General features: G+C 41.8%; 1 protein-coding gene and 1 non-coding gene across 2 annotated transcripts; one reads left to right on the top strand and one right to left on the bottom strand.

The window, feature by feature from the left end:
* Positions 1-608: 608 nt before the first annotated feature.
* LOC130854956 (uncharacterized) lies at positions 609-41041 on the top strand. The gene is made up of 9 exons (XM_057737789.1): positions 609-638; positions 3834-4062; positions 5859-6011; positions 11367-11515; positions 13836-13976; positions 14380-14525; positions 23350-23442; positions 34720-34855; positions 41029-41041. The coding sequence occupies exons 2-9, from the start codon at positions 3883-3885 to the stop codon at positions 41039-41041; spliced, it is 1011 nt and encodes a 336-aa protein (XP_057593772.1). The 5' UTR covers positions 609-638; positions 3834-3882.
* On the bottom strand, positions 38872-38978 carry LOC130856178 (U6 spliceosomal RNA). Its single transcript, XR_009054475.1, has one exon. It is a non-coding gene; the product is annotated as a U6 spliceosomal RNA (small nuclear RNA).
* Positions 41042-52290: the final 11249 nt, after the last annotated feature.

The raw sequence follows: 52290 nt of genomic DNA on the forward strand, positions 1-52290 counted from the left end.
CCTTCATATTCTAGGGAAACTCGCAGGATCCCCTGAACTGCCTCCTTTATCCTGGCGCCCCCTTTCCCCTGGGATTGGGGAGAAAAAAAAGCTGCAAAAGGAAACCTCTCTAGTGGGCAGGAGAGTCCCCTCACACTGGTTTCTGCTTATTGCTGTGGGCTGTAACCACCACTCATAATTCGGTTTCTTTCAAAAACCATGTTAGGGGCTCTGGTGCGGTCCACAGCTAACATCGCGCGGGCGGGTAACAGGCGGCGGCATCTATCCTTTGGAGAGCTCTGCTCCTCGCCCCTAATGCCCCACTGATGACAAAGGACACGGGTCCCCAGCTTCTGTCGCCTCCTAGACCTCGTCCCTCGCAGCGCCATTGGCTGCGAAGACCTTGACCCGCAGAGAAGGCACCTGGAGTTCTCCAGGTCCGGGGCTGAGCCCGGACGAACCCTGGAACTATATTTCCTGCTTCCACGCCCTCCTCCTCCAGCCTCCGACTCTTCTCTCCCTCCAGCTCCGGCCCCTCGCGGGTCACTGACCCCCTCCAGTCTCCGCCCCTCGCTGCGACCGCCCCTGGCTGCCGTCTCCATGGCGCACACCCGACGCCGGAAGCCACCCGGAGAGGGACGCAGGGACCGTGCACCCGAGTGAGTGCCGGGCGCAGGCCAGTAGCGGGGAGCGTGCGGGAAGAGGGAGGCGGTTGCTCTGGCACTCCGAACCGTGAGGCCCTTGGTTGGATGCTCCAGACCGGCTGGGACCTGGGCTCCGTGGAGGTTGTGCTTGCGCCTCCCCCGCGCCAACGACGCCGGCCCTCCCCACCAGGACATCCCCAGGGATTTCCAGCCTCGGTGGGTAGCGAGGATTCTTTCCAGAATCTGTTGAAATTGTTGCGTGCATCAGGGGTCTTGAAGAAGGCAGCGGCTGCTTGCCCGCCCTCTCCTTGTCGCTTGGGAACCAGCAGATGTTGGAGCTGGGCGGGCAGGGGATCAGAGCGCGGCTCTTCTCACCCTCCTCCTTGGGACAAAGGGCTGGGCCCTCGGCCCGTACTCTTACCCCGTCAGCCTCCATCCCCACCGTCGCACTTCCAGGAGAGTCACAGCTAGACAAGATGAGAAAACCTAGCATAGAGTGGGGTATCTACTCCTTAGGCCCCCAATAAATATTCATTAACTTATCAGCCAATCAGTGGTGGCCTTTAGCACCTAGGTAGTTGCTCACCTGGGCCACACATTTACACATTTACGGAAATGACAGAAAGAAACTCATGATAAAATATTATGTGAAAAGCTCAAGATGTAAGAGGGTTTTAATAGAATGTATGTGTGTATACTTTGTGCGTCTGTAAATACCCAGAAAAGGCTGATGAGAAATACTTGATATTGTGAACAGTAATATCTTATAGTACTTGTCTTAGTCGGCTTGGGTTGCCATAATAAAACACCAAAGGCAACAGAAATCTGTTTTTCACAGTTCTGGAGGCTGGGATATCCAAGATCAAGACACCAGTAAGGTGGGTTTCATTTTGAAGCCTTTTCTCTTGGTTTGTAGGTGATGGCAAATTCGACAGCTTAGGGGTGGGGGGGTTGGGGGTAAGGTCTCTGGTGTCTCTTCTTATAAGGGCACTAATCCTATCATTAGGACCCTACCCTCATGACTTCCTGTCACCCTAATTACCTCCCAAAGGCCCCATACCATCACACTGGAGATGAGGGCTTCAACATATGAATTTGGGGGGGGGGGGGCACAAATATTCAATCCAAAACAGGATCTAATAGGTGGTACTTCAGAGTGGTTACCAATTTGGGCTGTGGAGCCAGGCTGTCTGAATTTGAATCCCAACTGCACCACTTGCCGGTGTCTGCCCTTAGGCAAATCACTTGACCTCACTATGCCTCAGGCTCCCTCATGAGCATTTACTGTGTGCCAGGCTCTTTTCCTAGCATTTGTCGTGTACTAACTCATTATTCCTCATAACAACTGTTCCTCACCATCATTTCCATGTTACTGATGACAAAAACTTTACATTTGTTATCTCATTGAATCCTCACAAATGTCAAAGAGGTAATATTCCCACCATCTTTACAGATGAAGAAAACAAGGTTTGGGGAAGTAAAATGGATTACCCACAATCACCCCGCTAATAATTGACAGACACAGGATTCAAACCAGTTTCTCTTGACCCAAAGCCTGGGCCGCCCCCTTCCCACCCACCCAGTCTCCCATGATGCCATGCAGTGTTTGCCAATTGCCTGATGATACGCATCACCTGAGATGCTGTCCAAAAATGGTCTTGGGAGTCAGTAGGCTTGGTTCTATTTTTGACCAGAGCGAATCCCTTCTTTCCCTTCCTGGGCCTCATCTTTGTTCCATGTAAAACAAGGAGTTAGACCAGGCCCGAGATAGCAAATAGGTGTTGGGTAGCTGCCAAGTCTGGTTGCAGCAACTGCTGGAGCATAGCTGTGAGCAGAATTCTGGGGCTACAGCTGGGTGGCGGCCATGGGTAGGGGGAGTGGTAGGGTGGATAACCAGTTTGATCTGCCCAGCATTTTCCTGGCTTTAGCACTCAAAGTCCTGGGACAGTTGGTCATCCCAGTGATGGCTTAGATGGATTAGACAACCTATAAAGTCTCAACCAGAGCTATTAGTAATGTGATTTTCCCTTACCCCAGTACCCGGTCTCTATATTCTGCTGGGTTCACTCTCCTTTTCCAGAATGTTTTTCACTCCTGATGGGCTAATTTGTTATGCAGCAATAGGATACTAATGCAAGTGTGACCTAATTTGAAAATGTGAACTACCGCCAGTAGCTCATATGGCATCTAACAGATGTTGCTAGCTTTCTGTTAAAAATTAAAAATATGCCAAGTGCCCTGTAAGTTTGCAGTGCCTGCATGCACCTCAGTACACAGTTTGTGATCTGTGACTCTAAGACATGAAGCATTTCTAGGGACAAAAAGGGATACTAAATAATGTCAAAAGGGTATATCCCCTAGGAAATTTTATCAGTTCTAAATTTATAGGTACCTAGTAACATAGCTTCAAAATATATAAAACACAAATTTATGCTGCAAATAATAAATGCTGGAGAGGGTGTGGAGAAAAGGGAACACTTCTACACTGTTGGTGGGAATGTAAACTGGTGCAGTCACTATGGAGAACAGTATGGAGATTCCTTAAAAACTAAAAATAGGGTTACCATATGATCCAGCAATCCCACTGACAAAATCAGTACTGATTATTGTGGCCAGCAGAATAATAATAACATCAATAATAATAATAAAGTTTATTGAATGCTTCCACTTTGTGCCAGGCATTGTGCAGTGCTTTATAAACTTATCTCACTTAACCCTTATGACAACCATAACCCATTTTACAGATGGGGAAATGGAAGCTTGAAGGGTGTTTATAACTTATCTAAGGCCACCCAGTGAATCAAGTGGTGGAGATAAGATTAAATGCAGGTCTGCTCCTCTCCAAATCCCACATTTTTAACCACTATAATTACTGCCTGGTAAGAATTATGTCTAGAACGAGAATTATCACTTTAAATCAATATGTCCTTGGAAATATTTGATACCCACTATTAATGTTAATTGTGTTCCTTTATAATTGAGTTCCATGAGTACTGCCCCCATTTTAAACAATCTAAAAGAACCTGGTACCATGAGTACAGACTTTGCAAACTGAAATTTTATGCTCTATTCTGATTCCCCACTCCCATTTTAAGATTAGTGAAGCACCTTATAATTTTCAGAGAAGGGTGTGCAGCAATATTTGCTAATTTTTAGTGGGGAAAGTGATCTGCTCCTTAAAAAGACATCTATCTATGTGTTGGGTTTCAGGGCAAGTTACTGTTTTCAGAATCTAAGTGGAATCTAACACTATGAAACAATGCCTAGAGAAAAGGAAGGAAAAGGAAAAACTAAAGGAGCACTCCTACCCATTGTTCCAACTCTTCAAAAGTTCCTGAAAACATATGAGAAGCACTGTGCACAGACTCAGACGTCCATGTGTCCAGCCATCAAAAGGGACTTGAAAACCAGCATCAACCATGAGCGGATTCTCAGGAAAGTGAGTGTATCCTCTCCTTTCCTTAGTCTTCCCTGAAGTGAACTGACGAGGGTTTCCTCCCAAAGAACATGGATCCTTAATCCCCTCAAGCCCAGAACTGGTGGTGTCACCCCCTCTGCTTTCCTGCCTGTGTGCTGTCCAAAGCCTGACTCTGGCACCAAGGTCTGCTCAGCACTCCTCCTACCACCCTCCTCTTCTCTCCCAATATGCCCATCCCAGTCCTTCCAGCAGGTCTGCCTTTTCTCACACCACTTCACCTCTGGAATGGCCAACTCATCCCTCCTCCCACTCTACATTTGGAGAGCTCAGCTCAAAAGCACCACTTCTGTCATCATTGCAGGACCTCCCTCCCCAGCACTCCTGACCCCTCCAAAAGAATGTCTCCTTGCCTTGACAGCTGATGCGTCCATGCCATCAGGCCAGACCTGCACACGCTCACCCCTCCCATCTCACTTGCAGTAAGGTCAGCAAACACATCATTTGGATTTCAGAGAAAAATGTGATGTCTTATCTTTTCTGAGATTAAATCTAGGGATTGGGTGTGAGGGGGAAAGAAGAGAGGCCAGCAGTGAAACTAAATGGTCAGCTCTTGGGAAGGAGCACCTGATGGACCAGAAGGGGGAGCCTGGCACCCAAAGATGGACTGTCCAGCTTTACAACTTTTCTATCAACAGCCCAGAAAGACAGTATTTTAATAACCACATACCTACTGATTTCCTAAAATGCTGTGTTAAACAAGGCAACTAATTAAACAAAATGATTAGAGATGGGTGCTTTTAAAAATCATTACTTCAAGGTGACTTTGACACAAATCCATTCCACCCATATTTTTCCTGAATGTTTTTGGGGAACGGGAGGGTGATTACATTGCACCCCCCACAAAGAGACCCTCCTGGAGTTCCTCTCTAAGCATCTCTCTCTTCTGCCTGAACTCCTACTTCCCAGGGCAGCTGCCCTCCTCCCTCTCTTCTCTGGTCCCTTCAGCCTTTCCCCCTCCACCCCTTCTACTCTCCTCGCCCCACCTGCCCTCCTAGGTCTTTCTAATTCCTTCTTTTGCAGTTGCTTCTCTGGTCTCCCCGCCCCTGCCCCACATCTCCCGGCTCATCCCAATGGAGGAGCTTCCCAGAGTCATCCTTTTTGTGGTAAAATAATTACTAGTTCATTTTTTTCCTATCATAGTTTTTATAATTAGGCTTCACTTAATCCTAAGGGTTCATCATAAATCTTGCTCAGATTTATAACCTCATCAGCAATGTTTTCCAAATATTTTTAATTACAATCACCATCAGAAACATAATTAACATCATGACCCAATATATAAGTCCTGGAGTGAATCACTATGACCATAAGAGCTGTTTATGTTGGGTGGGTGGGTTGCCTTGATTGGGTCTCCATTTTTATTTTGAATATCACTAAAATACAAGTGTCATGAGACAATTATTCCTTATAGCATAGTATACACTCAGATAATTTCCCTTTTCTATTTCATTAAAGACAGAAAGAAGGAAAGAAAAAAAAGCTGGTTACAACCCACTAATTGATTTCTTGACCCAATAAAGGACAGTAACATGCTAGAAAAATCTCTGCCCAGTGAGACTTTTCATGGAGCTTTACATATAACAGAAACACCTTCAATTTGTGTTGAAGTATCACCCCAATGCACACTTGATCCAAAGTTAATAACTATTTTAAATGTTCTTCTGATGTTATCTAATGACAATATTCTTTCTCCATGTATTCAGATACATGGACCTCTCTTAATGGTGCCTACCTGTAGTTTTTTTCTTACATTTCAGTTTGTACTCATAAGACCTGATGACTCCCCACCAAGCATCCTACCAATTTCCTTGGAACCTTTGCTCATGACAGTTCGGGATGAGTGTTACGTGCTGGGGAAAGAGATCTGCATCTGGGGCTTTCAACTAAGCAATCCAGAGATCGCCAGACTCGTGAGTCATGCGTTTTAAAAATCTCTTCAGTTAACCTTAAAATTGGATATAAGCATATTACATCATGTGTTCCAGCTATAGTTCATTTGGTTGTTGACCGATATGCTGCAAGGGTTTCTTTTTTTGAAAAAAAAAAATATTTTTAATGAAATAGTTCAAACATACAAAAGTGCAAAAAATAACAGAACTGACATCTATGTACTCACTATCATGTAATATACTTTTGAGGGAATGAAAATTGCAGATATTTACAAATACAAAAGCTAAAGTGTCATCTTACTTCTTTTCCCTCATCTGCTTCCCAGAGGTACTACTAGCCTAGAGTTGATGTGTATCAACGCCATGCATGTTGTTTTTACTTATATACATGGAATTGTACTTCGTGTATGATTTTGTAACTTACTCTTGTACTTACATTATGTTGTCAAGATTTCTCCATGTCTATTAATTTTGACTGCTATCCTTTATTCTTGAATGATAGTTTTGCTGGATATACACTTATAGATTAAATATTATTATTTTTTAAATCGAACTTCCATTATTGTGAGTGAGAAGTCACGTACAGGGCTTTACCTCTGGAAAGGGCAAATCAGAAAATTCAGCTCAGGGACTTCCCTGGTGGCACAGTGGTTAAGAATCCGCCTGCCAATGCAGGGTACACGGGTTTGAGCCCTGGTTTGGGAAGATCCCACATACCTGGGAGCAACTAAGCCCGTGCCACAATTACTGAGCCTGTGCTCTAGAGCCTGTGAGCCACGACTACCGAAGCCCACGAGCCTAGAGCCCCGTGCTCCGCAACAAGAGAAGCCACCACAATGAGACCGCAAGGAAAAGTAGCTCCCACTAGCGGCAATTAGAGGAAGCCCGCGCACAGCAACAAAGACCCAATGCAGCCAAAAGTAAATAAATAAGTAAACAAACAAATAAATAAAATTATTTAAAAAAAGAAAATTCAGATCAATCCTTTCACTGAGGGCAACAAGATAAGCTAAAATACACGGTATGGGAGATAAAGAAGCTTGATTCCTACTTCACATCATACCCCAGAATCAATTCCAGATGGATTCTAAATTTAAGGAAAAACAATAAAGTTTCTAGAAGATAATATAGGCCAATACTATCATGACTGTGGGGAAGAGAAAAACTTCTCAAACAGGACAAAAAGAGCACTAATATTTCTAGTCTCTTGCTTGTTTGAAAATCCCTTATTTTATTTCTCTGAGTGTTTTCAATTTATTTTATAATCTGTGTCTAATAGTTTCAATAATCTGAATTACTTTGAAGTCTGATATTGCTTCTACTGGCTCTTACTTATGGTGACATTTCTTTGTATGTTTTTGTGATTTCTTTTTTACTGTAAATTCATATTTCATAAAAAGAAAAAAATTAGTGTGGCAATTCCCTGAGCTCTGATTTGCAGACAGCTTTCTCCAGAGAGGATTTGCAGTTGTTTCTGCCACATACTCAGAGCAACATGAAACTCAATTCTTGATCTGAGTGTTCTCTGAACCATCCAGGTGATGTTAATTCAGGGTGCAAACCTGTGCTAAGGTTAGTTTGTGAGTTCTCAGGGCACATATTTTTTTCCATACACTCACTATCAGTTTGAGATGGGCCATTTCCCCTGAGATCCTTTGGGGAAGGGAGAGTTGGGTTTATTCCTAGTTCATCCTTACTCTAAGGACATAACGCTACAATCCACTTTATGTTTTGTGCCACACTTCTATGCAGGATTTCCTGTTAGATTCCTCACCTTGGGCCTAATCTCCTATCCCCTAGACTGGATGAGCCATTAAAATCAAAGCTCAGATTTACTGCTTTAATGATGCTTTCAAAGGGAAAGGTAGCTTCAGTGCCCTGCATACCCCTCTGGGGTCCTACTTTCTCTCATTCATTGACCTTTGGGTATTCCTCACTAACTTGCCAATCAACACATTTTAAAAAGATATTTTAAAAGCTTTTAGAAGAATGCATAGAGGAAAATCTTCACAGTATTTGACTTGGCAATGATTTCTTGGATATGACACTAAAAGCATAGGCAACAAAAGGAAAACTACATGAATTGGACTACATCAAAATGAAAAACTTCTGTGCTTCACAATCAACCGAGTGAAAATGGAGAAAATAATTGCAAATTATATATCTGATAAGGGCTAATATCAAAACTATATAAAGAATCCTAGAACTTGACAACCAAAAAACAAGCAACCTGATTTTAAAATGGTCAAAGGACTTGAATAGACATTCTCCAAAGATATGCAAATGACCAATAAGTATAGGAAAAGATGTTCAACATCATTAATCATTAAAGAAATGTAAATCAAAACCACAATGAGATACCACCTCATGTCAACTAGGATGGTTACTGTCAAAAAAAGTAGAAAATAATGTGTTGATGAGAATGTAGAGAAACTGGAACCCTTGTGCACTGTTGGTGGGAATGTAAAATGGTGCGGCTACTATGGAAAACACTATGGTGCTTCCTCAAAAAACTTAAAAATAGAGCTACCATATCATCCAGCAATTCCACTTCTGGGTACAAACCCAAAAGAATTGAAAAAAGGATCTCAAAGAGATATTTGTACTTCATGTTCATAGCAGCATTATTCACAATAGCCAAAGATGGAAGCAACCTAAATATCTATTGACAGACCAATGGGTAAACAAAATATGGTATATACACACAATGGAATATTACTCAGCCTTAGACAGGAAGGAAATTCTGACACGTGATACAACATGGATGAACCTTAAAGAACTTATGCTAAGTGAAGTAAGTCAGACACCAAAGGACTAATACTATATCATTCAACTTATATGAGGTACCTAGAGTAGTCAGATTCACAGAGACAGAAAGTAGAATGGTGGTTGCTAGGGGTTTAGGGTAGGGTAGAATGGGAGCTTTTGTTTAATGGGTACAGAGTTTCAGTTCTGCAAGATGAAAAAAGTTCTGGAGATGGATGGTGGTGAGGCTTGCACAATAATGTGAATATACTTAATGCGACTGAATTTTATACTCAAAAATGATTAAGATGGTAAATTTTATATGTATTTGACAACAATTTTAAAACAAACTTTAAAAAAGATATTTTAAATATATAACCAGGAACCAGCAAGCATTTCGTGAAAGAAAATGAAGAGCCAGAGCTGAGATGAGAAGCAGCTGGACAAACAGACAGTGGCAAGACGGACAGGGTATACTGAACCAAAGAAAAGAGGCAAATAGCAGGAAACAGTAGCGTTAACACACTACAGATCTGAAAATAGACCACACCTCAGTCTGTCCCACCTTGAGGCTGCTATATTCAGAGAAACTATACTGTAGCAACAGGCGCAATAATAGTGTCTGTTTCAGGACATGGTATTTTCTTTATTCTTCATGCCACCAAAGCCAGATTCTAAAGACGGGAGCCTGTACTTTTTTGTAGCTTCTCCTATGTTGTTATTAAGTTGAAGTCCAACCTCCTTGGAGCCCTTGAGAACCTCAGAGAGATGACCCAGGCTGGGGGCTGCCCCTCCTGGAAGCGGAGGGAAAAGAGCTGGTGAGCTGAGCCCTGCAAAGTTCTAACAGCAGAAACACAAAAATATTTTATTTACCACCCCACAACACTTTTACACATTTTATAAAATCTGAAAAAGTCAATGAACTGTAATTGATGACTTCTTTTATTCTGTTTTATCTTGTTTTTATTTCAATGTCTTCAGGAAAATAAAGCAGTCCAGCTCACACTAGACTTTCCCCCAAGTTCCTCACTCCATCTTTTCTTCCTGTTCTGACACTTCACCACTACCCTCACTATGCAGACAGCTCTTAAATCTATCTTCTTTCCTGAGCTCAATCACCTCAGCTTCTACTTGCTTTCTGGACCTGTCCATCCAGATTCATTCATCACGTGAATATTTATGATCACTTCCCATTGAACAAAAGAAAATCTCAGCACATCGTCCATCACAGAGACCTCTTTATGGGGGAAGAGTGGGGGGGGCAGTTGGGGTGGGATGAATTGGGAGATTGGGATTGCCATATATACATTACTAATAAGAAAAAATATCAAATTATACACTTTAAACATACACAGTTTATTGTATGTCAATTATATCTCAATAAAAGTTCTTAAAAAAAAAGACAAAGGTGAAACAAACTATCAAAGAAAAACAAAACAAAAAAACAAAGGGCCCTTTATTATTTCTCTTTCCAGTTCCTGCCCTTTAGTGGGCTACCATGTTTTGGCATATTTATCCACCAAATAAAATGAATTCATTAAGTGAATATATATACGTATATAGCTTTGTTTTCATTGTTTTCACTCAGAGCCTCAGTCAGGGTACCCCGTCCATTCAAACTGGAAAGAGAATGCTGTCCACGCACGTTAACAGTGATGCTTCGCAGTTCTTTGAAACGCAGCCCTCTTGGTGATCTGGAGGCTGCTGAGGAATTCTGTCGGAGGTGGCCGTGGTCTTGCCCACAGCAGTGCTGGTGCCCCAGAGGGTGACACTGCCAACCACTGGTTGAGATGTTCAGGACCTGGTCCAGAGTCTGTTTTGCACAGACCAATGTTAACATCAGCAGTGATGTGCCACATGGCCTCCTCTGTCAGAAACACAGCTTGAGAAATCCAATCCAGCACTCAAACTAGACCTGCTCTCATTAAAGAGGACTCAGGCATCAGCTCTGTAGTTAAGGTTGCAAGGGCTTGTTTATTCTCAACCAAGGTATAATCTGGAATCCTATCTCTGACCAACATGTCATTACCTCACAAAACCCTGAATCCTCCACGCCCCACCAAAGTCACTTGCAGGCTTCAATTCTGAACTGAGAGAATCCTCAGGTTGTGGTGGTTATAATTGCTAAAAGGTGGCCTTCATGATTTGTAGCTTTAAATACTCTCTCCTATCAGTTAGGGATTTAACTGCCATTGGGATCTTTCGTTACCTTTACCGCAGGAAGTGACCTTGCCTTAGACTTGTGCTTATATTGTGCTACAGTCTCTCAGCATAAAGCTTGGTGTTTCCTATGAGTCTTCATTTTTTTAAATTTTAAATTTTTTATTATTAATTTATTTATTTATTGTCACACCCCACAGTTTGTGGGATCTTAGTTCCCCGACCAGGGATCGAACCCGGGCCCTTGGCAGTGAAAGCACGGAGCCCTAACCACTGGACAACCAGGGAATTCCCAATGAGTCTTTGTTTCAAAGGGAAATTATTTTGTTTTCATGCCACTTTCTTCTTGGGTAATTAGAAAGTTATCTTAGGGGACAAAATGTTGAGCTAATTAACATAAGTGACTTTGAAGGAACATAACACAGCACGTTTGTCTTCATTGTGTCAGCACTTTTTACCTTGCGTTCTCAGGCTTTGCTTCTGGAATCGAAGGGGTGCACCACCTGCCCGTTTACCACCCTCGAACTCATTGATTGCAAGATGGATCCATGGTCTCTGGGGAGACTTGGGAAGGCTCTGCAGTTCAGCAGTTTGCATTTTCTTGTCCTCGATTACTGCAAGTAAGGTGGAATGTGGAGGTCCCTCGAGGCCCTTCCTGCTGTCAGTGGGGGAGGCAAAGGCAAGGGAGGAAAATGTCCTGGTTCTTTGTGCCTCATCAAGTCATCGCTGAAATGGACCCTGTGAAAGCTCCTTAGAGTTCACGTTCCTGAGAAATGTTAGGGTTCTCAAAAAGAGTCTCTAGTCATTCATTTATTCTTTCAACAAATATTTGTTGAAGGCCAGTTTGTACAAGACACAGTGCTCATTGCTAAGGAAGATACAAGTATATTTAAGGCAATACCACTGTCCAAGGGAGTCCTCGGTACAGTAGAGGGAGGAGATGTGCTCTTGATTATGTATAATGCAAGGAAGGAAATCTGAATATCACAAAAGGTGTTGATATACATTTTAGTGGTAGTTTGGATAAGGGAAACCATAATTCCCTAGGGATTCACCAGCAGAGGAGGTGGGAGGAAAGGTGTGGTGCTAGAGAAGAGCCCTTCAGAGGGCTGGGCACCAAGCAGTCGGGGAGGTCAAGGGTAGTGATAATAGGAATAATAACAATACCGGCTAATGGTAACTGAGGGCTTTCTGTGTGCCAAGCACAGTGCATGGATTTTCTCATTTTTTTCTCCCAACAGTAAATAGATGTTTACCATTACATAGAGATGTATGATACATAATGATAGATATGTACCATTTCTATCGCTTTACTATAGGTGAGGAAAAACTCAGGGGGATTAATGGGCTTGTTCAAGGCCATTCACCTCTTAGGGATGGAGCCTAGATCTGAATCCAGTGTCTGATTCAGAACCTACCTCTGATCCATGATACTAGATTGCTGGGGTCTATAATTTACCATCCATAAACAATTTCAAACTGCTTGTGTGATCTGTGGGAGGTCACGCAACCTCTCTGATCTATAATGAGATGATCGCTTCCCCTTCCCAAGTCTATGATTTCGTGACTCTTCCCATGGAGTCAGGTGATGCCTTGTACTCAAAAGTCCAGTGGGCTATGAAATGAAAGAGATGAGTCATGCCTGAGAAGTGGTACCACAATGACACAAAGTCCGCATTAAAGGACTAGGATCTTATTAGGGCCCTGGTGGGGATGGTGGGTAAGCCCATCAGCAAGAGCTGGGGAGAGCCAGTATTCTGTGGAGGTTCTCTGGGGTTCTGAAATGCTGGGAGGAGACTTAGGGTCTCCTAACACAGGGCAGCAGAAGGCCAGGGTCCTCGGGACACCGTGCAGCGATGCAGGATCAGCCACAGAGTCTCCCCCGCTCCCCAGCTGATCCAAGCAGGACCAGACCCACTGCTAAAAGGCTCTCTAGACTCCAGTTCCTGTGCTGGACCCAGAGACCTACACTGGAGGGAAGAAAGAAAGAGGAAAGAAGGAATTCCCACCTTCAGGAAACAGCTGGTTTTAATTGTCAGTGGAAATCCTGCTGCTGCTAAGATGCCTAGAGTTGTCAGGGGTGGGTAGCTGGGAATCAGCACTGAGACCTCAACACTGGTCAGATTGCAGGTTATCGGCCTCTGGAGACTGGAGCTCCTTCCTCACTATCTTCCCTGATAGGCCGTGAAGTCCAGCGGGCAGGATGCCCTCTTTCTCACACACAGCTGCATCCCCACAGCCACCATGGTAGCTGGCCCTCAATAATTACTTGTTGAATGAATTAATAAATTTTAAAAGTTATTTCTGTTAATACTACTCACTTCATTTTAAAGTTCAAGCCTTGACATTCCAAATTCCCTGAAGTTGTCCCTTTATCTCACTGGTTCTTGGTTTCTTGACCTAACACCTACCTATCCCTAGAGGCTGCTGCCAGCGTGAATGAATTGACGGCTGTGATTTCACTTTGCAAACTCTAGTGACTGTGCCATTCAAGGCAAGGAGCACCTCAGGGCCAAGGAGGGCTGAGAGGTTGAAATTTCCTGAACCTGCCCTGGACGTGGCTTAAAAGGCTTCTCCTCACAGAGTCCTAGTACCACAGGGTCTTCCCAGACTTCTTGGTCCCTGCCAGCTGGGCCACCTCTCCTGTCAGGATTCACAACTTGCTCTCCTTCTGCTTCCTTGAATGGGTACTTCAAATGGTCCTCTGCTCCCTTTGCTGGGGAGGGGTCCCCCTTCCTCTACAAGCAGGCCACCGCCACCCCCCCCCCAACCCCACCCCCCCGCCAGTCATCCCAGCCCACCCCCACAGCCAGCCCCGGAAGCCCAAACTGAGGGCCAGCAAAAGTGCCTCTAACTGCCCTGGGGAGTGCCTTAAACTTAATAATCTAATGGGTGACGTCGTTTTAAAAGTTACTTATTCACTCTTATCATCTTTTTTAGATTTGGGAATGAAGAAATTGAGAGTATTTTCTCAGGCCTGGAGAACAACCAAAGGCTTCAAGGCCTTAGTCTGCGCTACTGTGGTCTGGGGCCACAGAGCGGGCCGAGGCTGGGCTCCGTCATACGCCAGAGCGCCATCTGGTGAGAGGGTCCCCTGCGCCCTCTCCCACAACTTGGCACTGTTCCGTCTTGACTTATATAACCAGTTACTTACAGAGCCTACTAGCCATGAGGTCCTTTGATTTTTTATTATGTTTTTAATCTTCTTCCCCGCTACTTATTTTGTTTTCCTTTTCTTAAATATAATAGAAAGATCCTTTAGTTACGTTTGAGAATCAAGGATGTCGTGCTAAATGCACGTTTTGGCCAGCTGATGTGGTTACTATGTCTACTTTTTATGCTGTGGTCTATCATTATTTATTATGATTATTTATTTATTATTTTGTAACTAGATCTATTATTTTATGAGGCAAAGACCTCAAATCCAAATTTGAGAAAGTGGAAAGAACATCAAATGAACAGTATATTTCGCCCCTTCCCCCAGTGAGCTGCACCTTGATGGCAATTACTTGCAATGTTTTGGAGCTCTGGGTCTCCTCAGACCCCTAGCAGAGTATGCAGAGATGCAGGGGAAAGACCAGCTGGCCACTTCCTCACCAGACCCCAGGAATCCCCTTCAGCTGCTCCAAGGTAAGCAGTGGGGAAGTTGGCCCTAAATTCTGTTGGGGCTATTTAAAAGAAGGAAACGTTGCTTTGTGATTAAAAGTGACCTCCCAGGGACTTCCCTGGTGGTGCAGTGGTTGAGAATCCACCTGCCAATGCAGGGGACACAGGTTCAAACCCTGGTCTGGAAAGATCCCATATGCTGCAGAGTGACTAAGCCCATGCGCCACAACTACTGAGCCCATGTGCCACAACTACTGAGCCTGTGTGCCACAACTACTGAGCCCATGTGCCACAACTACTGAGCCCATGTGCCACAACTACTGAGCCCGTGTGCCATAACTACTGAGCCCATGTGCCACAACTGCTGAAGCCCATGCACCTAGAGCCTGTGCTCCACAACAAGAGAAGCCACTGAAATGAGGAGCCTGCGCACTGCAACAAGGAGTAGCCGCCGCATGCCACAACTAGAGAAGCCCACGCACAGCAACGAAGACCCAACACAGCCAAAAAATAATAAATAAAATTCTCTTAAAAAAAAGTGACCTCCCAGTGATCCATGGAGATTCTACCTCCTGAGAATGTGTGGGTGCCAAATAACAGACCCCCAGAGATGTCTTTGTCCTAATCTTCAGAACCTGTGACTACGTCACCTCACATGGCAAAAGGATTGTTATACGAGGGAGGCAAGTGGGTCAGAGTTAGAGAGAAGGAGATGTGACAGTGGAAGGAGAGGTTGGAGTGAAGTGAGGAAGGGGCCGTGAGCCAAGGACTGTAGTCAGCCTCTAGGAGCTGGAAAGGACAAGGAAATGAATTCTTCCCCAGAGCCTGCAAAAGGAATGCACGTCCACTGATGCCTTCACTTTTGCCTATAAGACCCATTTCAGACTCTGACCCCCAGAACTATAAGATAATACACCTGTATTGTTTTAAGCCACTAAGTCTGTGGTCTTTGTTACTAGAGCAATAGGAAACTAGTACAGCAGGTTAATCAGCACTCTTTCAGTTAAAAGTGAAAGCAAGGCAAACAGAACTAAAGATAAATAGAGGTTTATAGACTCACATAACTGGGATGTCCACAGGCAGAGCTGTCTTCAGAGATGGCTGAATTCAGCTAAAACCATGTCATAAGGAGACCCTGAGCCTGCTGCTCAAGACACTACTTCCCTTCCCAGGGTTGGCCTTCTCTCCCAGGACAGACACGTCCACCAGCAGTCCCAGGGCTATATATCATCATTGCTTGTAATCACCCAGAAAGTGTGAGCCTCTTTCTTCCAGTGACTGTGGGTCAAATCCCATAGGAAGGCTCTAACTGACTCTCCTTGGGTCACATACCTCCCTCTTGGATCAATCCCTATGGTCCAGGTCATGGAAAACCATGATTGGCCAGGACTGATCACAACCCCGTGAGGGCGGGGTAAACCCCTGTGATGGGCAGACCTATCAGAATGGCACGATTTGCAGCAGGAAGTGGTAGTCCCCCTTCAAAGAAGTAGACAGATGAGGACAGATGCAGGACAGATGAGAACAGCAGCTGCTTACTTCCCTATAAAAGGCTTATCGTTCGCTTTAATAGATCCCAGGTACATATATTCATGATACATTTTAAAGGTACTTTTAATCATTGGTAATAGTAAACTATAGCAAGTGGTTAATAGGACAGATTTAAAGTCAGACCAGGGTTCACATCCTACTCCAGCTGTGCATGATTTTGGGCAAATTATCAAATTGATCTAACTTCAACTTCTTCAGCTACAAAATTAACAAAACGATAACTACCCCCTGGTGCTTAGTGCGGATTAAATGATGTGATGTAAAGCAGTTAGCACATGCCTTACAGTGGGTCCTTGAGGGGGGTTAATCATCGTTATCATAACAGCAGCAACAGCCTTCTCCTAGGAGAGTAAGATCTTGAAGCATATTAGTGAACACAGTCACTCTACTTGCTGGAAAAAGTGGAGATGAGCTGAAGTCTAGTGAACAGCACGGTGGCTACAGTTAACAACACTGTGTTGGGTATTTGAAAGTTGCTGAGAGTAGATCTTAAAAGTTCTCATCACAGGAAACTATGTATGGTGATGGATGTTAACTAGACTTACTGTAGTAATTGTTTCACAATATATACAAATATCGAATCATTATGTTGTGCGCCTGAAATGTTAAATGTAAAATGTTACATGTCAGTTATATCTCAGTGAAAATTATTGACATACAATTATTCTCTGACTTGCCTTATTTGAAAAAAAAAGCAGTCAAGGCTACTTTGTGGAAACGAGTGCAAAGAACTTGTAACTAACAGACATTCATAAATAAATGGTCCCTCATTTAGGAACTTTCATGGTATCGGAATTATATAGGTTATTTGTTGAATTTCATAATTCAAGTCAACCCAATAAATATACAAAACAAGCTGGGAATAGATGTTTGCCATCAAATATTACTTTCCCTCTGCTGAGGGCAGTGAAAGCACAGAGTCCTAACTACTGGACCATCAGGGAATTTCCCCTTTGCTATTTTTACCAATATTCCTATAAAAAGCCACAGTTCTATTTATGAAGTCCTGTACTCTAACTTTAGGATTTAAGAAGTGAATCTGTGGTTTAAAATAAAAAAATAATTGGAAACATAAAAGTACAGTCTCAAAGGATAGGAGTGTGGCAGGCAGGGACAGGTATGAGAGGTATGGGATTGGAAAGATAAAAGAAGTGCCAAGGGTGTAAGAAGAAATGTGGAGGTCTCTGATTCTGGTTGTTCCAAGTGGTTTCAGCTGAGAGGGGCATTAAGGCTTAATCGTAAGGGTTCTGAATTTGTTTTCCCAATGTGCCAAAAAAGCCAGGGTCAGAGCTGACTGGAGAGAGTGCCTGCCCGGTCATCTTTCACAGCAGTCCCGGACAGGGTGGAAACTATTCCAGCTGGGCCAGGCCCTCTGTCAGTGGTCAGCACACAGAACCTCTTTTAAGTTCCTCATTACTCAGGATCTTGAAGTCCGTGAGATCCGTCTAGGGGAACGGATTCGTGATCTCCGAAAGAAAAGAATCTCTCCTCAGGATCAATAACAAGTCGTTGCTCAGGTTTAAATCCCATCAACAAATGAATGGATAAAGAAGATGTGGCATATATATACAATGGAATATTACTCAGCTATAAAAAGGAATGAGATGGAGCTATATGTAAATGAGGTGGATAGACCTAGAGTCTGTCATACAGAATGAAGTAAGCCAGAAAGAGAAAAAAAAATATTGTATGCTAACTCATATATACAGAATCTAAAAAAAAAAAAAATGGTACTGATGAACCCAGTGACAAGACAAGAATAAGGATGCAGATGCAGAGAATGGACTGGAGGACACGAGGTTGTGGGGGCGGGGGGTGAAGGGGAAGCTGGGACAAAGTGAGAGAGTAGCACAGACATATAGATACTACCAAGTGTAAAATAGATAGCCAGTGGGAAGTTGCTGTATAACAAAGGGAGATCAACTCGATGATGGGTGATGTTTTAGAGGGTCAGGATGGGGAGGGTGGGGGGGAGTCGCGGGAGGGAGGGAATATGGGGATATGTGTATAAATGCAGCTGATTGACTTTGGTGTACCTCAAAAACTGGTACAAGAGTGTAAAGCAATTATATTCCAATAAAGAGCTTAAAAAAAATTAACTTCACCTTTAAATAAACACATGAAAATTTCAAACAAACAAAACAAACAAACAAAAAACCACAACAGTTTATTAGAGAGCAGTTAGAGTACAGTAGCTTCTGGCACAGACACCAGAAGGGAGTGGAGAGACCCCTGAGGGGGTATACATGTGTGTCTTATATACCCTAAAAAGAAGTGTCAATTAGCTTATAAGATTTAGAATGTTTCCTTGTAAGTTTCGCCAGACTTCTAGTTAATTAGCTCACAATGTCTCCTTGCAAGTTTCACAAACTTTTAGATAAACATCAAAGAGATTTAAAGTAAAAGTTTTAAAATTTAGTGAATGCCTCCCTGCACCTGTTGACCATCACTCCCCTTCAGTTTGTGTGCTTAGGTGATTAAGAGGAAGGGTTTGTAAATTGGGTGATTAGGAGAAAGGGTCATAAATTTCAAGATACATGAGATGTATACAACAGGGCCCATAAATTCTTCTAATTGGGTGTCTCTTCTTGCTTAAGCTTATCTTATTGCCCTCATATTCCTCTCAATCTCACCAATACAACAAAATCCATGTAACAAGTACATTTCTAGATTCTTCCCTCCCCCTAAGGCTAGTTATGACAGTCTCTGACAGTCTATGACAGTCACAGTCACATCAACCTTGATCTCTATCCAGTTCAACTGGTGCATTTTAGCTACTCTGCATTCTTTTGGGTAACTTTATTAGTCTGCTCAGGCTGCCAAAACAAAATCCCATAGGCTTGGGGGCTTAAATAACAGATTTACTTTCTGGTAAGAGCTCTCTTCCTGGCTAGCTGTTGGCCACCCTCCTGCTGTGTGCTCACGTGGCCTTTCCTAGGTGTGTGCATGAGATAGAGTGAGCTCTCTGGTATCTAATAAGAACACTCATCCTATCTGACCAGGGCCCCACCCTTATGATCTTATTTAACCTTAATTACCTCCAGAGAGAACCCATCTCCAAATATAGCCATACTGGGGGTTCAACCCAGTTTGTTTCAAAACAAGGTTGTAAAGGTCAGAGACCAGGGAGCTCCAGGGGTCTGGAAGGATGAGCTAAAGCACAAGTTGCTGGGGGTGGGTGCCAGATTCCTTGGCTCAAGAAGGTGGCAAAGTCCAGCTGGCAGGGCTTGGGTCCCACACCCCCAGGGGCCAGGTGAGGGCTGGTAGGATACCATAATCATTTTTGTTGCCTCATATGCCTCTTCTTTTTATTTATGGCTAATCCTGTTGGCAAAGAAATGAAATCAAGACAGGAAAGCTAATTTGCCTGAGCAGAGGTCTGTTAATCCAGTTCTGAAATAGAAGGCACTTTTATTCTCTGCTGGTGTGCATGTTACTGTTATGGACAGAATGTTTGTGTCCCCCCAGATTCATAGGTTGAAGTCTTTACCCCCAAAGTGATGATATTAGGAGGTGGAGGCCTTTGGAAGGTGATTAGATCATGAAGGTGGAGCCCTCATGAGTGGGATTAGTGCCCTTACAAAAGAGAGCCCAGAGAGTTCCCTTGCCCCTTTAACCTTGTGGGGTTATAGCAAGAAGACAGCTGTCTGTTAACCAAGAGGCAGGCTCCCACCAGACACTGAATCTTCTGGTACCTGGATCTTGGACTTTCCAGCCTCCAGAACTGTGAGGAATAAATGTTTGCTGTGTATAAGCCACCCAGTCTATGGTGTTTTGTTTTAGCAATCCAAACACACTAAGACAAAGATTGCACACAAACTTCCCAATGGCTATGTTTTTGCGGGGGGGGGGGGGGGGGGGGATGGTTTTTTAAAATGTCCAGATTCTCACTTCTATAATGACCCAGTACCTGTGGTTAATATCATTGGTAAGAATCATCATTCTACTTTGCAAAAGAAAGACACGCTTGTCTCCCATCCAGTATCTGAGTAGAATATCTCCCCTAGGCTGCAAAAACAAAGAAACAATTCAAAATATGAATGTGTTAAGGAAATGAATGGCTCTAATAACTCAGTGATAAATCATTTTTTACACATCATGTAGCTTCCAGTTTTTGCTTTTAACAAAATTGAAGGACTTAAGTTATCAACAGACAGATCATTAAAAAAGATTTTTCTGATCAACCACTATGTAATTTTTAGCCTATAACTCAGGAGTTCAAAAAAATTGAAAAATACTATTGTGATAAAACTTCTCCTAGGATTTATTTGAATTTTAGATGAAAGACAAATAATTTATTATAAGTATGTTCCATGCAATGTTTGGGATACACTTAAAATAATTATCCTTTGTTTATCTGACATTTAAATTGAATTGGGTGTCCTGTATTTGGGGGACAAGGAAGGCTAAATCTGGCAATCCTATTATTTTATTCCCATCTGTATGAATAAGATTTCTCAGCAATGAAAAACAGAAAAAACATTGATGCTGAATCCTGCCTAATTTTAGCAGTAATATTCTTTAATGAATACATGAGTTAATTATAAAAGCAAAACAGCACCATTTATCTCTTTGGGTAAGGCAGTCAATAAAATTTTATTTTTGTATTTAATTAGGATTTATGAACATATATAAAATACATATGTTGTATTAATCAACTGCATACTTCTGAAGATTGAGTAATAATTGCAGAAGAATTTTTAATACTTTAGAGGTTTATGATCCCAATAAATTTTTGAAATTTAAATACTTGTAAATGAAGCATTTTTATTACAGTGAAGTATTACAGGATGACCTATAAATGACTTTCAAATATAAAATTCTACAGAGTTACTAAAATGGAAATAGCAAAAACACAGGAAAAAAGGGAATCGTAAAATTTTCAACCACTCAAGAAGAACTGCTCATGTTTTGGGCTGTTTGGGATTTTTTAATGCATGATGGTGGGTATTAAAGTGTTTGGAATTTAGATTCCATTTGATACACTTAAGAGAATGGTATAACAGGCTTTATTTTTTCAATTTATTTATTTTATTGAAGTATAGTTAATTTACAATGTTGTGTTAGTTTCAGGTGTACAGTAGAGTGATTCAGTTATATATACATAATATATCTATTTCTTCCAGATTCTTTTCCATTATAGGTTATTACAAAATATTGAGTAGAGTTCCCTGTGTTATACAGTAGGTCCTTGTTGGTTATCTATTTTATATATAGTAGTGTGTATATGTTCATCCCAAACTCCTATTTATCCCTCCCCCTTCCCAGATTTTATTTTTAAGTGTCAACATTTTCTATATGCTAGAAATTTTATCCTTTGCAATTTTAAAACTTACAATGAACAAGTTTAGATACTAGACTAAAAATGTACAAGGTTGTATATAGCTTTTGCATATTTCTCTAGAATGTTATGAGGGCAAAAATGTTTTAAGGCCAATGCTTTGTAAGGCCCAAATGTTTGGTTTTCTCTCCTGTTCTGTGAGCTTCTCCCAGACCTCCTAATAACCTTTTGCCAGAGGTAGGCACAGAAGCTTTCTGTTGCCAACAATCAAAGAGGCACAAATGCCTCACTATTCAATGACAAGTTTGTTTGCTTAATTACTTGTTATAATGTGTAAAATGCAATCTTAGTAGTAATGCTCCTTCCTTCATGTGTGTGTGTGTGCGCGCGCGCGTGCGTGTGCACCTGTGTATTTCCTTACACACATTAGCACATAAAACAGAGACTCCCTGCCCCTGAGGAGGGAGCTGGGGATGCAGTGTGCTTATGTATGTGTGTGTCTGGGTGTGTGTGAGGGGTAGGCGGAGTCAGACAATTTCTAAAAGCCATAATAAATATACAGCCACTATAGTTTATTAGAAGATGATAAGTGGTATGGAAAAAGGAAAAAATCAAGCAAGATAAGTTTGGGAATCTGGGGAAGGAAAAGATGGTGGGGTGTGATTTTATTTTATTTATTTTTCCCCCAAATCCAAATAGCTTTATTGTTTGCTAACTTTAGTATTCTCACACACACACACACACACAGATGCACGCTTTCATGTGCAAATGTACCAATACTGAAAATTCTTAGAAGTGAAATTACAGGGCCAAAGGCATGTAAATTTAGAGTAACTTTAAATACACAGTTGAGTGTAGGCCTCCTTGAAGAGATGGCATTTGTGAACAGAAACAGGAGGTGAGGGAGTGAGCCTGCAGATAAATGGGGAACATTCCACGCAGAGACCATGCCCAAGACCTGTGCACAAGGAGTGGCAGGTGCCTGGGCAATACCAGGGGCCAGGGGCTCAAGGGCCTTGTTAGCTAGGAAGGGGCAGAGGAATCAGGACTTAGTTGGGAACTTAGGTTTGAGAAGTACCCCTCAATCTATATGGCAAACAGACTGAGTGTGGGTGGAGGGCACAGAGACCTTTTGGGAGGCTGTTGTCATCCAGATGAGAGGTGGTGGTGAGAGGTGCCCACCCAGTGAGACTAGAGTAGCAGCAGAAGAGGTTCTACATCTACACTGTCTCCTAATGAATGGGATGTGGGGTGCAAGAGAAAGGAAAATAAGGGTCCAGAATGACTCCAGTGTGATAATATACCAATATGTATTTTTAAATATGCCAAAAATTTGATCCTCTCTACTACATTCTTACTAGTTCCTCAGATTGAAGCCAATTTTATAGAGGGAAGCTGTAGGACAGAAAGAAGAATTTATACAAGGCCCTGCAGGATGATTCTTGGAGCTCTGCTTGGTTGCATGTTCTCCTCAAGCCTTTGAGCAGAGAAACATGAAAAAGACAGGATTGAAGTGAAGTCAGTGGGTCAGATAATTCTCTTTTATGACAAATACCTCTGCCCAAAATGTACATAAAATGAAGGCAATAACTAATATTAAAGTGTGTCAAAAATCCATTCATGCGGGGACTTGCCTGGTGGCGCAGTGATTGGGAATCTGCCTGCCAATGAAGGGGACACGAGTTCGATCCTGGGGCTGGGAAGATCCCACATGCTGAGGAATAACTGAGCCTGTGCACCACAACTACTGAGCCTGTGTTCTGGAGCCCGCAAGTCACAACTGCTAAGCCCATGTGCCTAGAGCCAGTGCTCTGCAACAAGAGAAGCCACACAATGAGAAGCCTGCACACCGCAACGAAGAGTAGCCCCTACTTGCCACAAATAGAGAAAGCCTGTAGGCAGCAACGCAGCCAAAAATAAATAAATTAATAATAATAATTTTTTTAAAAAAACAAAAAAAATCCATTCATGCAAGTTTGAATTAGCCTTTTTAAATCTTTTTTTCTTTCCATACAGCCAGACAGAGAGAAAGTTCAACTTTGAACGAGATTGCAAAGTCATCTGGAGCTGTAACAGTGAAAACTACTTCAGGGAAGAAGAAAAGAAAAGGTATTTTTGTGGTTGTTTCAACTATTCCTCCCACTTCCTTCATCTTGTAAATCACTTCCTCCTTTCATAGGCTGTGTGTTCCCCTTACTAAAGTAATTACCCCAAACAGAGAGAAAAACTCAAGTGGAGAAAAAGAAGACTCAGTGTCTGATGGCTTCATATAAACCAAATACAGAACAGCTTAGCTATATCCACCAGAGGATTGTCTTTGGCACATTCAACAAGGCCAAAAAACAACTATGAGAATATCTCTGCAACAAACAACCAACATGACCTGATAAATTCAACTTGGATACTATTCTCCTATGCTCATTCCATAGAAGCAGAAATGGAATCATTTAGAGGGATTTTTAAGAAGTCACCAGTTCCATAACCTCTGAACAGGATTAAACTAAGTGAGAAGCTGTCCAAGTGTTAAAGGTTTGCAGCTAAATGGTAGGGAACCAGGATTCTGTTCCCAGCACTTGCCCTGATGCCTAGGTCTCAGCATCCTGTTCAGCAAGTTTGAGGGCTTGTGCTCACAGTGCCCTAAATTCCACTCCAGCTTTAACATTTTGGAGTTACGAAGAGACAGCACAAGGTGATCAATCACTGAGTGTGTCAGGGGCACAGTCTTTGGGAAGCTCCTAGTGGAGGCTACCCTAAATTTCTGTTATTCTGTTTCAGTCCACTTGGGGGTTTTTGTTTGTTTTTATAGTTTGTAGAAGGCAATAAGCCCTTATAATGAAGCTCTTCACCCTTTGGCTTTCCCTTCCTCAATTTTAATCTGTTCTTGTGTGGTCTTTTTCTATCCTTCAATTATCCTTGTATCTTTTCTGTGAAATCTCACTGAATTCAAAAAATACAATTTTATGATCTAAAAAGCCAAATGAAAAGGTAAAGTGAGAACATTTATCAGACCCTGGTGCTGTTGTCTGATGTAAACCTAGTCTTTCTGCTGGATAGTGCTAGCAGATTTTGGAAACTCTACTAAAGGCGGAAAGAGGAAGGAGGAGAAGGAGGAAGAAGACAAAGAGGGGGAGGAGGAGGAGGAGCACCATGCTAGGTTATGATTTGTTTTAGATAGTTACCATGTAGGAATATTTTCAACCAAGAATGCTCTCAGAGGAGTTGGTTGGTGTTCCTTTGGGGATGAGGATGATCAGTGTCTCCGAGACAGGCAGCCATACAGAGGACAGTCCTTACCCTGGGCCAGGTGACATCTGAGGGGAGAGGACGGCTGGGCCACTCATTCTAACTCCGCATCTAGACTTTACAGAAGGTGGTAGCAGGGACAAAACTGGGCATATGCATCATGCGGTGCAGTCAAGCTGGCAGTGCAGAAAGACCGAAAGGAAAGATCTGGGGACTTCAAGGCTTCCCAAGGCTGGAGAGAGGCTCTCACCACTTCTCTTTGTTGAGCTACTAGAGCTAAAAATTTTTGTAAATTAATTAATAGGAAAGGCTTAAAATGCATAATATCTGAAGTCTTTACATTTAACAAGCAAACTCTTCTAACACACATAAAAACAAGGAGAATACATACATGACCTCATTAGGCGATGACACCAGAGTCTGAACGTGAGGTCCTTCGCAAATATGACTCCTCCTGTGCACCACCACTCACTCAAGTCCCCCACACCCCCACCCTTAAGTAGGCCCTGGAGATGTTAAACCCTTATAGAAGGTGACTAGTTTAAGGGAAAAGTTTTTTTTTTTTTTTAAAGCAATGCAATTATTTATCCTTTAGCTTTTAAATAGCTATGTTGAGACCTAGGTCATAATAGCAACCTTTCAGGTACTAAAACCTGACCCAAAAGTACCAAACTTGCTTCTTTTGACCTTCATGAACTAGCTGTTTACAGTCTCCTGCCAGGCCCCCTGGGGACTCTAGTATCTTACAATTTTCCAGGGGAGAGGTTGAGAGACTCTATGTCATTCTTTCAGTCAACACTAATGGAATTAAACGTCCTCAGGGCCATTTGAGGCTGGTGTGTGAGGGATGTAGCAAGAGAGATCCCCAGTCTCTGCCCCAGGGAACCACCTTCTGCTCACTGCAGCTGTCTCAACAGAAGGTGGTGACTAAGTGCCAGCTCTGTGTGGGGCACAAGGTGTGCTCCTGCCTTTTAGGGGTGTTTTAGTTTCCCAGGGCTGCCGCAGCAAAGTACCACAGACTGGGTGGCTAAAACAACAGAAATGTATTATCTCACAGTTCTGGAGCCTGGAAGTCAAGATCAAGATATTGGCAGAGTTGGTTCCTTCTGGAGGTTTTGAGGGATGACCTGTTCCACGCCTCTCTCATAGCTTCCGCTGGGTTAATGGCCACCTTTGGTGTTCCCTAGCTCATAGATGCATCACCCAGTCTTTGCCTCATGTTCCCCTGGCATTCTCCCTGTGTGGGTCTGTGTCCCAATCTCTCCTTTTTATAAGGACATCAGTCATACTGGATTAGGGGCCCACTGTACTCTAGTATGACCACTGTACTCTGCCATGACCCTATTTCCAAATAAAATCACATTCTGAGGAACTGGGGGTTGGGGCTTCAGCATAGGAATGTTGGGAAGAGGCACAATTCAATTCATAACGAAGGGACTCAGAGTGTAGCTTAGAGACAGGATATATGCCTAGGAAATGAAAAACCACACAAGACAGCATCTGCCAAGGGCCAAATATGGACACTGGGTTCAGAGAAGGGTATTCTCCCCAGAGATGGAATCAGAGAGAAGGCTTTGTGAATGAGCTGGGAGCTAAGCTGATGTGGAAAGAAAGGACTTATATGAGGAAGGACTTAAGTGAGGAAGAAAGGCCTTAATGCAAGCTACAGAGAAGCTGAATAGACATTTTTCCAAAGAAGACATATAGACGGCCAACAGGCACATGAAACGACGTTCAACATCACTAATTATTAGGGAAATGCACATCAAAACCACAATGAGATATCACCTCACACCTGTTAGAATGGCCATTATCAAAAAGGCAAGAAAAACACATGTTGGTGGAAAAGAGGAAACCCTCAAGCACTGTCAGTGGGAATGTAAATTGGTGCAGCAGAGATTCCTCAAAAATTAAAAATAAAACTACCATATGATCCAGTTATTCCACTTCTGGGTATTTATCCAAAGAATGAGAAAACACTAATTCGAAAAGATATATACACCTCTATGTTCATTGCAACATTATTTACAATAGCCAAGATATGGAAACAGCCTATGTGCCCATCAATGGATGAATGAATAAAGAGGTTGTGGTATATATATTTATATACACAATGGAAATTATTCAACCATTAAAAAAAGATGAAATCTTGCCATTCACAATAACATGGGTGAATCTTGAAGTTATTATACTAAGTGAAATAAGTCAAAGACAAATACCATATGATTTCACTCATATGTGAAACATAAACAAACAAAAAGCCAAAATAAATAAACTAAACCAAGCAAAAACAACACATTGACACAGAGAACAGAGCAGTGGTGACCAGAAGAAAAGGGGCATTGGGGTGGAGGGTGAAATGAGTAAAAGGGATCGACTGTATGGTGATGGATGGAAACTAAATTTCTGGTGGTGAGCACACTGTAGTATATATAGAAGTAGAAATATAATATTGTATACATGAAACATATAATGTTATAAACCAATGTGATCTCAATAAAAATTTCTTTAAAAATTTTTAACAAAAAAACAAAAAAAACCCAACAATGGAAGCCGCAAGGCTACAAGTTTAGCCAGAACAAGAGAATGTGGAGCGGTGGACCTGGCAAGGTGTGGGTCACATTAAGGAGAACTTCACATGTCAGGCCATGAGTCTGGACTTAATCCAATAGACCGTGGGAGCCATTAAAGTCTTTTGTCTCCCAAGGAATCCTGTGCCTCAAATCAACAGAAACAACTTTGTATATAAGATATATTTACTTTATAGCTTCTTGTCAAAGCAGAGCGTTTTCATGCTATTCAGAATTCACAAAGCAAATTAAAAAACAGCTTCCCACACTGGATAATTACCTTCACAATCATAAGGTGTTTATTTGTATGGGGATGAGTTTGGTCTTTGGTAGAAGAGTTTTACTTGTTTCAAAATAAAGGGTCAGATTGAACTGATTTATATCAACCTCCTGGGTGAAGAGTCCAGATGGTTTCCATTTGGTTCCAACTGGAAACAGCCAAACTATTTTTATGATCACCCCTTTGTGGACAAGAGGCTTTTGGCCTGCTGCTTGGAAAGTTGAACTCACAATATTGTATGACTCAAAACCCCTATTCAGAAGCCTGACACCCTTTATATTCCTTCCAAATGCATGATTACAAGGACTTGACAACTTTACATTTAGCAGCCATAGAAGAGGCAAAGTATTCCATTTCTACGCTTGCAGAAGGTAGATGTCTGTTTGTCCAAGCCAGTCTTGCCTCAAAGCATCACTGAACGTGAAGAATCATTAGATCAGTGTTTCTCAAACTTCAGCAGCATTAGAGGCACCTGGGGGCCTTGTTAAAACACAGATTGCTAGGCCCTGTCCCCCAAGGATCTGAATCAGTAGGTCTGAGATAAAGCTGGAGAATTTGCATTTCTATTAAGTTCTCAGGTGATGCTGGTGCTGTTAGTCCAGGGTCCAAATTTCAAGAACCACTATTTTAGACTTGAAAGAAAATCAGATTGCCTACTCTTGATTTATTTTGCTGAGTAAAGAAAATCAGAAAGCAGATTGTGGCTCCTAGATGCCTCTTCTCTTCCATGGAAGGCACAGAACAAACAGGGCCCAGACCTGTTTCTGTTCCAGCTTCTCTGTCTCTTCCAAACCCAGTCTGGCCACCTCTGAGCCCCATGGCTCTGTACCAAGGGTCCACGAGAACTGTCAACCCTGGGCCTGGAGGGTGTTCAGTTCTCACTTGGGTGATATCTGGCTTGGCCTATCCTAGTCACAGGCTTGTCAGGTCCATAAAGAGCCAGAAGATGGCTGAAGACTGAAAGTCACCAAAAGGTCATCAGGAATAGGCATCTGCAGATAAGGCAGCTTCCCTGTGTCCCATTCAGCTAGTTTTACCATGTCACCTCAAGGTCCCCAAAGTTCTTGGAAGACCCAACAAGGACTTAGGGGTGTCCTGTCCCCTGGGTCTGCTCCACTTCCCAGCCCAGGCCTCACACCATAGTTTCCAGGAATGTCTTAACTCTCAAGGATTTAGGACTGGCAGTGCCAGCACATGACTTACTTAGATGTGTAGAGGGAGCAAAATTCAACCATAAAACAGTCAGTCTGGGACTTCCCTGGTGGTGCAGTGGTTTGGAATCAGCCTGCCAATGGAGGGGACGCGGGTTTAATCCCTGGTCGGGGAAGATCCCACGTGCCACGGAGCAACTAAGCCCATGCGCCACAACTACTGAGCCTGCACTCTAGAGCCTGCGTGCTGCAATTATTGAAGCCCACTTGCCTAGAGCCCGTGCTCCGCAACAAGAGAAACCACTACAATGAGAAGCCTGTGCACCGCACAAAGAGTAGCCACTGCTCAAAACAATTAGAGAAAGCCCGTGTGCAGCAACGAAGACCCAATGCAGCCAATAAATAAATAAATAAATAAATAATAAAACAAACAAACAAAAACGGTCAGTCCCCAAGCTTGGGATTGATCAGACCCTTACTACAGTACTAATGCCACCCAGGTGGCAAATTCACTTCCCAAAATAAAGCATTATTGCTTATATCATTGGCACAGACCACAGGAATGCTTAGTGGCATTAAGGAATGCAAGGGTCCAGTTCAAAAGTCAAGATGTAATCTTCAAAACAGCTTTATTAGTTCCAAGTCAGGAAGTTACTGGTTGTAATCCAGAAATTATTTTACTTAGGATTTTATCGTGAGTGATAGCTACACAGTGGAAACTGTTGTGACAGGTTGCAAAGTCCAAAGTGTGAATCATCCAACACTAATTACACTTTGCTTCCTTAAGTCCTGCAATCAACAGAATTTATATTCTGGCTAATAAACCTCTGGTGATTACACAGAAAATCACATATGCTCCTTATTGATGGAAAGAAGCTGTTTTAATAAGTTTAAAAAAAAAATCAACCTCAAGAAGAAGGTTCTTCCAGGACCTGGCATCCACAGATGAATATTTGAGTAGTGGTTTACAGTCTGATGCCCACAGGAATGTGTGATGCCCACCTGTTGGTCTCAGAAACAGCTAGATGAGGACCCCCTCTGGGGTGCTTCTGGTTCCATGAAAATTTACACTTGACTTTTGGGAGTTGGCCCATATGGGAAATAGAGCTCTCTCTGGAAGGAATGAGAAGAGGTTCATCAACTGGGAAATAGAGGGCATTCTAGGCAAAGGGAACCACATGAGAAGAGGCTCAGGGGGTGAAAGTGCCTGGAGTGTTCAGCATATGAGAAGTAAGACATTCACTGCAGAGTGGTCATTGGGAGAGGGCTGGAGATGGAGCTGGAAAGGCCAGTGGACCCATGTGGCCAAAAGCCATGAAATGCTGTTACGGAATAAGACTTTCTCCCGTGTACAAAGGGGGAGCCATGATGCTTGTGAACTAAGACAGTGACATAATAAGAACTGGATTTTTTAAAATAATCTCCAGGGACTTACCTGGTGGTCCAGTGGTAAAGAATCCACCTCCCAATGCAGAGGACATGGGTTCGATCCCTGGTCAGGGAACTAAGATCCCATTTGCTGCAGGGCAAGTAAGCCCATGGGCCACAACTACTGAGCAGGTGTGCCACAACTAGAGAGAGAGAAAACCTGCACACCACAACTAGAGAGAAGCCCATGCGCCGCAACAAAAGATCCTACATGCCTCAGGAAAAACAAACAAACAAAAAGAACCTCCAGCAGCTTTGCAGAACTTGTTTTAGAGATCAAGATATCTGGACAATGGGAGACTAGTTTGGAGGTTTTTACAATAGTTCAGGCAAGAGAAGATACAGTGCAGAACTGAGGCTGCAGTGATGGAAAGATAGAGTCTAGATATTTTTAGGAGGGAGAATTGACAGGACCTGGTTGCCAGTTCAATGAGGGTGGTAAGAAAGACTCTGAAATCAGGGACAATTGGGGAATCCTGACAATTATTCAAAGAGAAAATGGGAGGAAGCTCAAGGTAGGGCAAGTCCACATTGGATCTATGGTGTGGCTCCCAGGGGAGGCATGCAGTTGTCAGAAGTACGTATCTGATCCTCAGGGAGGCAGAGACAGAAAGGGGGGACATCTTACACATGATGTTCTCCATCAGGTTGCAGCCATTCCAGGGTTTCAATGATACCAAATCCAGAAATGAAGCTGGGAAGCTAGGCAGTAATATTTACTGTGTACTATAATCCTCTACAACCATCGTTTCCCAGTCATGCTTCCCAGTCAATCTTCACAATGCATCTAGAAGATGAGTATTATGATCTATATGTCAGCAATGAGGACATTTAGATTTGGAGAAGTTAAGTGACTTTCTAGGGAATCACACAGCATTTTTCAGAGAGGTTTTTGTTTTTGTTTTTTGTTTTAATTTTATTTATTTATTTATTATTTTTGGGGGGGTACACCAAGTTCAATCATCTGTTTTTACACACATATCCCCGTTTCAGAGAGGTTTTAAACCTAGAGATTCTGCTCATTTCAGTACACCTCCCTGCCTCAGGCACAACTAGCATTGCTATACCACTGCTAAGCTCTCTAAAACCGAGGAGGGTAAATTAAAGCAGTCGTTGGTGAGCTTGTTTTTGTTTAAAGAACTGAAACATTAGGTAAAAATAGGTTGGAGTGTTTACAGCTGGGGTGGATCAAGCATTACCAGGGACTGAGCATGTACTCACCCTTTCTCCAAGGAATTTGTTTCCCATCCAGAGAAAAGAATTTAGTTCTGCTTGAATTTTAGTTAGAGGCCTGGACCAGGAAATTCCTGTGCTAAAGCAGCATCAGCCTTCCTACTCTCTAGCAGGACACTGAGACTGGCTAGAGGTCTAAATTCTGGAGAGTACCTTGGACTAGCATTTTCCAAATTGCTTACTTTTCATGGACCCAGATGACATTGTCACCTCTCTTACCACCAGTTGGGGGGAGATTTGGATTGTTTTCACCATGGGGATGCAAGTTGGACCAGGCCAATCACCAGCCTGGAAGCTCCCTTCCTCTCCAATGGCACACATTTATGCTATGCTAGCTCAGTTGGGGGTGTGGACTGGCTGAGACCCTTTTGTTTCTTTCCTTGCAAAGCTGAGCAGCTGCAAAGGAATTTGGCCTTTGGCCTTTGGCCTTGGCCCCCTTGGCCTCATGCTTCATCACCGCTGCTTTCTGGCATACCAGAAGGGGGCAAAGAGAAATGAGTGCCACATGCAATCAGTATCCACATCATTAATAATTCTGGGCAGTCAACTTAACTTTTCAAAGGCATTTATATTCATGAAGAGATTTTACCAATAGAAAAATCATGTTATTCATGTTGAAGAGTCATCTCAAGGCATTATTAACTACACTAGGCTTGGAAAAACAGTGAACGGTGAGATGAAAGTTTCCACAATATGATTGCACTCTACACTCTGTTATTCATTAATTCACTCATTTATTCAACAGTTATTAAATACCTACAGTGTGCCAGATACTGTGTAGGATAGTGCACCGTTATATTATTCGTAATGGTTGTCACTTGCTGTCATTCCTATGCCCAGAATGTAAGGACAAATGAGATATGGATGAGTAAGGCTTATGCCCAATAAAACTAAAGGATGGGCTACTTTTCACCCCTCCAACTATCTTTCAAAGGAAAATTAAATCCGGCCTATTTCCTTCAATAATTCGGCAGATTAGATTCATATCCCAATAAACCAATTGAATCTTTTTTTAAACTGTGTTTTTTGGGGGTTTTTTGGTCTTTGGCAAACTAGAATGGCCCAATGTCCAAATTTATCACCTTTCCCTAAAAAGTCAGTTCTCTTTCATGACTTGAAAACATACCCTTGGGACTTCTCTGGTGGTCCAGTGGTAAAGACTTCGCCTTCCAATGCAGGGGGTGCAGGTTTGATCCCTGGTTGGGGAGCTAAGATCCCACATGCCTCGTGGCCAAAAAGCCAAAACATAAAACATAAAATGGAAGCAATATTGTAACAAATTCAATAAAGATCTTAAAAAAAAAAAAGAAAAAATATATACCCTTAGCTATCATCCACTCTTCTCTCTTCTTGCTCTCCCCACACACTAGTCAACATTCACTCTCAGCTTCATGAGGGCAGGAAGTTTTGTCTCTTTTGTTCCTTGTTGGATTGCACCACCTAGAACAGTGCCTGGCACATAATAGGAGCTCAAAAGTATTTTTTGAGGGACTTCCTAGGTGGCACAGTAGTTAAGAATCTGCCTGCCAATGCAGGGACACGGGTTCGGTCCCTGTTCTAGGAAGATCCCACATGCCTTGGAGCAACTAAACTCTAGAGCCCGTGAACCACAACTATTGAGCCTGTGTGCCGCAACTACTGAAGCCCATGCACCTAAAGCCTGTGCTTCACAACAAGAGAAGCCACCGCAGTGAGGAGCCCACATACCACAATGAAGGGTAGCCCCCACTCTCCGCAACTAGAGAAAGCCCGTGTGCAGCAACGAAGACCCAACACAGCCAATAAAATAAATAAATAAATAAATAAATAAATTTATTTAAAAAATTTTTGTTGAATGCTGAATGAATTCAAGTACAGAAAAGTCCCATCTAGCCCTAGGATTAGGTTCTCAAGTCAGCATGTCAGACAAAATTAGTGTGTAGCTAAATGAGCCTTTAAAATCCCTTAAACTGCCCACACATGACAACATAAAAATATACTATCTCTAGGTTCCATGAATTTTCTTCCCTGACTTTGGAACAGATCACTGGTTTTCAGGCGAGCCCCACATGAAGTAGTTGGCTGGGGTTCAGAGGGTCATGTTGCTGACAAAGCATATAACTTCAAACACTTGCAGGCCCCTGGGAAGCAATCGGTTTTGGGACTGGAGATTCAGCTCTCCCATCTCACATGTACGAGTGGATGTCAGCATTATGTCCATGCCTCTTTTCTGTTTCTCCAGCTTCTTCCTGTTTTTTCTTTGCCAAATTCCTGAACTTGTAAATCAAGTGTGAACATGATGCCACCCCACAGCACTGACACTGAACTTTGTGAAAGCTGGATAGAACAAGGGTGAACCAGATTCTAGGACCACTGAACTCAGTCATGAAGTCTACAAAGGCAGGATGGTTCTTCCTCCAAATTTATCCTCCTAGAGCTCAAAAATGTGACAACTCTGAAGGCTCTTTTATAGGACTGAATCTCTGTAAAAGGGCTATCACTTCCCCAGGATCAGCTGACAACACATTCAAGTTCTACTGAGAAATTCCTAGAGACATTAATTTGCTCTTTAGCCAAAGTAAAGGCAACAATTTAAATCTTAAATGAGATTTTTTTTCATACAGAGCAATTTGAGGCTTGCTGTTGTAAAGAATAAAAGATGGGGACTTCCCTGGTGGCGCAGTGGTTAAGAATCTCCCTGCCAGGGCTTCCTAGGTGGTGCAGTGGTTGAGAATCCGCCTGCCGATACAGGGGACACACATTCAATCCCTGCTCCAGGAAGAGCCCACATGCCGCGGAGCAACTAAGCCCGTGTGCCATAACTATTGAGCCTGCACTTTAGAGCCCGTGAGCCACAACTACTGAGCCCATGTGCTGCAACTACTGAAGCCCACGCGCCTAGAGCCCGTGCTCTGCAACAAAAGAAGCCACGGTAATAAGAAGCCTGAGCACCACAACAAAGAGTAGCCCCCACTCACCACAACTAGAGAAAGCCCGTGTGCAGCAACAAAGACCCACCACAGCCAATAAATAAATAAATAAATAAAAGAATCCCCCTGCCAATGCAGGGGACACCGGTTCGAGCCCTTGTCTGGGAAGATTCCACATGCCGCGGAGCAACTAAGCCTGTGCGCCACAAATGCTAAGCCAATGTGCCTGGAGCCCGTGCTCCGCAACAAGAGAAGCCACTGCACTGAGAAGGCTGCACACTGCAAGAAGGAATAGGCCCTGCTCACCGCAACTAGAGAAAGCCCGCACAGCCATGAAGACCCAATGCAACCAATCAATCAATCAATTTCTTTAAAAAAAAAAAGAAAAAAAAAATGTACTGAGTGTTTTCTAAAAGGGCTTCTTAAATGATATGTATTTTTTTGACTATATTGCCAAATGCATCTACTCACACAAGTAAAATCAGTATAATCTTAAAAAATGAAATTGATTTAGCTGGTCGGAGGGCGGAACTAGTGTCTAAAAATAATCAAATACTCTGATCTTTTTATAGGAATCAAGAAAAAAATTAAAGATTTGACTGACGCTGGTCCTTGGTTAGTGAAGTTGTATTTGGCAGATAATGGCATAGATGGAAAAGGAAAAGAAGGAGAAAATGACTTGCTGGAATTCACTCACATTTTAACGTGGTGAGTAGAAGAAAACGAGGTGCTTAGGTTAAATCATGGGGATGATGTTTTATTTCCAGCTAGTTAACAGTGCCAAGTGAGATTTTTCAGCTGAGAGGAAAGCAGTGACCCATCTTCGTCTTGGTACGTGATCTTATGGGAAGGCCTGAAATCCTAAAAATGGCACGGCAGACAGTTGTATATAAGCCCACAAAGGTCTTAAAGAATTTGTTAGAAGCCCCATTTTAAGAAGCTGGCAACTAAGGAAAGGCCAGAGGTATGACCTTCAGATTTTTCTTCCCTAAGGTCAGGATATAATGTAAAATGTAAGTAATGTGACCTGAGGAAGAAAGACAGCCTATTCAAGAGTGAACACTCCTTTGTGTTTGATTACAAAGTTGTCTCAATCTCCTTAGGGAGAAAGAGCTATTCTCAAAAACTTCTGGAAAACGAAATATTTCCTTGCCACGTTTATCTTCACAACCTTGAACGTCTCCACTTTCCTGAATCCACATACCCAGTAGGCCAAGTCACAAGTGACAATCTGCAGCACTGTGAGAAAGCTTTCTGGATTGGCTCTCGGCTACAACATCACAGGACATCAGTACTTTTAGCAACTTGGAGCAATCAAGGGCAATCAGAACATAGCCAAGATTTGAGGCTCGAGGGCTTGATTGATGGCTATTTATTATTTTAGAAGAAAAAGATTCCTTCTCTAATATAGTTCCTTATTCAGGACGGTTGGGAAGATTTACAACTTGGATAGCTTTGCTGCGATTTTCATAATAAATATATTAATAAACTTCATTTTATTTAACTTTTAATATAGCGCTAGATTTTTTTAAATTTATTTATTAGCGCTAGATTTAATACATTGCTGATGTATTATCCTCTTAGTATAGTGCTAAGATTTCGTTAAGAATTTTTGCATCTATGTTCATGAAGGATATTAGTCCATACTTTTCCTGCAATGTCTTCAGCTGGTGTTGGGGATCAGGGTAATTCTGGCCTCACAGAATGAGTTAAGAAGTGTTCCCTCCTCCTCTATTTTATGAAATAACTTGTGTAGAATTGGCATTATTTCAACTGTAAATATTTGGTTGAATTCACTAGTGAAGACATCTGGACCTGGAGTTTTCTTTATGGGAAGATTTTAAAATTTCAACTCAATTTTTTAATAAATAGAGGGCCATTCTGGTTATTTTTTCCTTGGGTAAAGCTTTGTTAGTTTCTGTCTTTTCAAGAAATTTGTTCATGTTATTTACGTTTTCAAATTTATTGGCATAAATGTATTCATATATTTCCTTCTAATCTTTTTCATGTAGGATCTGTAGTGATGTCTCCTTTTCCATGTTTGAAATTGATAATTTGTTTCTCTTTTCCAATTAATCAGATTGGAAATTTATCAATTTTATTGATCTCAAAGAACCAGCTTTTGGTTTTCTCTAATGTTTTTCTTATTTTCAATTTCACTGGTTTATTCTTTTATCTTTATAATTTCTTTTATTCTACTTACCTTGGGTATAATATGCTCTTCTCTTTCTAGTTTATTAAGGTAGAAGCTTAAGTTATTGATTTTAAACCTTTTTATCTCAAATATAAATGTTTATATTAACACTAAGCACTCTTTCATTGCATCCTACAAATTTTGATATGTTTTATCTTTATTGTCATTCAATTCAAGCTATTTTCTAATTTCCCTTTTGATTTCTTCTTTGACCTATGGGTTATTTAAAAGAGTGCTGTTTAGCTTCCACATATTTGATAAATTTTCAGATATTTTTCTTTGGTTAATTTCTAAGTAAATTCTGCTGTGGTTGGAGAACATAGTTGTTTTATGTCCCAGACTATGATCAATCTTGGTAAATCTCCCATGTGCACTTGAAAAGAAAGTGTACTCTGCTGTTATTGGAGGAAATGTTCCATAAATGTCAGTTAGGTCAAGTTGGTCAGCAGTGTTGTTCAAGTCTGCTGTTATCTTTACAAATTTTCTGTTAACTTGCTCTATCCATTATTGAGAGAGAGATAATTGTACTTTGTTTATGTCTCCTTGCAGTTGAATCAGTTTTGCTTCATGTATTTTCAAGCTCTGTTATTAGGTGCATAAACACTTAGAATTGTTAAGTCTCTTGAAGAATTGACCCTCATCATCATTATGAAATCCCTAGTAATATTTCTCTCTTATCTCTGGTATTATTCCCTTCTCTGAAGTCCACTTTTAAATAAATAAATAAATTTATTTATTTATTTGCTGCATTGAGCCTTTGTTGCTGCACAGGCTTTCTCTAGTTGCAGAAAGCAGAGGCTACTCTTCATTGCAGTGTGTGAGCTTCTCATTGTGGTGGCTTCTCTTGTTGTGGAGCACAGGCTTCTAGGCATGTGGGCTTCAGTAGTTGTGGCACACAGGCTCAGTAGTTGTGGCTCACGGGCTCTGAAGTGCCAGCTTAGTAGTTGCAGTGCATGGGCGTAGTTGCTCCGAGGCATGTGGGATCCTCTGGATGAGGGCTTGAACCCATGTCCCCTGCATTGGCAGGCAGATTCTTAACCACTACACCACCAGGGAAGTCCCTCTGAAATCTACTTTGACTAATATTAATATAGGCACTCCAATCTTCTTTTTTTTTTTTTTTTTTATTATTTTATTTTATTTTTTTGGGGGTACACCAGGTTCAATCAACTGTTTTTATACACATATCCCCATATTCCCTCCCTTCCTTGACGCCCCCCCCTCGAGTCCCCCCCCACCCTCCCTGCCCCAGTCCTCTAAGGCATCTTCCATCCTCGAGTTGGACTCCCTTTGTTATACAACTTCCCACTGACTATTTTACAGTTGGTAGTATACATATGTCTGTGCTACTCTCTCGCTTCTTCTCAGTTTCCCCTTCACCCCCCGCCCCCTCCCATACCTCGAGTTCTCCAGTCCATTCTCTGTATCTGCTTCCCTGTTCTTGTCACTGAGTTCATCAGTACCATTTTTAGATTCCGTATATGTGAGTTAGCATACAATATTTGTCCTTCTCTTTCTGACTTACTTCACTCTGTATGACAGATTGTAGTTCTATCCACCTCATGACATATAGCTCCATCTCATCCCTTTTTATAGCTGAGTAATATTCCATTGTATATATATGCCACATCTTCTGTATCCATTCATTTGTTGATGGGCATTTAGGTTGCTTCCATGTCCTGGCTATTGTAAAGAGTAAGTTGGTACAGCCACTATGGAAAACAATTTGGAGGTTCCTTAAAAAACTACAAATAGAACTACCATATGATCCAGTAATCCCACTCCTGGGCATATACCCAAAGAAAACCATAATCCCAAAAGAAACTTGTACCATAATGTTTATTGCAGCACTCTTTACAATATCCAATCTTCTTTTGATTAATATTAGTATGATATATCTATCTCTATCCTTTTACTTTTAACTGATCTATATTTTTATATCCAAGTTGGGTTTCTTGTAGACAGAATATAGTTGAGACCTTTTCTAAAAAATCCATTTGGACAATCTGTCTTTTAATTGTTGTTTAGACCATTATATTTAATATGATTACCAACATGGTTGGATTTTTAATCTACCAGCATGCCATTTGTTTTCTTTTGTATCATTTGTTCTTTGTTCAATTTTAACTAATTTTCTGCCTGTTTTTGGATTAATATTTATAATTCCATTTTTATCTCTTTTATTGTTTCATTAGCTATACTTGTCTTTTTAGTGGTTGCTTAAGTGTTTACACTATTCATGTTAGTTTATCACAATTTACCTTCAAATAATATACTATTTCACTTATAGTGTAAGAATCTTACAACAGTACCTTTCCATTCCCTCCCACTCCTTGTTTATTGCTGCCATATATTTTACTATTACAAATGTTATAAATCTCAGAATACATTATTATGTTTGTTTTAAGAAGTTATTTTTTTAAATAAGAGGGGACAGTCTTTTATACTTAATCACATATTTACCATTTCTAGTGTTCTTCGTTCCTTTGGATGTATCCAAATTTCTATCTAGTACCATTTTCCTTTTTTTTTTTTTTTTAAACACTTCATGGATTTGTGTCTCATCCTTGTTCAGGGGCCATGCTAATCTTCTCTGTACTGTTCCAGTTTTAGTATATGTGCTGCTGAAGACAGCATTAGTATCATTTTCCTTTTATCTGAAGGACTTTCTTTATACATTTCTTATAGTCCTGACCTGCTGGTGATGAATTCTCTGAGCTTTAGTATGTTTAGAAAGTCTTTTTTGCCTTCACTTTTAAAGAATTGTTTTTTGCTGGGTATAGAATTCTTTGTTGACAGTTAACAATTTCAAGATGTTGCTTCACTGTCTTCTGCTTGCATTGCTTCTGAAGTCTGCTGTCACTTTATCTTTGTTTTTTTAAAAAATATTTATTTATTTATTTATTTATTTATTTGGACGCACTGGGTCTTGGGGCATACAGGATCTTCATTGCCACACGTGGGAACTTCGTTGCAGCATTCGGAATCTTTAGTTGTGGTAAGCAAACTCTCAGTTGTGGCACATGGGATCTAGTTCCCCAATCAGTGATCGAACCTGGCCCACCTGCATTGGGAGCATGGAGTCTTAGTCACTGGACCACCAGGGAGGTCCCCTGTCTTTGTTCTTTTGAACATAATTTGTCTTTTAAGATTTTCTCTTTACTTTAGTGACCTACAACATAAACTCATAAAGACAGCTTAGTCCAGATTTAACATCCATGGTCTTTGTATCATTCATCCATTCTGGGCCTTTTCAATCTTACTCTATCTAATAGGCAGTGGGTGACTTTCTGATGTGACTTCTGAAGTGAGCTACATGCTCACCTCAAGGACAGCGTCCCTCCCCATTTCCACTTTTGCAGATCTAACACTCATTTTCCTTCTGTACCTCTCTGCAGTGCTGACAGGCTGGTGCCCTGGAAGTAGAAGCACCATCTTCACAACCCTCCACCCCTACCCTAGTGAGTCTAGTTCTGGGCCAGATGTAGAGCAAGTTGGAGGATGATCAAATAGGCTCCAGGAGCACTCTGAGGAACAGATTTATGGCTCTTTGCTTTTTATCATTGAGGATCCTAAGTGTCTACAAAGGAAGGGGTCAGTGGATAAATGGGGAGGTAAGGGACTTGTCGGGGGCCTGCTAGCAAAGTCCGCTTAACTGAATATTTACTTGGGGTGGCTTATGCATATGCATTTATGTTGGGGTAAGATTTGGTGATGGAGATTACAGAGCACTAACCACCTGCCTGCCCACTGGCCCTATTCACCTCGGTACCAGGTGGGTCTAGCCACACCTTCCACTGGTCCAGGGTCAAGGGATATCATGCCTTTTGTTTGTGATGAGAACTTACCTAGCTCTGCTGCTTAAGTCTACCCCTAAAGTCAGTGTCAGTGGCTTCTCTGAGTTTAAGGCAGGAACCCTGCTGGTCCCCCTCTCATGAACCAGGCCTCCCCCTGACCAGGATTCATCTAACAGTGGTCTATAGCAGTGGTCCCCAACCTTTTTGGCACCAGGGACCGGTTTTGTGGGAGACACTTCTTCCATGGATTGAGGTGGGGGGGATGGCTTCAGGATGATTCAAGCACATTACATTTATTATGCACTTTATTCCTATTATTATTACATTGCAATATATAATGAAATAATTATTCAACTCACCATAATGCTGACAGGAGGCAGAGCTCAGGCAATAATGTGGGCGATGGGGGCAGCTGTAAATACAGATGAAGCTTCGGTTGCTCACCCACCGCTCACCTCCTGCTGTGCGGCCCTGTTCCTAACAGGCCACAGACCAGTACCAGTCCCTGGCCTGGGGGTTGGGGACCCCTGGACTATGGGGCTGACAGAACAGTACAGTTACTTAAAGCTGACCGTTAGTCAGATTTTGCCTTTTGCTCTGACCACACTAAACATGACAGCAGGAACTGGTTACACAATTTGTAGGGAACCAGTGCAAATGGAAACTCATGGGCCCCTGTTCAAATACTATTAAGAATTTCAAGATGATGATAACAGAGCACTAAACCTAGTGAGGAGCCCTTCTGAGCATCGGGCCTTGTGCAGCTGCTGGCTCTGTGTCACAGGGACGTAAATACCACTAAAAAGATGCACCTGTGCCAGGAATGCCTTTCCCGTGTTTTTTTTCGTTCTGACATTAAATACTCAAATCTTTTTGTTCTCTTTTTTAAGGTGTAAAGGTTGAGAGCTACTGAAAAGTAAAACATTTTCTTGGTATATATGAATCATGCTTCATAGTTATTTTCAAGTAGACTGCCTGAGCTCACATCTCTGCTCCATGATTTAATCTCAGGCAAGTTAAATAACTTCTCTGTATTTCAGTCCCTCATGTGTAAAAATGGGGATAATAATAGTGTCTAACTCAAGAAACTGTTATAGGGTAAATGAAATCATATATGTAAGGTGTTAAATATAGTACCTAAGGCTCCAGCTAGCACCTTTATACAAATTAGAAAAAGAGCCCCTCTGGGCAGATGAATTAAAAGGCATTACCTCTCACCAATGAGTCAGAGGAAGTTACCCCTTCCAGGTCTATGCTTCATGCCCAGGACTTGGCAAACAGAGCTAGGCTGGCTTTCAGCCCCACTCACACCCTTGGAAGGCCCCTCTGTGCCAAGCACAGGTGACTAAGCATGTGGGTGGCCATGGTCACATCTATGCATAGTGATTGCTCCATAAAACCACAGCTCTTGTGAGGCTGTGTGGTGTAGTGGTTAAATCCATGACCTCTTTGGGGTCATGAACAGAAAAGGGAAAAAAAATCCACAGCCTCTGGACTCAGACCTAGATATAGAATCGCTGAGTTGTAAAGTCTGTCTTCAACACTCTCCACTCTCCTTCTGTGCTTCCGCTTTCTCCATTTCCTCCTTGAAGCATCCCTGCTCTCCCTCATCTCATCTGAAAAGAAATGGACACAGTCAGGCAGTTTGGGAAGCCAAAGCCTGTCCAGTCCTGATTAGACACAGTGTTTCCTTGGGAGCAAGACCTTCAAGAGGCAGAATCTCGCAGGACCATTCGGCCCTGGCCTTAAATTCTGGCTGCCTAATCAATAGAAAATGTGTACAGGGAGCAAGAGAATGGTTTTGTATTCACTATTGACCCTAACTGAAATTTCGCATCCCAAGTACATGGTAAGGACTCAAAATTGTTTTATTGATGGTCATATGATAATTTCAGAGCAGAGGCCATGTATTAAATTCCTTTTAATCCCTGCAATGTTAGGCACTTAATATGCATTTAGTAAGTAGGCACTCGGAATTAATAGCATCATTGATACTGCATTTTGCAAGATTCTTTCATAGAAACTGCTTCATTTTTTTTCCACAACCTTATGAAATAGGTAGAACTGCACTTTTGAGGCCAAATTTACAGATGAGGACAGTAAGACCCAAGAGGGCACATGGCCTGCCCATGATCACAGGGTTGACAAGAGGCAAAAGCTGACCAGGAACCCAGGCCTTCACCAGATTCCATGACCACTCACCATGCCTGAGATTCCCGAAGTCCACTTGGCAGGCCAAGGCCAGGACATGAAGGAATTTTCAATAAGCCTCAAAGTGATTAGAAAAATAAAGACAGGTAGAATGTTCATTTTTTCTGTGGCATGTGGGAACTTCCCAGAATGTTCATTTTTCATAAAGCCAAACTTACTTGATTTAAAAAGCTACCCTTGGGACTTCCCTGGTGGTGCAGTGGATAAGAATCCACATGCCAATGCAGAGGACATGGGTTCAATTCCTGGTCTAGGAAGATCCCACATGCCTCGGCACAGCTAAGCCTGTGCACCACAACTACTGAGCCTGTTCTCTAGAGTCCATGAGCCACAACTACTGAAGCCCGCACACCTACAGCCCGTGCTCTCCAACAAAAGAAGCCACCACAATGAGAAGCCCACGCACCACAACGAAGAGTAGCCCCTGCTCGCCACATCTAGAGAAAGCCTGCTCGCAGCAACGAAGACCAAACGCAGCTAAAAAAAACAAAACAAAACCAAAACCAAAATGCTATCCTATATTTAAGACAGTGCCCTTCCTAATTTTATATGAAAATATTTGTTCTTTTATTGTGCTGCTAGGTGAGAGTTATTAGACATACTAAAAGTTGCCAAACTGACCTTTGTCTGTCCCCCCAAGTTACTTGACATTTTACTGGTGGGTAAAACCTAAAAGCTCTGCCAATAATACACCATATCATTTGAATAAATAAATGAATGGAAGATTTAAGGCAACTAAAAATCCTTACCCTACCAACTTACTTAGGAGAGGCATCCAAACTAGAGAGATTAATTTGGGAAAAAAACTGGATTCAGGATATCTCCAGTTTCAAATTGGGTCAGTGCCACATCTTTGGGAGAGAGGTTGGGGAGGGTGGAGAGGACCTTAAAAAAAAAGAGCATACTTCAAAATAACTGGATTGCGTTTCTTTGAGTAACCACGCTTGGCACAACACCACTTTGTTTTGTCATTTTCTCTGGTCAGCCTGATCAAATACTCTGCCCACTTAAGGGAGATTGACCTTGGAAACAATGTCCTGGGAGAAATGGCTGCTGTTGATATCCTTGAAGCACTGAGAGACAGAAAGACAGGTAGGGAGTTTTCAGTTTGTGTTCCCCTCCATCTGTCCACTCCTTCCCAAATGCTGCACTACTCACAATTTGCTCCACTTTTTCCACTACATAACTGGCTTGAGCTAAGAGCTGACCAGGAGCACTGTCACAGGCCGGCCACTGTTGTGTCAGTTTGCCCTGTGATTTGCAAAAAGTTCAAGGGCTCTTAGGATGTCCAATGTAGTCTTTGATCTAAGCAATGAATGTCGTTGAAGTGAAATTTTCTCCATTGCTCTTTCTTTTCTCCCTCTTCTCTCATCCTCACCTATTCTCTGAGGAATTGTCTCCCATTCTCTATTCTTCTCCCCAATCTGACCTGCAAAGATTTCTCCAGGTATCAACTGGAAAACTCAAGTACCAGCTCTCATAGGATTCTGATGTGCTTCCTGGATCATCAAAGAATGGTTACAGTGTGACTGGCACAGAGAGAGCATTAAGGGTGTTTTATGATCATGTAACCCTTTGACACTGAGAGAATCACATATGGAACAAGCTGTTTAGTGTTGGCCACACCTGTACTCTCCTTCACAGTATGCATGACCAGAATTAATGATAACCACTCTTACTGCTAATAGAGAGATGAGGAAATGTCATTTCAAATAAAGCCCAATGAAAGACATCATAAACACAGTTGAAAATCCAAATTCAATGTTAACAAAGCGAGGAGAACTATCTGGTAGGTTATGTGGAGAGAAGTAAGGAATACAAGCATCCAGTCTTTTACCATTTCTACAATAAAACGGTCTTAGAGACATGACATAATTTTAGATTGCAATTTTTTAACACTGGAAGTTTTAGAATAATAATATTACTGTCTACTTCATTGCCACTTTTAAACTAAAACTACTGTATTGCCATTTCTTAACAGCCAATCAAATGAGTCTAAGATTTTAAGATTTGCCCTTTATTTTCAGAGAAACAGAATATCTACTTTCTAGTCCATTTGAGTTGAATTCAAACTCAACAGAACTATTCTGTTAAAATTAATTCAAATTTAATTTTAGGCTCAATAAACTGAAGGCAGGTTAATGTTTTCTTTTGGTTTCTCTCTGCATTGTAGCAATCTTTTCATTACACACTGCATCAGAAGACATTATAAAGCTGCAGGCAGTGTACTGAGCATCTCTGTAGTAGGTGCTAATGATGGGTGGTCTCAGATGGTTTGAAGGAAAATTATCACTGAGTACATATTTGGAGCTGCAAAACATCGTGCTTTCTTAGTAAATGGTTCAATTTGCATAAATAAGAAGATGATCATGAAATACCCACCTGAAAATATTCATTTAAAAACATTAAAATGTAATTTCTAGTTCAAGAAATCAGTTTTTTCCCAAATGTGGTAATATAGATGAGTAGTTCTAATATGTCCATATTTTGAACCAAAATTATTATGAGACATTTCTTTTTTTTTTTTTTTTTTTTTTATTTTTTTTTATTTTAATTTATTTATTTATTTTTTTGGGGGGTACACCAGGTTCAATCATCCGTTTTTATACACATATCCCCATCTTCCCTCCCTTCCTTGACGCCCCCCCCAAGCCCCCCCCCACCCTCCCCGCCCCAGTCCTCTAAGGCATCTTCCATCCTCGAGTTGGACTCCCTTTGTTATACAACAACTTCCCACTGACTATTTTACAGTTGGTAGTTTATATATGTCTGTGTTACTCTCTCGCTTCGTCTCAGTTTCCCCTTCACCCCCGGCCCCCTCCCATACCTCGAGTTCTCTAGTCCATTCTCTGTATCTGCATCCTTGTTCTGGTCACTGAGTCCAACAGTACCATTTTTAGATTCCGTATATGTGAGTTAGCATACAATATTTGTCCTTCTCTTTCTGACTTACTTCACTCTGTATGACAGACTGTAGTTCTATCCACCTCATTACATATAGCTCCATCTCATCCCTTTTTATAGCTGAGTAATATTCCATTGTATATATATGCCACATCTTCTGTATCCATTCATTTGTTGATGGGCATTTAGGTTGCTTCCATGTTCTGGCTATTGTAAATAGTGCTGCAATAAACATTATGGTACAAGTTTCTTTTGGGATTATGGTTTTCTTTGGGTATATGCCCAGGAGTGGGATTACTGGGTCATACGGTAGTTCTATTTGTAGTTTTTTAAGGAACCTCCAAATTGTTTTCCATAGTGGCTGTACCAATTTACAGTCCCACCAACAGTGCAGGAGAGTTCCTTTTTCTCCACACCCTCTCCAACATTTGTTGTTTCCAGACTTTGTGATGATGGCCATTCTGACTGGTGTGAGGTGATACCTCATTGTGGCTTTGACTTGCATTTCTCTGATGATGAGTGATGTGGAGCATCTTTTCATGTGTTTGTTGGCCATCTGTATGTCCTCTTTGGAGAAATGTCTATTTAGGTCTTCTGCCCATTTGTGGATTGGGTTATTTGCTTTTTTGGTATTAAGCTTCATGAGCTGCTTGTATATTTTGGAGGTTAATCCTTTGTCCGTTGTTTCATAGGCAATTATTTTTTCCCATTCTGAGGGTTGCCTTTTAGTCTTGTTTATGGTTTCTTTTGCTGTGCAAAAGCTTTTAAGTTTCATGAGGTCCCATTCATTTATTCTTGATTTTATTTCCATGATTCTAGGAGGTGGGTCAAAAAGGATGGCGCTTTGATGGATGTCATATAGTGTTCTGCCTATGTTTTCCTCTAGGAGTTTGATACTGTCTGGCCTTACATGTAGGTCTTTAATCCATTTGGAGTTTACTTTTGTGTATGGTGTTAGGAAGTGTTCTAATTTCATTCTTTTGCATGTTGCTGCCCAGTTCTCCCAGCACCACTTATGGAAGAGGCTGTCTTTTTTCCATTGTATATTCTTGCCTCCTTTGTCAAAGATAAGGTGCCCATATGTGTTTGGGCTTACTTCTGAGTTCTCTATTCTATTCCATTGATCTTCCTTTCTATTTTTGTGCCAGTACCATACTGTCTTGATCACTATGGCCTTGTAGTATAGTTTGAAGTCAGGAAGCCTGATTCCACCAACTCCATTTTTCCTTCTCAAGATTGCTTTGGCTATTCGGGGTCTTTTGCGTTTCCATACAAATCGTAAGATTTCTTGCTCTAGTTCTGTGAAAAATGCCATTGGTAATTTGATCGGGATTGCATTGAATCTGTAAATTGCTTTGGGTAGTACAGACATTTTCACGATGTTGATTCTTCCAATCCAGGAACATGGTATGTCCCTCCATCTGTTTGTGTCGTCTTTGATTTCTTTCATCAATGTCTTAAAGTTTTCTGCATACAGATCTTTTGCCTCCTTAGGCAGGTTTATTCCTAGGTATTTTATTCTTTTTGTTGCAATGGTGAATGGGAGAGTTTCCTTAATTTCTCTTTCTGCTCTTCCATTGTTAGTGTATAGGAATGCAAGAGATTTCTGTGCATTAATTTTGTATCCTGCTACTTTACTAAACTCATCTATGAGACATTTCTGATGGAGCAGTTCAGTCAGATTGTTGGTTTGAACACCAAGAAAGACTCTTCAAAACAGGGTTACCTGGTTGGATTTTATGGGGAAAATATCTTGCCATTTAGCCCTAATGACGTGATTTTAAACATTAAAAGCAATTAGTAATATCAGTGAACATAGAACTAATGTTCTCCTGATTGCTTCTGTGTTCTTATCATTAGCAAGTTATCAAGCTAATTTCTAATTCTAATTCTACTTCTCTCATGAAATCCAAATTAACAGCCTAAGGTTATTATATTAGCCTGCCAAGGAGTTCTTAATGACCTGCTTTTAATGATGGAATACACACAATGAGAGCTTCCTCAGAAACACCAGCAACCTCACGTGTTAAAAAAAAAAGTTAACAAAAAGACAAACTCCTATCTACATCTTACAGAGCTGTTTTTCAACTAATGTTTAAAAAACAAAACAAAAAAAAGAATACTTCAGGATCACTTCATTTATTTATTCTTATTTCTTTCACATACATTTATTAAATGCCTACCGTGTGCCAGGCCCTTTCTAGATGTTGGTGAACTGAGCAATGAATTCCTGCCTTTGCGGGGCTTACTTCCTAGTGGAGAATGACAGACAGTAAACCATCAACTTCAAAAAGAATGAAAATATATACTATTGTATATCAGATGGGGATTATACTTAAGAGAAAAATAAAGCAAAAAAAGGAGATAGTGTGTGTATGTTGGGGACTGGGGGCTGCAATTTCAGTTAGGGCTGCCAAGGAAAGCTGTACTAAGAAGGGACATTTGAGTGAAGACCCGAAGGAGTGAGGGAGCAAGCCATGTAAATATCTGTGAGATGCACGTTCCACGTAGGGGGCTGCAACAGCAAGTGCAGGAGCCGTTGAGGCAGGGGCCTAGCTGGTGTGTTGCAGTGCCAGCAAGGCGGCCGGCACGGCTGGAATGAGTGAGAGAGGACGGGAATGTAAGAAGGCAAAAATTCCAAGAGGTAAGCATGGAGGGCAGGGGGCCTTCTAGACAATTATGAGTACTTTAGTTTTAACTCTACTGAGATGGAAAAGTATCTGAGAATTTTAAGCTGAGGAGTGACCTGATCTGACCCACATTTTAACAGGATCATTTCAGCTCTAAGTTGAAAACAGATTGGAGGGGAGGCAAGGGCAAAAGCAGAGAGACCAATTAGGGAGTTTTCTCTGGAAAAGTTAAACAGCCTTTCAGCAGATCCAGGACACCCAGCAATGAGGGTGAGGTGAGAAGCTGGAAAGAGGAAGGAGGAGTAAAGAAAATTCTTCACACTGAACACCTGGGATTCAGCCTTTCCCTTCACCGATGCCTTCTTTGTCTGCCTTGCTTTCAGAAGGCTGACAGCCATGAAGAAGCCTGGGGTGTTCTTTGAGAAACTGAATAGCCCCAGAGACAGGAATTCTAGATGCTGACAGCGGGCCCCTCCCTCACCATTCAAAGAAGCCTAGCAGGTAAACAAGCCCTGCACATACACAGGAGCTTCCCATCAGCCTTTGGATGCCTCATGCTTCACTGCGAATAGAAATCTGAGAATCTCCAGACAAGTGAGGCAATTCTCCAACACAGGAAACCACACCTGAAACAAAAAGAACACAAGAACCCTGAAGATGTAGCAAACTTAATGCAGAAAACTTGAAAAAGAAATTCATTATAACACCTTCAGTAAAACAGAAGATAATGCATGTGTAAAACAAGAGCAGGATGCTATGAAAAAAGATTAGAAAAAAATGTTTTAAGTTCCTAGCCAGTGCAAATGATAGCCAAAATAAAAACTTAAAAACAAATGTTGGAAAATGAAGTCAAGAAAGTCTTCAGAAAGCAGAACAAAGGATAGATGAAAAATTGGTGAGCAAACATGAGCAAGAGGGTCAGTTTAAGAGCACTAGCATCTAATTCATAGTTGCAGAAAGAGAGAACAGAGGAAAGGGAGGAAAGGGAGTTATCAAAGGAATAAATCAAGAACTTTCCCAGAACCACATAATCTGCATATTGAAAGAGCCCACTGAATCTTCTGCACATGCACGATCATCGTGGCATTTCGGAACGCTAGGAATAAAGGCGAGATGCTAAGAACGTATGAGAAGAAAAAAAAATTGCACACAAAGGACTGGGAGTCAGAAGGACCTCACACTTCCTAACTGAAAGCTAGAGGCAAAGGAGCTTTGCCATGACAACTCTGTGAGAACTCTACACATTCCTAACTCCTAACCAAGCGTGAGCATAAACCTATGATGCGTTCAGCCTGCAAGGACTCCAACCCTGCACCTCCTCTGTATCCATCCTCACGAAGCTTCCAGAGAAGATGCTTAAGCAAAATGAGGGAATAAATGACAAAGAAGGTAGAATCCAGAAATCAGGAGAATCGATACAGAAAAGTAGAAGAGGGAGTCCCAGATGATGGTTGAGGGTCAGACCTAGTTCAGATTGGTCAGAAAAATGGAGGCCTTTGGAAATGAGGACTATTGCATTAAAAACTGAATTAACAGAGCACTGGAAATGCTTAAGTATTCTGAAAGAAATGATAGGTGTGTGAGAAATAAAAGAAATTGGAGGAAATATTTCAAATGGGTACACAGAAAACTATGCAAAGGAAAAAAAATGGCAACTGTTAACTCGGGCAAAAGAAAGTTATGTAAGAAAAGGAAACAGTGTGAACAAAAGTGTACGATCATACCAATGAATGTGATATGCTGATGTAACTAAATATCGTGATATACCTCTACTGGAAGGTTTGGTGACAGGAAATGATGAGAGTCAACATATAAAGATTTAAATAGAAATATCAAGAAATAATATAGTAAGCACTTTGAAGTAAGGCAGTAAACAGGAAAAACAGCTGAATGAGTTGAAAACAGTTGTCTCTGGAGAAGAGGGCTGAGCGGGGAGGGGCAAGGGCCTGCTGTTTTTCATTATAAACTTTTTAATCCTTATTTAATTGTTTAGCTGTATGTATGCATTATTTTGACTGAAATATTTTTAGAGAATTGAAACGTTAATAGCTTTCTCACCATGCCATTCTTTGTTATGTAACTCCATTTCAATATCTAATTAGTATAATTACTAACTTATGTCAGCTCAGCTTCTGCCAAGGAATTGGAGCATTGAAGAATGGGTAGAACTTTGTAAAAAGTGAAAGGATGACCTAAAGTGTGGTGTTCAGGGAACATGACGGTCTTCTGCGGGTTTGGGTGCCATACAAATCCTCTGGGGCCTTATTTCAGGTGGCTGCCAGCCCCTGACACTCGTTACAGCCTGAGCCACAGATGCCACACTCCCTCCTGACCCCTTCTCAGTGGTCAAGACTTTGGACCTTGTTTTCCTATTGAAGACCTCGTGCTCCTCTACTTTGGACCCATCCTCTTTTTTTTTTTTTAAACTCTGAGCTTTGTTTCTCTCCTTGACTATGATTTATACCTATTTGCTATCAAATTCTGCATCAGGTAGAGATGGCTGTGTGTAACAGAACCAGCTACAGTGGTTTAATCAAGTAGAGGAAGACTGGGCAGGTAACAGACACTCCATCATGTCATCATGTCTCAAGTTTCCTTCTCTCTTTCCCCATCATCAACCTTAGCAAGTGGCTTTTATCCTCATGGTTGCAAAGTGTCTGTTTCACCTGTAGCCTCCCATTTCCAGCTCTCACCAGAAGGAGGAAAAGGAAGGGACAGGGAAAAAGTGCTTGTACCTGTATGAGAAAATCTCAGAAATCTCCAGCATAGTTCTGCTTATATCTAGTTAGTCAGAAGTGTGTCAGATGCCCACCCCCAATGCCAAGGAGGACTAGAAAAAATATATATTTTTTTTCACCTGTGCACATTGTTGCCCTAAAAAAAAAAAAAAAAAAAAGAGAGAGAGAGAGAGTTCTTTTAGCAAAGAAGGAGAAGAGAAAATATACCAGGCAGGGAACTAGCTGTCTTTGCCTCAAACTCTTTTAGAGTGCTATAGATGAGTCAGGCAGTCCTTTGTACTACAGACATTGTCAAAGGCCCTTGAAGCCAGTGACCCCTCCAGAGTGACCCAAGTGAGACACCAGGGTCTTTATTAGACATTCGGCAGGGCCCCTTGAGTCAGCTAGCAGGCCTGCATCTATGTAACCTGCTGCTCTACAAGGGAACATGGAAGACACACACCTGGGCCAAAAGTAGACCCAAGAAACACAAAGGGCTACTGCACAACCTCCCAATCTAGGCATGCCCCTGGAAGAAGATTACCCTAGATTTTATTCTGGACCAACCCCACTGTGCAGTATCAGAGCAAACCCTCACCCCATTAACATACACCTTGATTTTCCATGATGAGCCATGGATGGAAGGACCCCCTAGGACACTGCACACCAGAGGAAAACTGGTCATTGGTGATTGGTTTAACCTCCAGCCCCTCTCCTCTCCCCTCCCTGGAAATCAGGGCATGGGACTGAAAGTTCCAATCCTCCATTCCTGGTTGGTTCCCTTGGCAACCAACCCCACTCTCTAGGGAATTTCTGAAAGTCATCTTATTAACATAAACCCAGCTAGTGGTAGAAAGGGGCTTGTTATAAATTTAAAAACACCCATTTCACCTTCATGGCTCTAAACCATGTTTAGGAATTGAGGACTTGAGACCAAATATAACATGAGATGCTCTTATTGCTTTTATCTCTTAGGAAATTCGAAGGGTTTTGGGAGCCATGAGCCAGGAACAATGGACAAATAACACAAGGAATTTATATTCCTCATAGATATTTGGTCATCCAAATAACCAAATACATATTTCTTATAAATCCACATATCACAGGTCTGTATAAGAAAATCAGTGAGAAATCTTGGTTTCAAGATTCAGTACCAAAAAGGATTTATTGACTCATTATAATGGGAAGTCTGGGGGTAGTTCCAGCTATAGTTTCCTCCAGAGTTGGGAATTCAAATAATGCCATCTACTCCCACCTCCTGGAAGTTCTGCTTCTGTGTTGACTTTATTCTCAGGCAGGTTCTTCCCACACAGTGGCAAGTAGGACAGCACTAGCCAGAAGTTTACATTCTACCTATTTAATCTCAAGAAAGCCTCTCTGTTTACTTTCACTGGACCATCATACGTCACATGCGCATCTGTGCCAGGAAGAAAAAATGCCCTAATTGGTCAGTTCTGAGTTATATGCCCACCCCTGGAGGGCAGGGGAGGGGAACCCCAAAGAAACTCAGGGTTCTGTTCCAGCAAGAAGCTACTGTAGAAGCTGGGCAAGCACAAACAAGAGATGTCTGCTAAAGATGGACAGCCGATAATGTTATCAGAGCTGATGAATGACAAGATCAGAATTTTGCTTTTAGATGATTAATCTGGAAGCAGGGTCCAGGGTGGATTTGGGATTGTGGAAGTCTGAG

This window comes from Hippopotamus amphibius, chromosome 6 (assembly GCF_030028045.1).
Source record: "Hippopotamus amphibius kiboko isolate mHipAmp2 chromosome 6, mHipAmp2.hap2, whole genome shotgun sequence".
In the NCBI taxonomy this organism is placed as follows: Eukaryota; Metazoa; Chordata; class Mammalia; order Artiodactyla; family Hippopotamidae; genus Hippopotamus; species Hippopotamus amphibius.

Bases quoted from the DNA above. Each gene is read 5' to 3' on its own strand.
- LOC130854956 (XM_057737789.1), top strand. From the start codon at position 3,883: ATGCCTAGAGAAAAGGAAGGAAAAGGAAAAACTAAAGGAGCACTCCTA. The intron at 4,063-5,858 runs GTGAGTGTATCC...CTTACATTTCAG, and splicing joins ATGAGCGGATTCTCAGGAAA to TTTGTACTCATAAGACCTGA. The intron at 13,977-14,379 runs GTGAGAGGGTCC...CCCTTCCCCCAG, and splicing joins ATACGCCAGAGCGCCATCTG to TGAGCTGCACCTTGATGGCA.